This window comes from Adiantum capillus-veneris, chromosome 1, assembly GCF_014529385.1.
Source record: "Adiantum capillus-veneris isolate H3 chromosome 1, ASM1452938v2, whole genome shotgun sequence".
Lineage (NCBI taxonomy): Eukaryota > Viridiplantae > Streptophyta > Polypodiopsida > Polypodiales > Pteridaceae > Adiantum > Adiantum capillus-veneris.
The window spans coordinates 49,032,197-49,104,285 of NC_140931.1; the positions used below are offsets into that span (position 1 = coordinate 49,032,197).

The 72,089-nt window shown below is 41.5% G+C and overlaps 5 pseudogenes across 1 annotated transcript; 3 read left to right on the top strand and 2 right to left on the bottom strand.

Annotated features, from left to right (window-relative positions):
- The first annotated feature begins 17,174 nt into the window (after positions 1 to 17,174).
- LOC147464685 (uncharacterized) lies at positions 17,175 to 22,350 on the top strand (annotated as a pseudogene). Its single transcript, XR_015188588.1, has 4 exons — positions 17,175 to 17,272; positions 17,380 to 17,437; positions 17,657 to 18,256; positions 21,899 to 22,350. The product of XR_015188588.1 is annotated as an uncharacterized LOC147464685 (transcript).
- Positions 22,351 to 26,584: 4,234 nt separating this feature from the next.
- Positions 26,585 to 31,506, bottom strand: LOC147464686 (uncharacterized; annotated as a pseudogene).
- Positions 31,507 to 33,735: 2,229 nt separating this feature from the next.
- LOC147464687 (uncharacterized) lies at positions 33,736 to 36,830 on the top strand (annotated as a pseudogene).
- Positions 36,831 to 53,854: 17,024 nt separating this feature from the next.
- LOC147464688 (uncharacterized) lies at positions 53,855 to 54,322 on the bottom strand (annotated as a pseudogene).
- Positions 54,323 to 64,519: 10,197 nt separating this feature from the next.
- Positions 64,520 to 71,092, top strand: LOC147464689 (uncharacterized; annotated as a pseudogene).
- The last annotated feature ends 997 nt before the right edge of the window (positions 71,093 to 72,089 follow it).

Here is a 72,089-nt window from a genome sequence, read left to right on the forward strand (position 1 = left end):
CACATTACTATTATGTGGTTTCTTCTCATCAGAGTCATCATGAATATGTGCTTTCACTATGGCTTCCTCAAGTGTTTTAGGGTCTTGGGTCTTGACATACTTCTTAAGCTCGGGTGTCAGACCTCGTATGAGCCCTCGTACTTGTTGAAAGGTATCCAAGCCTTCCAACTTGAGGATAACATCCCGATAGTGAGAGATATATTCAAGGAGTGATGGGTATTGGCGCATGGAACATGTGTCCCAAGCCGTCCAATTCCGATCGCCCTCGTTTGTAGGCAAAAATTCCTTGCTAAACATTGCTTCAAAGGCTACCCAACTCTTGATGTTCTTCTCCTTGAGAGACATCCACCATTTGTAGGCCTTGCCTTCCAGAGTTAAGCTCGTCTGTAGAGCTCTGAATGCATCCGGAGTACGCCGTAAGGCGTGAATTCCATCCCATTTGCTGAGAAAGATGTTCACTGCATCCTTATTGCGGTCTCGGTCTTCGCCCTTAAAGACTGGTCGTTTAAAGTTCTTTAACAAGTCATCCACCTCTTTGGCAGTGAGAGTATGCAACGTATCATTAATTGGGCCTTGCCCTTGTGTGCCAACGTGCTCATGCATGTGGGTGTCAGCAAGACTCTTAGACTGCTAATGCATTAATTGAATTACTAATGTGGAAAGTTTAGTAACATTTTCATTTAAAGCTTTGATATTTTCATCCAAGATTGTCATGCGTGTCTGAAGTGCACGAAATTCTTGAATATCGAGGAATTTGTAAGTATCTTCTCCTGCCGTAGCGTCGTGGGTACTCTCCTTGAGAGGATCCGGTAGCATCAGGAGTACTTTGCTCAAAATCAAATGTCATGTTGATATACGAATCCATGGCTACAGAGTGCGGTGAAAGAAGTACTCAGAAAAAATACCTGATATTGAGAGCACTCGCAAAGTATAGGAGCCTTGCTAACTCCACTTGTGCGTCGTAGCAACTGACCGTTAAAGAAGAAACAACTTGCAAAATCGGTGTAGAAAGCAAACCTCGAAAAATCGTCGTTGGCTTGCAAGAGGATTGAAATCTTGTAGTCGAGATGGTTGAATCGTCACCGCTTTGAAGAAGCTTGATAATTGAAAGCTTCCGTAATCGGCGAACGATTATGGTGCATAAACGCCAAGCGAAACCGTCACAAGTGTAAAAATTCAAAAATCTGGAAATTCTGCAAGGACTGAGCGGAATCGTGAGCCGTCAAGCTCAAAGGGAAAGCCGACATGGCTTGATGCTTGCACCGATCAAGGAGGTTCTTGCTTGTGACTTGCCGTTCTTGTGGGAAAGACCACCAAGAAGGGAAAAGGATCAAAAAACCAAAATCTTTGGCCATGCCATGTGAAAAAGAAAACGAAATTTGACGATTTCTGTGCAGACAGCGTGTTGAGAAATCGTGGAAGGATGGGGAGGTGTGTGCGCCTTGCACAGCAGCAATTAGACCAAGATCTCTTGGAATCCAACCATTGAAGCCATGGCCGTCCTCCCAAGCCCAAGCTTGCGCAGTTTCGTGCACCACACAGAGGCGTCCCAATCGGGAAACGGTACCCGAAATAGACAAAAACGATTGCTATTTTGGGAAAATCTCTAAAAAGATCACGGTTCACACCTTAAAGCCCTCCTTTTAGGAGCCAAAAGTGAGAACACTTAGAGAGAGAGTGGAAGAGAGACCTCCTAGGCCACCTAAGCTCTGATACCAGTGTAAGAACTAGGGAAGCTAGGCCTGAGATCCTCCTCCCAACCCCCCATTATATAGGCAGGCTCCTAGCCCCTTGCCCTAGACGGATCCCCTGTCCACACTGTCTAGCCAGGCCCTTGGCCGAAGTCCATGACCATCCTAGTCCTTAGGTTTGGGCCTTGCCCCTACAGAACCCTTGTCCTGACAGCTTTCATCGTTGTTCACCAAGTTCTGATCTCGTTCATCTTTGTCGGTTTTCCTTTACTTGTTTGAAAATTGAGAATTCTCTCTTTCACTATTGAAATGGTTCTCTCTCTAGAACATAATTTCTCTTCTTCTTTCTTGCCCATGACACTCAAATATTTTCAATGTTTCTTGCTACCTGATACACACACAATCTTCCCACTTATACACGCACACAATCATGTATGCTAATACATCCTCATACATCTCTCTAGCTCTACTTCTTTGTCTTGGTCTCTTTCTACATCTCTAGTAGGTTTCTATACTACCATCGATTCTCTCTATATCTCTTTCTCTCACAATTTCCCTTTTTGGCTCATACACCCAAATACACATACAACTCTCGCACAAACACACCCTTGAACACACACCCACACACACCCCACATGCTGACATACACACACACACACCCCACCTATGTTAATTTGCCTTCCGATCAATTTCTTACTCTCTCTTTAATCAACTTATTTCTCTTTCTTCTTGCTCTAAATTTCTATGCTACGTGGAATGGTTCTCTCTTTCTCTGACTAATTCTCATACACACATATACTATATCAAGCATACACACAAGAATGCATCATCAAAAAACACACACACACACACACACACACACACACACACACACATAAGGAACACTGCTCCAAACCTACTCAATTCTACATCTAGCTTTCCCTCGCTCTTGAATTCCTGTGGTGATTCCTCTCTCTCTCTCTCTCTCTCTCTCTCTCTCTCTCTCTCTCACACACACACACACACACACACACACACACACAATTAAATACACACATACACACACTCACACAAAAAACCTTTCCCACTCTGTTGTCAATCTCCTCTCCCCTTTCTTGCTCTTGCTTACTGCTACACAATGACAAAGCTCTTTTTTTTCTCACTCTCTACACACGGGACAATGCACCCTCCACATGGGAAGATGCACATCCATGCAACCCCCCTCAACTCTCTTTCTCCTCCCCCGCTTTTATTTTTCTCTCTCTGGCAACCCCCATGCATCCCATGACTCTTCCCTCATAATGTTCTAGATTAGAACTGGAAAATTTCAATTTCTTTTTAACTTGTTGGTTCCTTATTAAAATAAAACAAAATCAATTAAGGTATTTAAGTCTTGATCCCACACTCACTCTCTTAAGAGGATAAATTTTAATGTCATAAGGACAATCCTTTAAGATCTATCTTGACAATAGTCTCTCGAGCTTAAAATTTCTTTCTCTCTCTTAGTTCCTCTCTAGCAACCACTTCTTCGGGTCCCATGAATTTTGTTGCCCACATCTCCCATGATGAGGCATGTTGAAACACATAAGAAAACATTTTTTTGATATCTTCTTTAAACTCACATTCTCACACGATCGTAAAGACGGTCCCAAAAGACTTCAAAACTTTACATCAACAAGTCTCAAACTCTAGATTTATCCTTAAAGATGGGCAACCAAGATATCCAATCTTCACACTTGTGTAATGATAGTTATTTAAATTTCCTCTTCTTATATAGATATTACCCTACAAGATTGACTAGAAAGAGACTAGCAACAACTTATGGAATCTAGTACTATGGCCATAGGTTTAGGCTAATACCCATCACGAGTGTGCTTTCAAATGGAACTCATAGGTTTAGGCCATAGTTTTAGGCTAATACCCATCACGAGTGTGCTTCCAAATGGAGCTCATAAATATTATTTGACAATAAGTAAAATTGACAAAAGCAAGCTTAAACACGATACTAATGAAGCTAATTAGATGTATATGCTCCTACAATGCACAAAACTCATAAATATTATTAGAGAAAAATTAAATCTAACAAAAGCAATCTTAAACATGGTCCTAAAGTAGCTAATTTTAACCCTAGCTTGATACAATCAATGAAAATGTTTAGGGGTTGACATTCCTCCCCCACTGAAATGAGAATTTGTCCTTGACAAACAATACAGATGTGCTACACTTTAATTTGCTTATATGGCACTGCAAACCCCCCAAATTTGCAGGCACATTTGACTGTAACTTTTGAAAAGAAAAAACTTTCTTTTCTCCTCAAATGCGAGCGTCCTCATGCACATCACACAAAACACTATAGTTTGGTCATTCTAACTTGCTATAAAACATGAATGATATTTTTGTCTATATCCATTCATTAAATCAATCAATCAATTAGACAAGCAAGCATGCAATGAGTCAAAAAATGACAAATTAATAAGCACTAAACATAGTGCAATAAATTGATAGCATAGTATGCATATATACCCTCACTAACCAACATCTATAGAGAATTACCAATAAAAAACTCAAACCTCACCAATAGAAACTAAGAATAGATAATCAAGGTGATTAATTAATCCAATAACTATAAACTACCCTAGTCTAGACAATAAATTTATTATTGTTTAATTACAAGAACAACACCCCTTCCATGGTGATAGATCTCTATATAGGTAGAACTAATTAACCCGTATATTATAGAAAATATACTAGCATTTACAACAAAGTGGAAGTCATCGCCTCAAAGTAATGTCAAATCTTTTGAATTTCCAAAATTTTTATTGTTGTTTCTTTCCATGCATTCTTTTTGTTTGTTTTGTACTTTATTTTGACTTTTTTTGTAGTTATGTTGGACTTGATTGCTTTATTTACTTATTTTTTCATGCATTCCACTCTCACTACTACGTCAAACAAGAATTAATAATACTTTACACCACCATCCTGCACAAAATCTGGATACGGCTCATGGCTCTCACACTAGAGATAGAGTTGGCCCACTTGCCTACCAAGATTATACAATGATAGCCATAGAACATTGAAACACATAGCAAGAGCATGATAGAGAGAGAGAGAGAGAGAGAGAGAGAGAGAGAGAGAGAGAGAGAGAGAGAGAGAGGCCTTTGTGTGTGTCTCTTTAGTATATTGTTGCAGATTTTGTGGCTAGGAGCCAAGCTCCTTGTGTATATTTTTCAAGATTGGACTTGGTTTGTATGTTTATTGGTGCTTAGAAGGCATACCTTCATTTGGTGTGTCCATTGGGAGAAGCTAGAAATGAAGCTACAGGAAATGAGATAGATTTTTTAAGTAAGTGAGATGCAAATCAAGAAAGGAGACAAAGAAGTGTAGAAGATGGAGAGAGAAATGTGTGAACCAATGGTGTTAGTCAAAGCCAACAAAGTGGTTTTCGCATAAAAAACAAAACTTGAAGGAGTACAAGCATTGTTCAAGAGAAGGGGACATGCTAGAGTAGTAAAAAAGAAGCAAGAAAGATGCTGCAATAGCAAATAGAGGCATTAACAATGGGGTTGAATCGAGGATAGAAGATGAATATAGGAGTTAAAATCTTGAAGGAATCTCACACAGATTATAGGTGTAGCAAAGAGTCAAGGATTGAAAGTCTGGTAGAATGCAAGGTAAGAAAGCGCTTGGTGGATAGATAGTGTGAAACAAGAAGGGGACAGAGGAGAAAGGGCTTATGAGTAGAACATCACAATTTCTCATGTGAGAGGCTATTTGGAAAAACTTGGGATGGAAAATTGATGGAGTCAGAGATGGGAAAAGTATGCACATTGGAGAAAGATGGTGGGAGAAATGCGCCCATCAACCTTGAAGTAGAGAAGCGATTGTGGAATGAGGAAGTTCCTAGTGGAGGAAGCAAAGCTTGAGAAAGAGAAGCGGGCTAAGATGCCATCACATAAAGCCAAGAGTTATGGATGCAGAGATAGTGACAAACTCATGGCTAAGAAGCAGCTATGATAGGGATGCCACGTACATAGGAGAGATCATAGGAAACAATCATGGCGGTGCCGAAGCACGTAGTACCATAGCAAAAAATCCTAAACAAGAAAGGAGAGCATATTATGTTGGAGTTTGAGTATGGAACTCTACAGAGAGGTTGTGGATGTGCAATACTGACCTTGTTTTCTTATTTTTCTATTATTGATGTGGTGCAAATTTGAAGTTATTATCTCTATTTTTAGACTTTGGTCTTTCTCAATCAAAGGGGTGGTACATTCATACATGCACAGCCAAACTTTTGATTTTCAAGCATACTAAAAAACCTTATGTCGGAGGATTCTGATGTAGCAAAGGTGCTATTCTGAATGGCTAGGCTTTATTGTGGATGCACCAAAAATGAGTGATCCCAAGTTTTGTAGCCCAAAAGCACAACAGCCCTCTAACTAGGTCAAAATGTTTAATGTATTGCTATACATTGTCACAATCGTTACTTTTAGAGACGTTTTTTGACATGTTTACGTATAAATTTCCTTTTCTTACTTTATCAACTTTCCAACAATGTTCACAATACATTTTTTATTAATTTGCAAACACACACATATAGGAAAATGTCCTTGACAATACCATAGATATAATAAATTGAAATTTTGGCTAGCAATTAAATATTCATCTCCCAGCCCAATGCTTGATCTAAAAATGCATATGCCATTTTTGTAATCAACTTAAAAACTTTCACTAAAGGCTTTCAGACAACCAATGAATCAAATTTATGGTGAAACAGGACTTCACTATCGAGTTTAAATGATGAAAAATAATGAATTCTCAATCATGTTTTCATTTAAATAGCGTTAGATAGTTATTACCTTGTTTTATTAAGCTTTCTTGACTAACCATAGGGTTTGCTTAGGTTTCCATCGATATTAATGTGCTTTCATTGTTGTTCACCAAGTTGTGATCTGGTTTCTCTTTGCCGTCGTCTTTCTTTGCTCGTTTGGGAATCAAATATCTAGCCATGCGTGAGGTGATGCCTAAACTTGAACAGTTGCTTGTGGCCAAAAGCCTTCAATCTTGCAGATGTGCTCCAACCATGGGCTCTGACCATTGATTGTTGACCCTGAGCCACACAATCCCCAAGGCTTCAAGATTTTTGTTTGGTGCAATTCAAAATTTTTAAAATTTCCACGTCAAACACTGTGAAGCTTCAAGGGCTACATGGCGACCCAACCAAATTTTACAGTCCTTATAGTGGGCTACAATACTTAGGTGGCTTAGGTCACCCACTGATTTTTTTAAGAAAAAAAATGTCATACAACGATGGTGGCCACATGCAAGTTGATAGACAACAAAGGGAAGGGGGGGAGGGGCGATGAGTAGCTTTCTTGTCTTCTTCACATTAACAAAAAACTCTCCCCTTATGCCAGCCTTTTCCTCTACTATGTAGGTCAATTTGGTGCCCCTCCTTGTAAGGGCCCCTGCCCGTGCTGCCCACCAAGACGAGAACCCTCCTCGTAAAAGGGGCTCTACCCATGCTGTGGCAACTTGAGATGAGGGACATAGCATCAAAGTGAGAGACAAAGAGCGAATCATCATGCCAGGACTTCCACACCCTATTTCTTCCTCCTCCTCCATGAGTGCTTCTCTATCTTGAGCTCTGATACCAATCTAAGAGACAGGGCGTTGATGCATGCAACTCTCCACATATTCATGCCATATATAGACCCTTGGCATGCTAAATATAGCCCCTTGAATTGCATGAGCGTCCCGACCCCTGGCCTACCCAATCCTACCTTAGGCCTGACATATCCAATAGGCTATACTTTACACACGTAAGAGGAAGTTCACACTCGCCATGTCTAATTAAGCTTCCACACAGGTAGAGGGTGTTCACACACACACGTAGGTGCAACAAAGCTCACACATAACAATAAGATGCGAATGCTTATGTGGAAAATTTGAGTTAATGTCATCAAGTAGATTCAATACCATTAGTTATGTTGTTTCAAGTTGTGATGGTCTCAAAATGAGGAAGATAGTGGGTTGGTGACTACCTAGCTAATAGGATATTCCCAGAGACAATGAAGAAATGCAAATAGAGAGACATACAATGTTCTATCTAATAGAACATTCCCAAAGATAGTGAAAAAATTATATATCTAATAGGACATTCCCAAAGAGAATGAACAAACGAAAATAGAGAGACATAGAAATAGAAGCACTCAATTATTCCTTGGTAGAAAATAAATAAAAAAGTAGGACATACAAACATTATATTAAGGAAGAACATAAAAAGAAGATATTAAGATTAGTCCCAACTAATACTAATTGGGAAATGCAATTACACATATTACTCTTACGACCATATAGAGTTGTGTATTAAATTTCATGCAACATAACTTTCTCCAATCGTATTTGGCTCATATGCAATTCTACCTCTACAAACTTTTATCCAAATTCTAAGAGTTGCACAACAGTTTTAGTATAATGTACATGCATTGCTTGTTTGTCTTGAAGCACTTTGAGAAATTATAAGAGTTGCAAAACAATTTTATTAGATTGGACATGAATTGCTGGTTTGTCTTGTTCAGCACTTTGAGAAATTAGGTGAACATCTTGCTGCAATTGCTCACATATTTTTGCTAAAATGCAAGAAAATAGGTCTTTTAACTCAAAATTGATAACAAGGAGTTTTAGAAGGGTGATTTGGTGCTTGTATATTCAATGGCGACTACAACCCAATAGTATGGAGATGTGGACTGCCAAAACATCTTTAGACAATACTCCCGGATGGAATTAACCTTCCATTACAGTTGATGGAGTGACATCACCTGTTTAATTATATACATATCAATGGGTATCTTTGCTACTTCCATCAACATTGTCATACCCCAATTGGTGAGCAATTCCTTCTCTACATCTTTGAGCACATATTATCCAACAGTTTGGTAGGATATGGCTATGGCTATCTTCTCTTCTCTCAAGACTTGTCATGCCCTAGTACAAATACCCTTGCTTCCTAGATGAACCCCCCACGTGTGGGATTTTGGACATGCCACATGGAAGCTCTACATTCACTGCAACCCTTTGGGGTCAAACCAATCACCCCAAGACCTTGTTAAAATGACTTTTTTGACACCAATTTGGAAGCTCCCCATTTCTTGCTCAGCAACTAGATTTTTGCTCTGTCAAAATTCCATGAAAGCCTCCATATTTGGCTTCAGCCCCACCATTTTCTCTACACTTTGACTTCCCCATAGCCTTTAACAAATGAGAGGTCCCCGACCCGTCGACACTGAAGTCGTGATGGGGGTCCTTGACAGGTCTCCAGGACTATTAAAATCAGAGTCTCAAAAAAAGAATCCAGGGAATAGACCTTTGCCATTGACAATGGCTTGGGACTATAGCCCTAGAAGAAGACCTAGTCCTATCTCACAGTGGAAAAACTAGAAAAGACACTAAATTTAAAAACTTTTGCGGTCCTATACTTCACCAATTTGGGCTAGGGTATTCTCAACCAACACTTTTTTCCCGCTAGTAGATGTGAGGGCACAGCTGTTGGTGAACTCCTCTTCCAATTGAAGAAGTCTTCTGAACATTTTTATTGTGCGGGGATGGATAGTTACTTGACTAATCAGGTCCACCCGTCCATGATCGACAACCTGAGTCAATCCCCACTTACCACCCCACACTCACACATGCTTCTTTATTGTTTAATTACTATCACACTCTTTGAACATTTAAAATAATCGTTTCTTTTAGCTTTCCAACATAGCGATTCATTAAAACAAGCATAGAAATCAGTATTGTAAAACATTCTTTTACATACAAACATCTTTAAACTTAAAACAAGGTACAGTCACTTAGAATACTCCTTGAAAAGCCTGACCCATACACGACTTGTCTCAAGATCACCTAAAGATGACAAAACAACACCCATTCCTTATTCATAGTTCCGGGTGAAAATATCACCAAAGTTTCGGGTGCCCGTACACCAAAACTAGTTACCCATGCAACCAAGCGGCTCCCCTAGGATACAAAATAGTAGCCTAACTTATGTAGAAACATCAAGACATGACAGAGTAAAAACTCACTGTTCATGGGAGTAATCGACTTATCCATGACTGAAATGCCATCATTATTCATCAACATATATACCAAGGAGTCGGAGGTGTCTTGAGACAAGTTGTCTTAAGGATGATCAATCATATCTTTCCTAAATCAACCAGTCTATCCCAAAATAATTATTTCCTAATTTATAAACAAATGTACGTTGGTTTCTTGGAAGACACCTTCCATTTTCAGCCAATTATTCAATCCCTAATTCCTTACTCGCTCCTTACATACGCAATGTTAACACTTATAATAAGAACATGAATTATTGAAAACTTAAATTAATAATGGAAAATCCACCAGAGATTGGTCAGGCATCTGCTGTCATGTCGGAACATGAATACTTTCATGTGTAGGTCTACTACTAGGCTCGGCCTCATGATTGAAAGATGCTCTAGCCCTCTTGGGAATAGTATCATCCTCATCGGATTGAGGATTTGCTCGGGTTCTCTTTCGAGCCATGATTATATCCTTATAAAAGGACATCTATTTATCAGATAAAACATTAACAATCTGATACCGACCACTCTATAAAGTATTTTTCTTTTACTAATTTTCTCCTCTTATTTCAGCCTAAAAAGGCTTATTTTTTACTTAATATTTAATACATTCATTATTTCGTAATGAATTTATAATCTTAACTTCTTAACGATATTTATTTCTTTTAGTAATTTTCCTATATACTTTTAGAGGTATCAACTATTTATCTTAATTAACTTTTAGTCAAAAACGGGGTTCTTGAGCTATTGTCATTACTTAATTTTCTTAAGTAATTTTGGTCTAAGTTTTCCAAATTTCTAGTGATATTTTCTAACTTTGATAATTTCCATATAATTATCTTTACCAATTTACTATTTTTCCTCTTTAATTTACCACAAAAATCAATCAATTATATCTTAATTAAATAGGTAAAATAATTATTTGTGCTTAAAATAATTACCCCAGCCTACTGACAATGTTTACTAACTCTGATAATTCCTATGTAACTATCTAAGCTAATTAATTAATTTCATCTTTCATTTTATAGTTAATTTTACACATTTACGGCTTAATTAAATAGATGAACTAAATATTTGAGCATAGACTAGTTACCCTAGCTTATTAATGATATTTAATAACTCTGATAATTACTGTGTAATTATAAGCTAATTAACTAATTTTCCCTTTTAATTTATAATCAATTTTAGATATTTTTGAGCTAATTAAATAGATAAACTAATTATCTGTGTATATGCTAATTATTCTGGTTTACTAAAGATATATACTAACTCTGATAATTATTGTGTAATTATCTAAGCTAATTAACTAATTTCTTCTTTTAATTTATAGCTAATTTTAGATATTCTTAGCTTAATTAAATAGATAAAATAATTATCTGTATATATTCTAATTACTTCATGTTACTTATAATTTTATACTAACTTTGATAATTATTGTGTAATTATCTAAGATAATTAACTAATTTTTCCTTTTAATTTATAGATAATATTAAATATTTTTAGATTAATTAAATAGATAAACTAATTATTTGTGTATATGCTAATTACTTCGACTTACTAATGATTTATAATAACTTTGATAATTATTGTGTAATTATCTAAGCTAATTAACTAATTTCTTCTTTTAATGTATAGCTAATTTTACATTTTTTAGCTTAATTAAATAGATGAATTAATTATTTGTGTATATTTTAATTAGTTTGGATTATTAATGATGTATACTAACTCTGATAATTACTGTGTAATTATTTAAGCTAATTAACTAATTTTTCTTTTTAATTTATAGATAATTTTAGATATCTTAGCTTAATTAAATAGATAAAATAATTACTTGTATATACTAATTACCGTGGCTTACTAATGATGTATACTAACTTTGATAATTATTGTGTAATTATCTAAGCTAATTAACTAGTTTTTTCTTTCAAGTTATAGATATTTTCAAACATTTTTAGCTTAACTAAATAGATAAACAAATTATCTATGCATATGCTAATTATCTCACCTTACTAATTATGTTTTCTAACTTTGATAATTAGTATGTAATTATCTAAGCTAATTAAATAATTTCCCCTTTAATATTACAAATATTACAACTAGGTGCATGTGCTAATTACCTCAGCTTACTAATGATGTTTCTAAACTCTGGTAATTTATTTATAATTATCTAAGCTAATTAACTAATCTCGCCTTTAAAATTAAAGCTACTTTTAGACATTTTTAGCCTAATTAAATAGATAAGCTAATTAATTGTGCATGTGCTAATTACCTCGGGTTACTAATGATGTTTTTTAACTTTGGTAATTACTATGTAATTATCTAAGCTAGTTAACTAATTTTTCCTTTAAAATTATAGCTAATTTTACACTTTTTTGCCTAGTTAAATAGATAAACTAATTATCTATTTATAAGATAATTACCCCGTGTTCCTAACAATGTTTTCTAGCATTGATAGTTATCTTATGATTTATTAAACTAGTTTACTAAGTTTCCCATATTCCCACTTGATTGCCAAGCTTATAATATGAAATAATACGGATATTTATTATATATAAGTAGTATGATTACATCAATGCCCTTAAAATGATGAAAGACTAATGTTCAGGTTTTTGAATATTGCAGCAGAAGCTTAGAGACGAAAAAAAAATAAAAATTAATAGCGTAGAAGGGGTGATGTAACTTAGCTGAAGAGAAAAAAAATAAAATTGTAATGATCCATGATTTGTTGGAGGCAAATCATGGAGTTCTACCCGGGATGACCGGCTATTCGTTATCCAAATCGTAGCATAAAGCTCTGATATCACTGCTACAGCGGGGAACCGTGGCTTCCCTGCAAAATACCCAAAATAACACAATAAATCGCATAAAACAGAATATTCTGCATACCTAGCACATCCACAAGCGCATAATCGCAAGATACACGGATAGAGAGAGAACGAGAGCGAGAGTGCAATAGAGAGCGTGCATTCGTACCTCCTAGAGCGGAGTGCTACGCCGGGACCGCGAGAGAGAAGAGGGGAGAGAGAAGAAGAATAACGCAGACAATGGGTGCAATCTCCCCCCTTGCAAGAGTGAGCATTTCCCTCTTGCATGTATTTAATTTATAGATTTCTTGAATGCTCAAAGTGGGTACAAACTTGGCCGGCCGGACATAAATGGCCGAAGCTCATAAAGAGCGCTTGAATAATAAAATGTACAATATAAATGTTATATCCTCTCACATAGGCTAGTCCGATCAAGTCTTTTCCACCAGTTAGCTGCATTAAATCATAAAATATCAATTCCATTACAAATTCCATCTCAGTTTCCAAGGCTAATCATTGTAAATGACTTTTGCTCGTTACAGTTGTCTCCTACATTGCGCTATACAAACAAATCAGATTTGCTTTCCTAAATTTTTTGCTTAATTATTACTTTCGTTTATCTATGTTATTCCGTTACAGTTGCAAAATTTTCTTTCCGCTAAGTTGTCTCACATTTCCCTTACCGCAGGGTACTGGATAACTTTTTCTTTGTGTTCCAGTTTAATTTATTTTTTAACTTTGCAATTTTCAAATCAAGGTGCCCACACTGTACGTTTTAAATGTGTGATCAAACACTAATATTGAAGCAAATTCTCGTTAGGCGGGATATTCTTTTATTTCAACTCAAACTACTCACACAACACTAACATATTTTGGATTTGTTAATTATACTATGGTGCAAGTTTCATAGTCATGTTCTCCATAGCTTGTACAAAGAAGTTATGTTTGACAAAGCCTGGGATGCAAGTTATGATTATCCACGCACACACTGGTTTATATATTTCTGATGCAATATACCCTCAAGGTATGTACATTAACCTCGCTCCTCTTTTCATATTTGCTTTACCGACAATGTCTTCGGAAACCAAACATCTCTCATGTCATCACTAGTACTTCTTAAATGGAATCACTTCTTACATCCTGTTGGTATGTACCTCAAATACATCACTCCTCTGTTCCTATTTCCTGTCTCTGAATTATCTGCTCAGCTGAATACTCCAACCAATACTAAGATCATGGCTTCTAATTGTACTGCAAGGAATTTTTACTAACATGACTTGTCTATAAGCTATGCAGCTACTCATGTCAGCTACGGTGCTATGGGATAGTGCACAACAATTTGTAAGTGCTTTGATATACTGCACTGTGATGTCAACAACATAGTAAATATTTTTTTTTCTCCTTTATGTCTTGTCTAGTCCATTGTTCACACAGGCACACAGATTCGCCGATTTAGGTAGTATGTAAATACTCATCTTGGTACAATTACACCGATTCAGACAACACATGACAAATTACAAATTCATGATTTTAAACAATACCAAATGCAGATTCGCCGATTTAGGCAGCATTAGTGCAGATCCACCGATTTAGGCAGCAGATTTTGTTGGTGTCGATTCGCCAATTTAGGCAACACCGATCACAGACTCATGCTGCAGTGGTTGGCCACCACTGTCCTTAGCATCCTTCTGTTCCCGGGTTTACAAATTGAAGGATATTTGGATTTACACTGGGTATATGTTGGCAAATATTTGGATTTGGATTTTGATTTGGAATTGGATTTGGAACAGGATATCTGATGATTTTTTGTCGCGACAATTTTTGTGGAAGTACACTTGAGATTGATGGGCATTGATTTATTAAATGATGATTGTGACCAATGATATCTTGATTTATCAGGATATGACATATACTACTTATTCTAGTGGTATGGGACACTAGAATAGGCAGTATGTGGATGACGGCAGGCATAAGCAATATTGTCTAATTTTAGGAATTTTTCTTTTCCTATGTTGTAGTTTTGATACAGATTTCTAATCACTGTTTTTGACAAGTATGGTTTGCAGATTTTTATCTTCGCAACTGAGGACAGTTGCTTTCCAACGGAGAGGTATGTAATGGAATTGTTATTTTACTCTTTATTACAGCTGACAGGTGGAAAAGGCATCAGCAGATAATGGACTATGCAGAAGGATATCACATTTTATGTATATTTTTTATTATTCAAGTGCTTCGGCCATTTATGACCGGCCGAACAGTTTGTACTCATTTTGACCATTTAAGAAATCTATAAAACAAATACGTGCAAGAGGGAAATGGTCACTCTTGCACGGGGGGAGATTGCACCCAGTGTCTGCGTTGTTCTTCTCTCCTCTCCTCTCTTCTCTCTCACAGTGCCGACGTAGAACTTTGCTCTAGGAGGTGTGCTTGCACGCGCTCTATTGCGCTCTCTCGTTCTCGGTCTCTCTCTGTTCGCATACGTCATCGATTATGTGCTTGTGGTAATGCCAAGTATGCAGTTTGATTGGTTTTATGTCTTGTAGCATGTTATTTGGGTATTTCACATGCTCGGCTGTAGCAAATAAAGGGAGGCCCGAAAGAGATGGACACTCCACACATGAACTCCTTAGAGTTTAAGCATGGTAGTTGGATTACATGGGAAGGGTTAGAAGGAAGATCTAATTCCGTGGGGGAGCAAACCTGCCTCCAACCCTATGGATCCTTGGGGTGTGGAGCCATGACCGCACAACCTTCTACTAAATCTTCTCTTATAACGCTCTTTCTCTGTTGGGAGGCGTTGTTTTCCCTTTTGAAAAAACATGTGGCACCCGCTGTTCAGGAGGTCAAAGATCAAAGCAAACTCTCACTATATGACATTGCACACCAAACATGGAAAATACTATATGACTATATGACATGGGAAGGGTTTTGAAGGAAGATCTCACTATATGACACTGCACAACAAACATGGAAAATTCTATAATGTAAAGCACAAAGACTATTTCTTATCAGTGCTTGGGAAAGCACATTGACTTGGGTCTTAGTTCATGAACAATGAAACCATAACTCCAATGAAGGTTGTGAGGATGGTAAAAAAATTCATTGAAGGACGTCTTGTATATCGAAGGCAAGTCCTTTTGATGGATGATTGCGAGTCCGCCCACCACAAGAGGAAACAAAGGATATCGAGGATGATTCCAACCATCGACTAAAGTACAATGTGCACACCCAAAGCGAACAATCTAAAGGAATCCCTAGGAAGATCAAGTTTTTTGACATTACTCCCATTAGGAAATCGGAGAGCAAGGAGGAGTATGTGGTAGAGCCAAAAGACAATGAGGCTTTTTGTATGATATGACATATCCCAATTGCCTCCAAGGTAACATGTGGTGGCACAAAGAGTGGAAAAATCAGGTGCAAAAATGGTTATTGTAGGGTGTGTCAAAGGAATTCCCACACCTTCATTTGAGGACTATCGTAAGCATCCTAATGGACTTCAACGAGAAATTATGTAGTGTTGCCCTTCATGTGATCCATTGTTAGAATGGAACACAACATGTCCATGGTTGCATCCTACATCGAGCATATGGCCAATAGCTATAGAGACTAATTTAATAGAGGAAGAAGTCAAGTGCTTGCTTGAGAGGTGGCACATGGTGGAGACAACCAATGTTGCAACACCCACAACATATTCAACCAATGAAGGTGCCTTTATGAGGGAGGTGGAAGTAACACAATTACAAGTATTTGCAATGGGATTTGAGTGAGATACGAGTTATCAATCTCAAAGGAGGCAACCAAGCGAATAAGAAAGGCACTTGAGATGAAAGCGAGATCACAAAGGAAGTGATGTGAGTGGAGAAAGCTCACAAGATTTTCAAGTTGCTTTTAAATAGTAATGCACTAGAGGGCCACATCTACAATGTGGAGATTAAAAAAGAGCCATCTTGTACTTGTCCCGACTTTGCAGAGCTTGAAGAGCAAGAAAAGCCTTATCTTCTAGTAAACATTTGTATGTTGTTTTTCTTTGTGTGCTAGGCTTGAGACAAAATGAGCATATGCTTTTTCATCAACCTATTCTCCGTTGAGGAGGTTCACAATGTCCTCAGCCAATATTTGACCTACCCTTGTATGCAGTAGTGGAGTACATGCTGCCCCACGACCATGTAACCAGCTTTAGCCATGTTGAATTTATGAAGGTGGCTCTTTGATTTGATGAAGCCCCACTTTATCCACTTTTCCAGTAAATTATGAGCTTTTACACATAATTTTTCTTGCAAAAAAAGCTTGCCATGGGTGAAACAATGCTTGCTAGGAAATGCTTGCCTAGAAACAAGCCACCCATTTTTTTGTATAAGGGTGTACCCTGCATGCGTGCCCTTTACGGGATCTTTGCAGTCTCTCTCTCTGTCTCTCTTTGTAAGTTTCATGTAGGCCACTATGAATCTTCATCTTGTCGTATGGGTTTTGTCTTTAGGTATGGGTTAGATGGGATGATGTATTCATGGAAATTTCTTGCTGCCAAACTTCAAAATGTGTTAACAACATCAAGTAGCTAGCTTGGTCGATTGAGTCTTTATTCTTTTGTGACCCGGGACATGGGTTCAAAGGCGGCCAAGCGACCTTGTGCGCTCATAAGGACGTTCGTATCGATTCGCACGGGATGTGTGCAATTTGCTACAAAAAACAACATCAAGTAGCTCTTGCTCATGTTGTTTTTAAGTACATGGAAAAGCTTGATTGGACACGCCTTTGAGGAGTAGAATGTTGAGATGTGAATACATGTCAGCGCCCCTGGCGCAGGTCCAATTCATCAAATATGAAGAACGTCTCTTTGTCTCTCACTCAGCTATCACAGGAAGTTTTGGACAAATTCTCACAATATTTCCCACATTGTGACTTACCTCAACATCATGAGCTTCTGTGAGGGAGGCGCCGCATACCTAGCTAGGTATGCGGTGCCTCTCGAGCAGAAGCTCATCATGTTATGCATTGCATGAAAAACACTAAGAAAGACTCCGTTTTCCTACATGAGAAAATTTCTAAATCTTCTTGTGTATATGTAATGGAGCGTTCGTAGCGTGTCTCGCACAGAAAATCAGCCTCTTCATCCTCTTCTGTGGACTGGGCCGAATGGGTGCCAGAGTGCCTGCAACCAGCCATAGCCATAGCCAGCAAGCTTCCATACCACCACGACCACGAGGATGATGAAGACGAGGACGATGAGGATGATGGCCATTCTGTAGACAATGAGCAGGATCCTCATCAGAACAGTTATGAGGAGGAGGAAGACGAAGATGGATATCACCGTTTACAAGAACACACACAGTTCCACCGTGTCCACCATCACCTTCACAGGCAAGGTGCAGGGGCTGCGTTAAGGTCAAGAGGACGCCAGCAGCATCAGCATCAGCATCATCACCAGAATCATGGAGGGGATGGAAAACTGTGCGTCTCTTGCAAGGAGCTCTACTGTCCTCTTCGTGGGGGTGATACCTGCCATGAGTGCTATGAGGAAGCTTCTAAAGCAGAGGCCGCCCTCAAGAAAGAGATTGAAGAGCTCAACGCCCGCATTGCCTTCCTCTGCAATTGGGCACCTGAAGCCATGTCTGAGCAATTCTCAGACCTTGTTCTTGAGAGCTCTGATGGCTCCAAAATTAGGGCTCATTGAGCTATTTTGGTATGTCTCTCTTGTTTTAATCAGAATTTATTTGGCTGCAACCCTTCATTGCTTTTGTTCTTCTGTCTGGGGTCTGAGAGCACATGATAATTTTACTTCCTTAGTTTTTCAGAACTGTGGCCAATGTAGATGTAAGTGGCACTTCCAAAACAGTTTTATATCATGGTAAACGAATTTTTTTGAGCTAGTAAGGGTGTAGAGTGTGATGATTTTTATAACCTTTGCCATGGAGTACTTTTAGGCTTTTTTGGTGTGGTTAAATGGCTCAAACTAGTGGGGGTGGACATAAACCTGGTTTGTTGGTTTAAGAAAATAAGCTCTAATTAGGAACTAACTCCATACAAACCTGCATCTACAAATGGTGTGAGTAGGCATGGTGTAGGTGTTGTCCAAGCTATGCATGGCAAAGGTGATGGTCTTTACTTCATGTTTGGACAAGCAGGTGAAGTTAAGATCGTATGTTATCAAGTATTGAAATTTGAAATTGTGATTAACTTTGCCATGGAATTCCTCGTTTGGGTTCTAAACGTTGTAGAATCTCATTCGAATCTGTTATCTTTAGTAGGATTTCAGAATTTTTGCTTTTGTCTTATCTTCGTTTGTATGATGTTGACATTTAGGAATGAAGTTTTTGCAGTATCTTATTCTTGATTTAAAATGGTCTAAAGTTGAGAGTTTGTATGAAGTTTCAGTAAAGTAAGTTTCTCGATTTTGATTTTTGATATTTTATAGCATTTTGTGTGTGTTAAGACTCTCTTAGTAGTGCGTTTTGTTTTAAGTGTTGTATCCTTTCTTGAGGCTTGTAAGTTTAGACCTTTTTTTATGTTGCAAAATACTGTATACACTTGTAAATCTAAAATCTAAAGATAATCACTAGGACAGATTTATTGAGATGGATGTAGAGCTTGTTACAAGTGAATTGTGCCTTGATGTCCGCAAGGTGAGTTGGACTCGATTGAGCGATATGGTATGTGGAAGTTGTTTCCTTGGGCAGCTAAGTAAAAGGTCATTGGTTCCAAGTGGGTCTGCAAGGCTGAGTACAACTTGATTAGTTTGTGGAATATGCATAAAACTTGATTGGTAGTTAAGGGCTTACCTCAATGGCTCAAAATTGAGAATGATGAGACCTTGGTTCCGAACTGTGTGGATTGCCGTGATGTAAATCTTTCTTGTGTCACGTGGGCACTTCACTTGCGCCTCGTGGACATGCTTCTGCCATAGTCTAGCACGAGTCTTAGCTTAGGACTGATCTTGGCACCTTTGTGAGCCTCTAGCAGGACGTGCATGTCCAGGCCGGTCATAGTTGCATACCCTCTCTTGCACAGAATCGCTCAATAGAGGCAGAAGAGATAGAAGGAGAGCACAGGCAGCAGTGCACAGACCCTCCCCAGCGTTTTCTCATAGAGCCAGCCAGCGTTTTTGGAAGTTGACAGCATCAGCGTTTTCAGACTTCCTAAACGTTTGCAGATTCAGAGGTAGCCTTGTCGTCTTTGTAGATCCTCGCCGGTTGCCTAGCGTTTTGCAGATTCAGCCTAGATCTGCTGCATTTTCAGTTTTCAGCCCTTAGCCTCGTTGAACCCGAGTGTTACCCGACCCCATCCAGTAGCAGATCCTCGCCGCAAGTGCCACCTTGGTGCAGATCTGCCAGCAGTTCATTTTCAGCCCAAAACAGTCCTAGCGTTTTGCAATTTCAGCCTAGATCAGCCAGCGTTTTTGCATTCCCACCCAGCCTTGCACGACTCGGCAGTTGCAGATCAGCCCCGCAGTACCGCCACAATAGTAGATCCATAGCAGGAAGACCTAGCGTTTTCACATTTCAGCCATCAACCTAGCAGATCTTGCCGTCGTCGTCAACACCTTCATGATCGTCGTCGTTGACATCATCGTTGTCATCGTCGACATAGTCCTCACTTAGCATCATAGCATTATGACCCATGGTGCAAGAATAAAGAAAGTACTTGCTCTGGCAACAAAGCAAGGGGGCCCTTGAGGGTTTGGACCCGACATACTGTGTCCTCTCTCTCTCTCTCTCTCTCTCTCTCTCTCTCTCGTGTCCTCTTTCTTTCAGTTCAATTCAGTTCTTTCAAGTGAAGTAAAGTGTCCCTTGTGTTTGTGCCGAGTACCTAGATCCGAGCTAAATCCATTAACACTTCTGTTGCACCTGACATTGGTATGAGAGCTTTGTGTGTGCTTCGGCTTCACGTACTCAAGAGAAGAACCTAAAGAATCCAAGAAGAACCAAGGACCAAGGAACCCCAAGAACTGCCTATTTTTTTACCTTGAAGGAAGCTTCGCGTCCCTACCCGGACTTCTTAGCCTCTTAGTACCCTCAGTATGGAGCATCCAGAACCAGTGCCCATCTTCATCGCCATGTCTTTGAAGGACGATCGACATCAGTATTTTTTGAAGTTGACAGCATCAGCATTTTCAGCCTTCATCAACGTTTGCAGATCCAGCGGTAGCCTTGGCGTTTTTGCAGATCCTCGCCGGTTGCCTAGCGTTTTGCAGATTCAGCCCAGATTTGCTAGCGTTTTCAGTTTTCAGCCCTTAGCCTCGTTGAGCCCGACCCCATCCAGTAGCAAATCCTTGCCACAAGTGCCACCTTGTTGCAGATCTTTCAGCAGTTTATTTTCAGCCCAAAACAGTCCTAGTGTTTTGCAATTTCAGCCCCAATTAGCCAGCGTTTTCGCATTCCCAGCCTTGTACGACTCGGCAGTTGCAGATTAGCTCCGCAGTAGCAGATCCACAGCATATTAACAGGGGATGGAGGCTAGAGACGGGGGACGCCCGGATCCGGGACGGGGACGGATGGCAGACTGCCTGCCAGATGGGAACGCAACCTGAACGTCCGGGGACGGCAGGGAACATTAGTCAACAGTCAACTTTTAAAATTTGAAAAACTAACATTGAAATTTGACTCATTTTGAGCCTTTGTGGCATGTACTTTTCATTTTGTGTCCATCTCGATTCTCGTGCCATCGATGTTTTATTAGCACATTTGCGTCTATATGACTCATGTCTTTGGTCTATTTAGTGTAAGTTTGTGGTTCAAGTTATGCTCTATGTGTGTGGGTCAAAAAATGCCAAAAAAAACTTCTTTTTTGTTTTTTGCCGCTTCGCCCCGTCCCTGTTTCCTAACTTTTGCCATCACGTCCTTGTTCGCGACCCCGACCTGCCGTTCCATGTTACTATGATCCACGGCCAGAAGACTTAGCGTTTTCAGATTTCACCCAGCAACCCAACAGATCTTGCCGTCGTCCTCGACATAGTCCTCACTTAGCATCATAGCATCATGACCCATGGTGCAAGAATAAAGAAAGAACTTGCTATGGCAATAGAGCAAGGGCGCCCTTGAGGGTTTGGGACCGGACATACCGTGTCTTCTCTCTCTCTCTCTCTCTCTCTCTCTCTCTCTCTCTCTCTCTCTCGTCTCTTTCTTTCAGTTCAGTTCAATTCTTTCAAGTGAAGTAAAGTCTCCCTTGTGTTTGTGCCGAGTACCTAGATTCGAGCTAAATCCATAAACACTTCCGCTGCACCTGACATCTTGCCCCATTGTTCAGCGATAGAATACAACCTATTCTTGCCCTCAAGTTATAATTGCTGGTATGGACCTAACCCACGTTTTTTGACGGTGATTTGCAGAAGGTATATGAGAGATAACCTCACGATTGTGAGGCTCTAAGATTGAGAGACAAAATTTGCAAGTTGTGAGAAGAGACTCTGCAGCCAAGCAAGCTCCTTGAGCTTGGTACAAGAAGATAGATTCATTCTTTTGATTGTTGGGGCTGTGACATTGATGTCTACTTGGCATAATTGATGTGATAGCCTATATGCACCTATGTGAAACCACGTGCTAGAGTGCACCCAGGACTTATGAGACATGGAATGATGTATCATATCATGATGTAACCTCTTGCAATGCTCATGTATGAGGGTCAATGAAACCTATATTTTCTCAAGGGATGCAATGATTTATTTTCTCTATCATTGTAAGTGATATTGTAATGTCTCCACCATAATGTAACAAGTGGTATAAGAACCTTTTTAGCATAGAAAAAAGTCTAATCCTAGCTCTTGATTAGATCAATTTCAAAGGTTTTGGCCTACTTCTGAAATGCCTTCCAAAAGGTTTTATAAGTTCTGTATATATACGGACATACCTAGATGGAAACTATATGCTCATGCACTTTGCACAACATGTCAATCTTTAGAGTAAGACATGCATTAGGTGTATTATGTTGCTAGAGAATTGATAGCTTACTTGAAGTTTGAAACTTGAAATAGAATAGATGAGAACCAATGAAGTATAAAATTTTGTCTTCTAGGGAATGCGATGATCAGAAACACAAGGTTTCAAAAACGTTGTTGGGCGATTTTAGAAAACGATTTTCTTTCTTTGTATAAAATGTACGGATGGCTCTTGTTTAAAAAGATCTTAAAGCCTTGGTAGAGGCACTTTGTAACATTATGCATTGTAAATATAGTAAGTAAAAAATAGTGGCAGCTCTGGTGTGTAAGTTGGGTAGTTTGAGGACAAATGACCATTTACGAAAGGAAAGCGAGTTTCTAAGTGAAAGAGGGGAGAGAAGCCACGTTCTGGGATTGCATGACAAAGGAGAAGCAAGAAGAGGTCAAAATTCAGTTTTGGACCTAGAAATTAGTGTTTTCCTCACAAATTTCTCATCAACGTTGGAAATCTGCAGCCCACGAGTCTTTTTTGGGGTTTTGGCACATTCTGTATGCGCTTGTGTATTCAGATTTCTCGATTTTCAAGTGTAGAATTTTTTGCAACAGCCTATAACAGTAAATAAAAGCTTTTTCAAGAGTTTTTCTATCTTTATTAATGTGTTTTATGAGGTTTTTTGTCGGGTTTATCTATATGAATTATTGTAGCTGAGGGTTCTTGGTTGAGGATCATCTTATAATCCCCTATTAAGTTCTTATTCTCTTTGCTTAACTATGTATTAGCTTATCTACATTGTATCACAATTCGGGGGACTTGAGAAAAAGAGTGTTTGGTTTCCTTTGTTTGGTAAGGATTTTTTGTGTTGGTGTATTTGCAAAGTAAGTGAAGGCGAAGCTATAGAGGCGTCAAGATAGTTTTTCTTCTTCCTCACAGCTTTTTGGTGCTTCCACAGGGGAGCATTCTAGTTACTCTAAATTTGTTGTTGCAATGACATTTATGTATCCCGAGTTCCATGGTGGCGCTTAAGAGGATGTTTTGGTGTTCCTAGAGGAGTTGGAAGTTGCATGCATAAACAAGCACATCGTGGATGAGGGGCAAATGTTGGTGGTTGTCTTTTTTTGGAAGGATGATGCTCGCTAGTGGTACAGAAGGTATGAAGTTTAACACAGAAATGCGAATGGAATTGTGTCAATAGCGCTTTAGGAGGGGTCAAGTGTCACAAACGGGAGCGCATACGAATAATCAACAAGCTGAAAATAAATAAACTTTCAACTAAAAGAGATGAGGGAGAAGATCGACACATTATTAGGGACCAAAAAATGGGCTGGTAACCCTCCCTCGAGAGAATCTTTATTAGGGAGAATCTTTACGAGCACAAAAAATGAAGTGACCCCTCCATTCTAATTCTTAGACTCGATGGTCGATTCCTTGCCATGCGGGAAAATCCGAGAGGCAAGCTCTCAATTCCGTCTACACACGGAGTGTGGAACTCTACAAATCGTTCTAGCGACCACTCTACTAGCAGGGGAGTCTTGAGTGTCTAGAGTTGTTGAGCTTAGTTGTTTCTTCCTCCAAGAGTTCGCAGCTTGCTTGGCTATAGCCAGGGAGGAGGAGAAGTGTCCTCGACGGGGCATTCTTCCTTACAAATAATATAGGAGCACCACCTTGACAGTCCTTGGTTGGAGGAGCAGATGCAACAGGCTCGATAGGAGATGACTAGCATTGAGGAGTAGCGGCATGAGTTTGCCTTCCATTGATAGGCATCTCAATGGACCTAGGTGGGTGATAGATTTACAAGGGAGTTCTTTGAGACGCTGGGGCCAATTGACGAGATCTGACAGGTCAGCTGCTTAAGAGCCTGAGGATATGCGTGCAGTTGTTGTTGACTTCTATCGTTTCTTGTTGTTAGTTGAGCCTCAGTCAGTAGAGTGTCAAGCTGCATGCAAAGAGCAAATTTGGAGATGCCTAGCCTTGTTACTGAGGAGATGCATCAAACACTAGAGCTTCCTCTCTAGCTAAAGGACCTCCATGAGGCCCTCATGGGCATTTCCCCGAGGTAGCTGTCTAGGGGAGGATGGTTTGACTCCCAGCTTCTTTTTGGATTATTTGGACTTGCTTGGTTCGGATCTTTAGAGTGCCTATTAGTACATCTTGCACACTAGAGAGATGCTTGACATCAAGAGTGAGGGATCGATCTATAGTATTCCCAAGGATGGAGGCTTCTTATGATGAGATTCGGTAGTGGTGGCGACCCATCACCATTCACAACTCGGCCTACAAAGTTCTAGCAAAGGCTTTGAGTTTGAGGATCCAACCATTTCTTGAGAGTATTATACATGGGACCTAGACAGGTTCTGTCAAGGAACATAGTATACTTGACAACATTTTCACCTTTTGGGAGGCATCTGCCCTTGTGCATCTCCAAGTGCACACAGTCAGGTGCCCTTGGCAGGGGGGAGAGGGGAACGCTTCATGCTCTTACGTTTGGTCATACAGGGTAGTCCTCTAGCCCCCTATCTCTTTCTTTTCTATGCTAAGCCAATGAGATTTTTTTTGAATTCACAGCAGGTTGGCTTACCTGGTTTAGAGATCCCTATTATAGGGGGGACAAGCTACTTGATGTTGACTTTGCTTTGACAACTCAACCATGTACTTGGAGTGCCAAGGGGCCAATCTGCATATGTGTGAGCAGGTTCTTGAGGTGTTTTAATGTGCATCAAGAGCACTGATCAGCCAAAGGAAGACATCGGCTTTTTGATTTGGCAGTGCTCCTACACCTAATTGGTCTCCAAGTGAGGGCTTCCAGTGGATTCCCCTAGGGACTCCAGTACACTATCTGGGTTGTCAGGTTGTCTTGGACTTGTCCCCTCAGCAACAAACTACTCCCCTCCTCCTGTCCATGAGGAGGAAACTGCTTCACTGCAGATTGACGCGGCTTTCTTTGGCAGTCATAATTGTCGTGGTCAACCAGGTGCTGTTGGATACTATGTGGTACATCATGTCTTGTTGGGTCTTCTCAAGCTCCTATATTAGCCAGCTAGAGAGGCTGATCAGGAAGTTTTTATGGTCACGGCACGACACCTGGATAGCGTGGGCCAAAGTGGCATGGAAGGTCATCACCTTACCATGTTCTCAGGAGGGGTTGGGGATCATTGTCCCAGCATAGCACAGCAGAGCCCTCCTTGGGAAGTTTGTGGTCAGAGCACTGCTTCCAAGGGAGGAGCTCTGGAAGTAGATGGTGAAGCAGCTTGAGTCCCCCATGCGGGCCGCCCTTGGAGCCCTTCCATCAGGTGGATTTCTACAGAGATGCGCAGTGTTGGTTTGAACAAGAGGTTGGAGGATCGGTTTGTTGTGAGCCTGCTTAGGTCTCGAGAGCAGCTGAGGAGTGGCCTCGAGTAGCATCATCCCACTTTCACGGAGGATCACTTGAGGCAACCCCTTATTTGGAACCCCATGGGTAGCACTTAGAGAGGCCACCTGGTTGGTAGTAGGCCTCATGTTTCTTGGTGTCCCATGGTAGAGGGTCTAGCCCGCACTCTCAACGACTGGCTACATTTTTTAGGATTGTTCAAGGAGGCTCAGAGCATCCTGCTACGAGGCATGAGGGGGGTGCAGAGCATCAGGATATTACAGAGGATTTACCAACTGAGTGACTCACCCCTCTAGTGGCAGTAGCTGAGTGAATCACCCCTCTAGTGGCAACAACTGCAAGATGGATGGGGCCCTTCATGGGACTAGAGGTTCTCATTGTTGTTTGAGCTTGCTTGGAGTCCGTACCCCACATGTTCTTTGAGATTCATGGAGAGAGTCTTTTTCACAGAGTCTGAGTAGAGGTGCCACAGTTTGTAGAGTGTTTCTTTCAAAGGATACAAGTTGTGGGTATATGTGGGGGGACCTGTGACATAGATCCAGACATAGTAGATCTTGAGACAAGCCACTGGCAGCTTTGGACTTGGGAGAGCTGCCCTCTAGCACACGTACAGTGCGACCCTGGAGAGTGGTTCTGGAGGGATCCCTTCTCTTCATCCAATCACCCTCGGATCTGTTTGACTAGGGAGTCACATCAGCTTGTGGCCATTCTTTGGAGAGTCTGCGACACTGTCTATGGGACTATCCCATGGCACAACAGGGATCCCTTCTCTTCATCCAATCACCTTGGGATCTGTTCAAATGGGGTGTCACATTAGCTTGTGGCCATCCTTTGGAGAGTCAGCGACACTGTCTATGGAACTATTCCATGGCACAATAGGTTTGGCTTTGGGTTCTTTGACTGATGCCATCTCTTTCCACAACTCAACAATACACTTGGGGTGTTGTAGCTTGGTCCACTCTCATGGGCCGTGCGCTCCATTTTGACTTGGCTTCCACCAATAGGATGACAGTGATCTAGGGGGGTCAACCTACACTGTAGCCTTCCATAGAGCTTATCCTTCGAGAGTGGTGTGTTGGGAGCTCCTTTGTACCCTGGCACTCTGATTTATTTGGCGGGCCCATTGCTTTTGCATCTTCCAGGCATGCCCTGTCCCACCAATAGAGATTGTTCGTGACTTTTGGTTGGAGCTAATTCACACTCTGAGGGGTAGGTTTGAGAGACTTTAGGGCAGGTCCGACCACATGCGGGAGCGCAAAGAGGCTTTCCTACGACTCTGGCACACAGGGCCCTTCTTCACCATGGTTCAGGGTGTGCCTAGATGGCACTACCGGCCACCAGTGTGGCTTTTTCCGCCTCCCATTTTGCGATTTACCCCTCATTGTATATATTTTGTTTGCTCACTCTGGGAGTCTCCCCATGCTTATGATGTAGCCCTTTAGTAGAGGTGGTTTGTAGCCATATGGGCAGTTTTATTAACAAATAGAAGGATCTTTTTCTCGAGGGGAAAAAAAAAGATATCCTTTCTAATTGAAAGATGATAGTAGTCTTAGATTGTGGCAGTTTTTACCTCTTTACCCACACACTCTTAGTTTTCAATACTTCTTGCGTGTGATTTCAGTTGGTGACACCCATTGTATATACTCTTTCTCATTTTGCTTCTTTCTACTTTTCTACAGCTTCTTGGATCTTAAAATACATCCTAGCATTTATGGCTAGAGGCTCTTTACTCACACACTCTTAGTTTTCAATACTTCTTGTGTGTGATTTCAGTTGGTGACAACTGAAATCACAACCATTGTATATACTCTTCCCCCCCCCCCCCCCCCCCCCCCTCTCAAAAAAAGAGAATATTACCAAAATACCTCTTATTTGTGGAAATTCCCAAAATACCCCTTAATTTTAAAAAATTCCCAGAAAACCGCAATATTTTCTCATACATTCCCAAAATGCCTTTCAAAGTTTTCAAAATTCCTAAAATACTTGATTAAATATCCTCGCTTTATTATTTTTAGACATAATTGCTTTTTTTTTTTGAAAAATTACATGCTAAGTACTCAAAAATGGATCTCAATCATAAAAAAGGAATAAAGTTTAGACAATCTTGAACAATTCAACCAAAATAGATGAAAAGGCATATCGAGAATTTTTAAAATTTGAGGGCTATTTGGGAATTTCTACAAATAAAAGGGGTATTTTGGTCATGCTGTGCTTAATACAATTCACTCAGAAATAGTGAGTTTTGCAACAAAAAAAAAAAGTTAGTGGGGCTAATTTTGAATGAAAAGTTTTAATGGGAGTGCTGAAAGATAAGTGGAAAAAACAGGAGAAGAAGAAGAGGGAGGGCGGGGCGGGGGATGATTAAGACCACCCTACACACCATTGTAGGCTTGTAGTCTAGTGGTTTGGACATTCAACGTGATGGGCTCAAATGTGAGTAATGAAAAGTGATATAAGAAGTGGTTTTGTTGTGGTCTTTGAAATAGAGAGTGGGTGAAGATTTTGAGCATCTTGTGAAGATTCCACATAATGGAATTAGAGGAGATTGAGTAGGTGATGAGAGTAGGAAGCAGTGGGTGTGGGAGTAGGAAGGTCGCTGAAGTTAAGAGGGGGTGCCTCCTCCGCATGCTTACTCACACCCGCAAGAAAGCTTTTGGCTTCTATCCCTAAGCTTTGTGTTGCTCCTTTTGAAGGCTTGCTAACACCTGCAAGAAAGCTGTCTGCTTGAATGCCTAATAAAGCTCTTTCAACCTCATCAGATGGGGTGAGACCTTGGGGAATCATCCGATCTCGCATGGACTGAGCCTCCTCACGATCCTTGCCATCCTACAGTAAAACAATCATTAGCTCATAAGCTGAAGCATCAATCTCAACCTCCTCAGTGAGAAGAGCCTTCGCCTTATCAACGAAACCTGCTCTAGCATCCACTGAAAAAAGACTAGCGTAAGCTTTGCAATCTTGAACATCGACTTTCTCTTTGAGGTTCTTGAAAAGAGTTTCTGCCTCCTCAACCAAGCCCAGCTTTCCAAACCATCCAATTAGCGTCATCAGAGTCTCCACCCCGGGCCTTATAGCCATGCTTTCTAGCTTTAACAGCACGTCTACCGCCCTTTGAAACTGATTTTTTCTTCTCGAAGGCAGCAAAATAAGCATGCTGACTGACTCATCTGGAGGAGCAAATCCTGAATTCATCATATGTTCCATTTTGAGGACAGCAGATGGTAGCAAGTTTGAGTGAATATAAAGATTCATAAGAGCTAAGTTTCTCCCTCTTCAAGATTCCCAGTTTCAGAGTAAAACTCAATCATTTTATTGCATGCACCAAGATTAGGCATGTAACCCATTGAACGTATTCCATCGAACATCTCTCTAGCTTCATCATGCCTCTTCAGTTTGCAGTTCATATCAAGCAACAAAGTGCATGCTACAAAATCAGGGGGAAGCCCTTGTCATCCAAAGTACTCGTCAACCTGTCTACATCATCATAACGTTCTAAGTTCATGTATTTTACTAGAATTCTTTGCAGATCCTGGCTTCGAACTTCAAAAGTGTCCTAAAAAAGGTGCAAACTCAAAAATATGCATTTATAATGGACCATTCTCTCTCTCTCTCTCTCTCTCTCTCTCTCTCTCTCTCTCTCTCTCTCTCTACCACGGAGGAGATTGATGAGATCCACTAGCAACCAATGATGGATCTCCTATGATTTAGCTCTTTTGAGGATTGTACACCCTGCTCATCATCTTGTATCATCCTTTGTTTCAGCTCTCACCCACTATATTCCCACACGCACACCCACATTGTGTTGTATTAGCCCCCCAGTCACTACTTTCACCCCCCTAATCATATCCTACATAGTTCCAGCTAGCTGCTTCGTTGACAAGTAGCAGTTAAGATTTAAGTTTTTCACTTCATTTTATTTTTGTACCAGACATTGTATTAGATTCACCAAGATTGTATTGGTGTGATCTCATAGGTCATTTTGGCCTTTTGAAGACGTTTAATATAACATTTCATTTAATCTCTCTCTCTCTCTCTCTCTCTCTCTCTCTCTCTCTCTCTCTCAGCAAGGCACGCACAGTCGCGAGCAGAGTAGAGTAATGCTACCAGGGCAGGCGCGAATAGAGCAGAGGAGGCACAACAAGACATCCTACGTGTAGGTGATTGTACATCCTACGCGTAGTTGAGAAGACATCCTACGCGTAGTGGATTTTTCTTTTGAGATGAAGCACCTTAGCGTGAAAAAGTCCACAAAGAAACAATAAAAGCACCTTTTTCAGCACATAACCCTCTTTGCCAAAAGCAGCCTTCAAACCACCCACTAAGAATTAAAATAACTAATTAATATTGAAAAATTACAATCTCAGGGAGGGCACGTCGACGTGCCCTCACTCAAGGATGAAATAGGGAAAGAGAAATTCAACTCATTGGAGGACACCTCAACGTTTCCTCTGAGAAATTTTGATATTTTCCTTTCCATATTTCATCATTGGATGAGGGCACGTCGATGTGCCCTCCCTGAGATTGGACTTTCCAATTGTAAATTTATTGTTTGGAGGAGGGCATGTCGACATGCCCTCCCTGAGATTGCTGTTAATTTATTGCTTGGAAGAGGGAACATCGACGTGCCTTCCTTGAGATTCCAATTAGCCTTGGTGAAATTCAAGATTGCAATCATGCCTATCTCTTTTGAACGGCCAAATTCTGCTCATCAGAATCTCATGTCATATTAATGGCTCACAAACACAGCAACAAGGTTGCGTGGTACCTTTGCTAGGCGCATATTATTGTCATCACCATTTACGCTCACACCATCACCTCTGAATGTAATGAAGCATGTGACATATGGCATTGTTATCAACACCATGGGATTTGTCATGTAGGCAAAATTTGGATTTGCCCCAGATAATTGTATGTCTGTCACAACATCAATGTTGGTACAACACCAATAAAACTTATGCTTAACACCACCCTCACAGGGTTGCCCCTCACACCTTGGAGGGGGGGGGGAGGACCGGCTATGGCGAAAATAACTAGGATTTTTGACCACACACACACACACACACACACAACACACACACAGATCAATTATCCACGAAGGTCAGATATGACCTATGGGACTGGAAACAAAACATTACAGAGAGTTCTTCAGTGAGGGGGTTGTGAGATACATCTCAGTTAAGGACTGAGTGTCCGACAAGGGGTAAATAAAAGGAAGATAAGTTGAACAAAACCTATGAACAAGGGGAACCCCCCCCCCCCCCGAAAGAACAAAGTGCCGCGCAGAAAAAGACAAACCTCAACAAAGATGATGCATTGTGTGCAGCCAACAAGGCCAGCACTCAACTGCAAACCAATGAAATATTTTCATGAGTCATTAGTGATTTACCTCTTTACCACCAGCTCCTGTGAGCCGAGGCTGGAAGACAAATCTTGCTTCTCTCGACTTCCTCCGCACCGTCTGAACCCGACCATAGCATCTCTCATTAAAAGCACAAAGAGGCGCATGATTGAATAGGAAGGTGAGCATAGAGGGGACGCCCTGCATCGCCTGGAAGAGGGGACGCCCTGCAGCGCATATGGAAGGCGTGCCGAAATGGAGGGCCATTGCAGCAGGCTGCGCAATTTCGTCCTGGGACCTGCTATCGGGCTGCTGCGCCTTACAAGGCTGATGGAAATTGAGGCATTGAATGCCATGGGATTTCTTTTCCACAAGCGCAGCGAGTTCACTGCCCACGTTGTACTTCAGTGATGGGAGTTCAATTTTTCACAAATTAAGACAATTATATCTAAAGGTATCCCACTAGCTTTTAAAGAGTATGCAACAACTTTGAACACGTAGCAATCAAGGAAGTACACGTCAAGAAATGGTGTGAGCCAAGAATGTGAACACTTTGAGCCTTCCATATAATCCATAATGTGATGTAGCAAATCGCAATTAAACCTGCATCCCTTGGATGTAGATTGAAGTTATGCATAGTGTGTGGAAGCATATCAAGAGTGCATCGTTCGTAGCCCAAAGGTGTGAGCATGAAGATCGAATCTATAAGAATGCCCTAAAATAGAGTATAATACCCTAGAAATTGTAATAGCCGTGCAACCACCCCCAACATCATAAACCCGTCATGAATCTCAACTTTGATAAACAACATATTGCTTGCCAAAACCAGTTGTGCATATGGGCATAACCAAAAGCAATGGCCTAGGGACTCCTCATATTGTGTAATATATTGTTGACATGCTGGGTCATGACCAACATGTGCAGCTCAGGTGTCGATAGGGAGACCTGCAAGATATTAAAGATTAGGGAAAATTACCAAAATACCCCTCTAATTTGTGGAAATTCCCAAAATACCCTTGTTTCTATTTTGGTTGAATAGTTCAAAATTTTCTAATCCTTATTCCTTTTTTACAATTGACATCCGTTTGTTAGTGCTTAACATGTAATTTTTCACAAATTACCTGCAAGATATTAATGATTAGGAAAAATTACCAAAATACCCTCTAATTTCCGGAAATTCCCAAAATACCCTTGTTTCTATTTTGGTTGAATAGTTCAAAATTTTCTAATCTTTATTCCTTTTTGACAATTGACATCCGTTTGTTAGTGCTTAACATGTAATTTTTCACAAATTACCTTGCAAAAAAAGACAATTATATCTAAAAATAATGAAGCATTTCATCTCCAAAGCCTACGTAACGAAGTCAAATTCTAGTTTTAGCATCTTGTATTGATACACAATAAGTCTTCTTATAAAAAGCTAGAAATGTTTTTATCTTTGGAGAAATTCAATCTGACGACCAGGGGTATTTTGGAAAATTTGAAGGGCATTTTGGGAATTTATAACCAAATATTGGGGGTATTTTGGGAATTTTCACAAATTAGAGGGGTATTTTGGTAATTTTTCATAATAATTAGCTTATGAGAGTCAAGGTTTAATTTTCCCAAGGGCCAAGACAATTGGACCAATGCCCACGTATACATTTGAATATGTCTTACAACTTAATTTTATTAAAAAAAAACGCAGAATCATAGGGGATGCCTTGAGGGAAAAGGGAGGGCGTCCCCCCCTCCCCCCCACACACACCTGCAAGAGGACGCGTAAGCCCTCTCAATCTTTCCCTTTTTGTCCATGCTACTCGTGCTTTCTCTCTGTCTGTCCATGCCAAAATTTGAAAAAATTGCTTCATTGTATAGTGCATGGAGAGACTTCTGCTATTTTTGACGAAAAGTGGTAGGTCCCCGCATTATTTCATTGAGATGCTTTCATGAGAGGGCATGTGAGAGCCGTCCCACAGGTCGAGGGCTTGCAGCGTATAGTGATCTACCTCCTATGCATTGCATGCGCCCAGTGGGACGCAACTCTAACAATGTCATTCTAAATGGAAGTATAGGTGACATAAAGTGCTTGGAATGACAAATCAAAATTTGCCATGCCTTTAGGAATGCCATGAATGTGATATGATTATCCATAGAAAATACAAGGTGGTTGTCCAATCTTATCAGTGGTGGAGAGGATGCATAGCCTTACAAGGCATTACATGCCATGACCTTTCTTTTCCACGATGCCATGACCTTGACTTTGCCAAGAGGAAATTCCTTTGCTTCAATTTGCCAAGAGGAAATTTGAAAAGCGTGCTCTTTCAGCCTACAATAAACAAATGTGCTATGGCAAACGTGCTCTTTCAGCCTACAATAAACAAATGCCTTTGTTGAAGTTGAATTGAATGTCACTTTTGAAGACCTCTTGTGAAATTCTATAAAAGCAGGCATTGTTGTGCCTTTGTGTATCTGAAGAACTGTGCGAAAATACTTTGTGCTAAAATTACTTTGCTTGGCAATGGCTTCCAAATAGTGGGAGATTTTTTGCTCCTGAAGGTCGAGAATGGTACGTAAGCAGTGGAGATTTTGATGGTGCTGATAGCATGGATTTTGAAGGCGGTGAGACCTATTGAAGATTTTTGTCTTGTTCTACTTACTTTTTTCTTGGCCAAACTCTTTAAGAATTTGTATCATCGAATCTATTGTTGATCGGCATTATGAATGTGTTACTCATTGTGAGATTGTTCGATATTATTGTCTAATCATGCTTACTTTGATTATTGTTATGGAAATGTGATGGTTGCTTCGCTGATTCTCTTCTTGTCGTCTTGTTTTGTTATTGAGTGCTTGTGTAGTCTTGGTTTTTTGCTCGCGTTCCACCAAGCCGTTCTTGGTTTTTTAAAATCTAGCTTTCATAACCCTCGACATGTTTAAGCGATGAGCACACACACCTAGGATTTCTTTCACATCGTCGCATTGTGCCTTCTCTCCATGAACATAGGCTTACACGGCTACAATCCTTCTTCTATATGGTTCAAAGGTCGAAATGGCTTGATCATTTCATATGCATGTGCTGTACGACACACCTAAGATTTCTTTCGCGTCCCCGCATTGTGGCTTTTCTCCACGAATATAGGCTTGCACGACTACAATCCTTCTAATATGTAGTTCAAAGATCAATGTTCTAGGTCATATTTGCGGATACATACAAGCGTTTCTTAAGTTTGCTAGCTTTTAAGAAACCAATTGGTAGGACACTCTTGAGTAATCATACTTGGTCAACATGCTCTCCTTTCAATAGGCCATCTATCGTGTATACAAGCGTTTCTTAAGTTTGCTATCTTTTAAGAAGCCAATTGGTAGGCCAGTCTTGAGTAATCATACTTGGTCAACATGCTCTCTTTTCAATAGGCCATCTATGGACTTGTGGTCATCATATTTTGTGTTAAACTTCCTTTCATCATAACTAAGCTACTTATGTAATATATGAGGATAAGAATTATTATCTTGTCTTGTGTCATGTGTCATTCTCTCTCTCTCTCTCTCTCTCTCTCTCTACAACCCACACAGACATACATACACTTGTATCGCAACAACATTTGCCACTCTCATATGATTACCACCTTCCTATAATTGAAAGCGCCTCTTTGTCTTCTAGGTGCTTTGATATACAAGGAGTAGTTATACGGCAAGGTTGTCACCTTGAACAGTTCGTGTGACAAATGACTGCTTGTGTTTCTACCTATCATTATTAAAATTTTCATTGTATATGGAAGGTGTTAGGTGCTCATAATTAATTTTCTACAGAGCTTCGAAGGTTGGCAGAAGGTACGCTTATCTCAAGCGGTAAACGTTTCGACGTGCCCCCAACTGCTTGCACATCAGCAGTGTCTCACAAAAGATCGAAGCAGGACCTTCATAGGCCTCACAAGCCTACTGCACGCGCATTGTTTCATTTGAACGACCCGGTGAACTCTGCATGTGAGTATTCATTATTCGAAAAACATGTCTTTCTGAGAGCGATTTCATCAACTCATAGAGTTGTTTGTTTTTGTTGCTATCTTTTGGATTATGTAGACAAGCAACCCGTGGTGGAGCACATTAATATCAAGAAGGAACCATATGTTGAAACAGTTGTTCCATCCCATGCGCTAAACAAGCCAACACCTCTTGATATTGAGCCTTTTTCTATTGAGCCTCCCTTGCCACTCCAAGAAACAATTGTCCCAAACCCTATTAAGGACATACCTCTTAACAATGCCAACGATCCGAGCCCGATTGAAATTGAGCCTTCTGTTCAACCTTCTGGCTTGTATGGATTGGGTGAATCATCTCAACTAGATAAGAAGCCTATTGATCTTAGCATTGTTCTATTTCCTCAAAGTCTTCTCCCACAATTCTTGATCACTCATATCTCTGACTCAAGCCCACGATTCTGTATTGAGGGCCAGATATTGAATCTATATGGAACCTACAAAGTTAAGTCTTGACCAACTAAAATACAAACGTTACTTGAAGCTCGACTTGGTTGATGAAGAATGCATCGACACTATTACGGTGGTGATCAATGATCCATACATATAGCTCTACGTAGACAAGCTCCACCTCATTGACTTTGTTCACATTGATAGCCCAGTTGTCAGACGCAAAAATAGGGCAGATGGGAGGTCAGCACTATATTCCTTGTACATCGATGCTACTACTGCTGTAAGCACAACGGAACCTTTCCCCGTGTCTCTTACATTTACCCCTGATTGCAAGATACGTGCATTTCTTGATGAGATAGGTGCACAACAATCTTCGAGTGGACGTTCTCAATTGAGCACACTTGCTTTTGTTATTTTACAAAAGCACAACTCGCAGTCAAGATTTGGTGGGTCTGTTGGTGACCTTCTGATTGCAGATGGTCCTCTCCCATCAGATAAGGCATTTGTAAGAATTGACCTATCTTGCTTATTGTTTTTTTCTCTTTTATTATATATTTGAAATCTTCCATGATATATTGATGCTCTTTTTGATTTTGTTTCCATATTTAATCTTTTCTGTAGCTGAGTTTTGTGAACTCTCGCAAAGATGATTGCCAACAATTGCTTCAAGAAATGGTTGTTGATGGCCCTGTAATGTGCGTTGCAAGAAACATCGGTGCATTCCTTGCCAAGGCCAATACCTTGTCAATACTGGATGTTACAATTCTAGTGCCTGTTCGTAGTGCACGCCTCAGAGAGGAGCTTGCCGCCGTCTTTCAGGCTCAAACCAAAAATTTGGGCTACAATCGTGAGGTGTACTCATATAGCATATAGTGATATATCAGAAGTGACTTCTCTCATTTTCTTACATAGTTGCCTTGTCCAGGTTGTTGGCACCCTCCGATTCGTCAACTTCAATATGTGTTGTTGGAGAAGCATTGTTCGAATTGTAAATCCACAAAAGTGTGTAGACTTAGGCAGGCACCTTATTGTGGATTTTGCAATAACAACACCACAATAATCACAACACCGAAGCTGTAAGCAAAAAGATTCTTGATGTGCAAGTTATTGGTGCAGCAACCGATTTAGTGCTTGCGTTGAATAGAACCTTCAACCAAATTTACACTGAGTCCGTTTCCGAGGCAAGAGATATCTTAGCAACAACCTCACGGTTTGGCCGTTTCAAAATCAACGCGAGTGGCCATGTGGTGGCGTATCAAACTGAATCTTAGTCTTGTGAATGTTTGCTTTTCATTACTAGCTACCCTTTATTTTTCTTGCTTGTTCTAACTATATCCTCAAACAAAACCAATGCTTCCATCCTCTACTTCTTTGTAACATGCTTTTGCACACTTTTGGTTGTGGTTCTAAGTATTGTGGTTATGCTTGTAAGTATTGTTCGCTTCTTCCGCGAATTGAGAACTCAAAACATTTCTGTATTTCTCTTCTCTTCTCTCTCTCTCTCTCTCTATCGATCTAGAATCAAATACAAATATGCACACATAGATACACAAAACATTCTCTCTCTCTCTCTCTCTCTCTCTCTCTCACACACACACACACACACACACACACACACACACACACACACACACACATTTCTTCTTCTTCTGTGTGTGTGTGTGTGTATGTGTGTGTCCATTGCTTGTAAAGCAACACACAAGCTCTCTCTCTCTCTCTCTCTCTCTCTCTTTGTGTCTACTCCTCAATTTCTCTCTCTATCTATCAATTATATGCAAAACAACAAACACTACTCTCTTCCTCTCTCTATAATGGAAAATCCTACTGGTTTCAATATTCCAAAAGAGATAGACATTGACATGCTATTTATGCAAACACATCCTCTTAATCAACAATTGTTTCTAGCACTCCATAGTGTATCGCAAATAAACTTAAGCTTTGAGTCATTTAGACTTATAATGCAACAATGCTTGTTTGAGAACCACTTAACAAATTCTATCACACACTCTTCAGCTTCATTCTTCTTTGGATCACAGCTAGAGTCATTCAGTGAAAGAGCTATACAATTGTATGCTTTATACGATACTTGTAAAACATCGATGAGTCTCACAATGGAAGTCATCAATATTTTCGCTCACAAATTCGAAAAAACACTTACCATAATCCTTTACAATGCTACAAGTGGACACAACAAAAAACAAGTAGTTGGAAAATCAATTGAGCAGTTCAAAAAAGGACTTCTAATTATAGATGGATCTATTATCGGCTTCATATATTATGCTTTCACGACTTCACAATCACGTCGTAAACTTGTCTATTGGACAATTGAAGAGTGTGATTTATTAACCCACTTATGGAGAGAGAACATGCACAAACCAGCTACTCAAATCGCAGATCTATTTATTGAAAAGCAACCACTTTGTGTCCATACACACTCTGCAATTACAACAAAATTGAAGCGACTAAGGTATATAAAGCTCACAGAGACTGCCTCATTGCAGCAACATCCTTCCATTCATTCACAACAAAAAAACAAGATTGTAAACAAATTCCTAAAGAGGCTTAATGACATACCTACATATCCATGCGAAAAGTGTGGCCGGTTGTTTTTTCGCTCGCAAGTCATGCATTTCACTCCTCCACTGTGCTTACATGCTGGAGGTGGAAAACGAAAAAGATGCTCCTCTCTATTCTGTTGTCGTGCATGCAAACGCAAATCAAACAGATTTATGCTGCTGTTTGAGAGCTTGCATACATTGGGCTTTAACGACCCTCTACCGCCAGTCCTGCAACAACTGAACAATGTCGAAGCATGCTTGGTCTCCATCCGCATACCATTCGCAAAGATTTGAGAACTAACTTATGATGGCCAATATGGTTTGCGAGGCAGTGTCATGAATGTCCTTGAAAATATAAAAAAAACACAACAAGTTCTTCCTTGATTTATCCAAGATGAGGCTTCAGTCTTGATAGGGCTCAAACGGAAGCTTGAGTACAGACATTGCTACTTATCTGGCCTTGTTAGACCATTGCTGACACTAAAGGCCACACACCTCTTCTTCATACCTCTTTGTACAAGAAGGAAAACATAACCATAAATGATAAATGGCTTGCACACTTTTAAGAAATCTCACACTCATCACTTTCCCTAGACACAAACACATACGAGATGGAGAACGAGGAAGCTATTGACACTGATGTGCTCCTGCACAACATCACTACTGCTGAGCAAGTTGTTGATTACAACAATAAAATTTTGTATGTCGCACCATTAGAGGGGAACAATCCACTTGGTTTATTTGCTGATGTGTTCTATGAGGAGCTCAGTTTTCCTACGATCTACTTTGGAGAGCCTAGAAAATACCACCAATACGTATCTAAAAATTACCAAACAGTAGCCAAATGGGAGCTTATGCACAAAGATAGACGTTTTGCCCTCAACATCGAAAACTTATTTTTCAAATCAGTGAAAATCATGACGCAAAAAATACTATCCTCCATTTGGATATGCCTACGCAAAGCAAAACTTGAGGGAGGATCCTTGTTTGCTGGACATGTTTGTCAGGACACAAACATAGAAAAGTAGTCTCGTCACAACTAGGATACAGAGACTTCGAAGTGCTTCGTACCTCGCCAAATTACAAAGAAAAATATAAAAAAAATGTTTTCGGCATGATTCGACAACTAGGGCCACCAATTTTCTTTGTGACATTTTCTTCAGCTAAAAACGTTGGAAAAAACTTGTTGATGCCTTGGAACAAATAGTGACGCTTAAACAAGATAGCGATGAAAGCGATAGCTCCTTCCGTAGACGTTTGGTGCGAGCAGATCCAATAACAACAGCTCACTTCTACCTTAACCGCTTCACAGCCATGAAAAGAACACTAAACGATAGCAAATTATGCGGAAAACTTCTTGATTATTTCTTCGTGATAGAGTTTCAAAGTCGTGGCCACGCCAGCATGATCATGGTCTTTTATGGGTTGAACAAGCTCCTATATTTGAACATGACACAGATGATGCTATTGTGGCATTCGTAGACAGGTACATAAGTATATATGGCTCCAAGCTTCCATCAGACCTTTATGAAATACAAACGCACCATCATAGAAAAACTTGCCTCAAGAAAGGCAAATCCTGTTGTTTTGCCTTCCCAAGGTTCCCCATGCCATTCAAAATCATTCTCAGACCGACTAGCAATGACTACGACAACCAGATGAGAAGCAAGAAAACTTTTAAATGCATTCAGAATAGCCTCGATACACTTCCCACTGAAACTAGCATTTCTTTTGAGGAATGGTTACAAAGCGTGCATTTGACATTCGAAGAATATACTTTGGCAATAACAAACTCACTATCTGCAGCAACAATCTTCTTGAAATGAAACATGAAGGACATTTATACAAACAATTTCAACCCCACAATTGCAACACTATGGGATGCAAACACTGATATTCAATTCGTCTTGAACGCACATGGTGCAGCAAGTTATTGCACATCATACATGACAAAAATCGACAACACATTGATAGCAGCAATAAAATCTCAATTTGATATTTGTGTGGCCAACAACGCAACAACAATTGAGCGGCTACGTAAGGTCGGCAACACTATTCTCAACACACAACAAATTAGTGCACAACAAGCATCTTACATAGCGCTATCGTTACCACTCCATACTACAACTCGTGACTTTGTTTACATAAGTACTAACCCTCCTGATCAATGTGCATTAGTTCTCAAAAGAAAAGCATCTCTACAAAAACTACACTCATCTGACACAAACATATTCTTCCAAAACATTATTGATAAATATGCTGAAAGACCACAAAGTCTCCATCATCTATGCTTGGCTGAATATGCATCAACAATTAAACAAGACGGAACGACTTACAAACCATTGGGCAAAGCTAAGATCATAAGATTCATGAAATATAACATCCTTAAAAACCCAAAAGACCACTATAGAGAACAATGCTTGTTATACCTTCCTTGGACAATAACGAAGACCAACATTTGACAGAATCTTGTACATGGAGTGATGTATATAATGAACATATACAAGCCATAAAATCAAATGAGCTCAAGTTCAATAAAGACCCAAGCCCAATAGAAAAAAACCAAATGTATTACATTTCCTCCCCGACCACAACTAGTACAACCAACAATGACTCACATGCCTCGCATGATGCAGACATTTTTAATGACCTGCACATTAATATGCACTCTAAAAATACTTTCCACTTGCAACATTTCAAGTACACCTCCATGAAAAATGATGACTTCCATGCAGGCATTGACAAATTAAATGACCAACAACGACACATATTTGACGACATAATGTTGAAAAAACGAATTCAACCCAATAAACAAATACACCTCTTTCTCATAGGAGGTGCAAGAACAGGAAAAAAATTCACATTACTATTGTTAGTGGAAGCATTGCAACGATTTTACAACCATAGAAGCGCACCAAGTCCAGAATCTCCAAAAGCATTGCTAATGACATACACAGGAAAGGCAACTTTTAATATTGGTGGCACCACAATCCACTTAGCACTTTACTTGCCTCTAATTACTTCTACACAAACAAGATTGAGTGCTGAAAAGTTGAATGCGCTTTCTCTCCTTTATAAAGACTTGAGACTTGTAGTTTTTGATGAGGTCTCCTTGATAGGTTCAAGAGTATTCTCCATGACTGACTCTTGTTTGCAAGCAATCAAGCGCAATCACGATAAATCGTTAGGTGGGTTGGATGTCGTTCTTTGTGGTGATCTGTGTCAGGCAAGCTCTATTAAGGATACTCTCGCAAAAACATACGCTTTTAGAAGCAATTTTCCATCATATTGGCACACTCATCCACAATGCTACGAACTTACACTAACAATGCGACAAAATGATCGAACATTCATAGATATTCTTAATAGACTTCGAATTGCACAACATACTTCTAAGGACTTGGAATATCTTAACAACAACTACTATAGACCTGTTCCAACCAACCGTCAAGTTTCTCATCTGTTTTACTCCAACAAAGAAAAGGACGCTCATAATATTGCCATTTTCAATCAAATGGAGGGAATGCCTCAAACTTTCATCGCTATTGACAAAAGAAATAACTCATGCAACAAAACAATTAGCATTCCTGCAAATCCCAAATCCACTAGAGGATTGCATTCCACACTCAACCTAAAAGCAGGCATTGTTGTCGAGTTATGCGTAGGGAACTTGGATATTCTTGATGGATTGGTTAACGGAGCAGAAGGGGAGTACAAAAACAAGCAAAAAAACAATAATTTAGGTTCATTTCTCCAACTCTCTCATTGGAAAGAGAAAACACTATGAAAATCAAGCATTGTATTCATCGACCATTAACAAAGAATGGACCCCAGTAGAACGAGTCGTTCGTGAATTCCAAGTCGGAAAAAGCTTGAACATCATCTCCAGATACCAATTCCCATTGCAACCAACTAGTGCTCGAACAATTCATCGCTCCCAGGGTCTTATATTGCAAACACTAACCTTCAATCCTGAACACATAAGAACACATGGTCTCACATACACAGCATTGTCATGTGTCCGAGACCCAACTAATCTTTACCTGCTCAAAAGAATACAACCTTCCCATATCAAGGTCTACCAACCTATACTAAAAGAACTAGATCGCCTAAAAGCACAAGCTAAATGGATCTCCACTCAAAAGTCATTAAAAGCTTACTCAAACACACATATTATAATTCAATCTCTCAACATTGTGTCTTTCAATAAACACATAAGAAAGATTACAACAAATTCCATCCTCATGACATCGCATGTACTTTGTTTGCAAGAGACAAGACTAAAAAAAAAATACCACATCCAATACCAGGCTTTCTACAACACCAATTTAATGCAAAGCTGGGTGTTTCAGTTCTCCAACAAGAAACACTAATCCACTTTGACCATGGGAATATTTCTCGTCCGGGAATTGAGATGTTGCATACAAAAATCAAGTTCACAAACAACAAAATCATCAAAATAGTTTCCCTTTAAAATTCACCTTCAACAAGGCTAGCAAATTTAATAGACGTATTAAAAACATTGCTTCAACAACACACTATGGAAATTCCAATCATTATCTTGGGTGACTTCAACATTGACATTAAAATTCCTAATACTTCCTAATATCAGCTTTCCTCTTTCCTAAACAAATATAACATCCGACAATTGGTAAAAGATGTTACAACTATGTACGGATCTTCTTTGGACCATATTTGGGCGAGCTCTGCAATCTTCGAATACGAATCAGGATCCAGCTACATGTACTGGACCGATCACTCCGCGACATACATTATGCTACCTTCTGACCACCTTTGACATAGCCACTCCCCATTTATTCATCATGTTGCAGGCCTCTGTGATCTCTCACCTTGTTTTTGAAGGCTACCATTTACAACATATATTAAAATTATTATTGAATACCTTGAAATTTGAAAGGCGTGTGCCCGTCTAAAAAATCAACCCTAGGCAATAATGGCTCTTATATGATCAAAATAAGAACATACTTTATTGCATGGACTCTTCTATTATTCCTCCAAAACTATTCCCTTAACTACGCAAAACTCCCAATGTTTTTTTACTCTTGTACAAGCCCTAAAAAAAAAAAAAAAAAAGCAGAACTCACAATTGTGAGTGCATTATATTGATCATCCCTAAAAATTACAAGGTCTTGCCATGCTCGTGTTGAGCCATGACATCATCCAGGGACCACAGTTACATTGGCTATATGGGTAGCCACCCCTTACGAACCGCTCCCTATCCTTGATACACAAGGTCAATTACCATGTCCTTCTGAGATCTTCTATTTTTACCATTGGCCAAGGTTTTCCCCCTTCCTAGGCATTCCATCTGCTGACTGTTGGAACGAGTGCTATGGAGGGTGTAACCTGAGGCAATCCATGGCTTGGAGACGGGTGCAGGTGCAAAGAACGAGAAAGAGAGCGAGAGAGAAGGAGTCGACACAGAGAAATAAAAACGCTTGTGTATATACTTGTATTAACAAAAAGCCTTATATAAAGGAGACTTTGCATGTACACTCTACATAGACTAGACTTTCCTCTGCATGCCATAAGGGGAATTTCCCATGGGCTTAAACCACAGGGCTTGAACCCAACAATCCCCCCCTCAAGCCCGAACTGGACAAGAAACTCATGATACCACGAGTTTTTGGTATACTCGTCAACCGTGAGTTTTACGTTTTCTCACAACCAAGGATTTCTGGTGTATCCATAACCTGGTGCTAGATTAGTAACCCCCCCTTGAACAGATAGGGTGTAGGTCAAAACATTAGCTACCAAAAGTATTGGAGTTTTTGGTTTACTGCCAAACCGTGGGTTTAAGGTGTACCCAGTAACCTCATGAGAAGCGGAAAAAAGCTAGCTGAGAACTGAGAAAAATGGGAGGTCTTACCATTTATGGATGGCAGTGTCTATATCCCGTACAAAATTTGGCATGACTGACAACAGAGAAACTAAAAGAAGGCTTTGACTGAAAAATATATGACTGTGTTGACAAATAAACATAAAACTTCTATGACCAGATAAAAATAGTTTGTGAAGTCTTGTACCACAATCTCGAAGCAGATCTTCATCTTCTGCATCTGTTGATGTACCAAAAGCTCGAAGCAAAGTGTTGAAAAAATCATAGGTGGCTTGCTTATCACATGAGCTATGATTTTTGGATAAGCCTTGTTGTTATTCTTCGGCATCACTTTTATCGGGCACAATTATTGTTGTCAAGCCGATGGAAGTTCCACAAGACGCTCTTGAACCGGCTTCTAAATGCTTTCACTTCTTGAGTATTGCCAGCTTTTTGAAATGCTGCAAATATTGCCAAAAATGCTCCTTTACTTGTTGCTTTTCGAGATGCTGTATTGTGCAAAGTTTCCCTATTAACAAGCTTAAATGCTGCCTTTTGATATGCTAGGATCATCGATGCCTTGACTTACACAAGAAGCGTTTAGAAAGCTGTGAAATTGCCAAGCTCAACAAAACTACCTTACATGTTTTTGAAAAGCTATGTTGTGTGAACAATTGCCCAACTCTGCAAGCAGTGTTTGTAGGTGCAAATTTAGATACCCTTTTGAGATGCTCTTCTACGCAGCAAAGGCAACGTTTTGAGAGGCTTGTCTAGTCCCTGCCAATTGGGTGCTATATAATAGCGTTTTGAAATGCTAACTATGCTGCTTGTTGAGATGCTAGCCCGCCGTTTCTGTCTGCCTGGGAACAACCGCCAAACCGTGGCCTTTTGAGATGCAAGTGAGATGGATGCCACCTGCTACACCTAGACGTCACAAAACAGCAGCGTTTTGAGAGGTGGCCTGTCTGCCTGCGAGCGCCAAGCTCTGATACCAGTTGTTGGAACGAGTGCTATGGAGGGTGTAACCTGAGGCAATCCATGGCTTGGAGACGGGTGCAGGTGCAAAGAACGAGAAAGAGAGCGAGAGAGAAGGAGTCGACACAGAGAAATAAAAACGCTTGTGTATATACTTGTATTAACAAAAAGCCTTATATAAAGGAGACTTTGCATGTACACTCTACATAGACTAGACTTTCCTCTGCATGCCATAAGGGGAATTTCCCACGGGCTTAGACCACAAGGCTTGAACCCAACACTGACAACAAGGCACCAATAGTCCTTGGCCAATCCTCCAAGTTTTGCTTGCGCCCGAGCATCCATATTAGCACTTTGCTTTCGTGTATAATTTCTGTGAAGCTTGCCACCTTAGATCCACCTTCAAACACACGGAGGTTCCTTGTGTGCCATACATTCTTACAAGGCTAGTGATGCATACTATATTCTCAAGGCATATCTCTAGTTCTTAAGGTCCACTATGGTTTCGTTTGTGGCCTACACCTTTTATGCATGTATTTACTCTAAGTGCACGTATCCCAACTAAAGCTCCCCCTGGAGATAGTCATGTCTCTCAACCTACTTGCCTTCTAGCCGCTCTACTACTTTTATGTAATGGAAATCCCTCATTGAATGTGAAAAATGATGGGTAGCCTCAAGGTACAACATGCTGACAATTAAACTGGCACTCATTTGTTGTCTTGTTATTTAAAGGGGAGTAATGAATGTGTAGCTTGGTGTTTAAGTATTGGACTCGTTCTACAAGGTTGAAATCATGACTGCATAAAACATAGTGTGTGCACGTGCACGCCAACGTGTGTGTGTTTTGTATGATTTATTATCCATCCCTTGCGCACCCACCTCCATTTTGGGCGAGCCCCTCCTCGGCCAAAAGTATACTACCGCTCACTATTCGGCATGATTTATAGATTGCATAGTTTGGACTCAGATCTATTGCTCAATTGAGAGGACTAGTGCAACCCTAATGGTATGAGCGATGTCAAAGAAGGCCAACTAGCAAGTGTGCCTCATATCACATAGTGAGTAAGGGGGGAAATCTAGGAGAGAAGTTCCATAGAAAAGTTTAAATTGATGGGGATTCTTGGCAAAATTAAACTTAGAGAATATGGAGTGAGGCAATCTCATCATAGACACTGTTCACACGGGTATGGAAGAATCATGGGCAAGGGTTCAATGACCTTACCCATAAGTGAAGAGCTAAATCGGTAAACAAAGAAAGGTGTGTAAGTTTGTGTGTGCACATGGCACCCAACTTGAAGTGGAAAGATGGACAACAAATTTAGTGTTTAAAATTGTTTTTTAATAAATTACCTAGTGACTTTTTTATGAAACTCTTTGGATGACATTTTGGTACTCCTTGCGAAGTGTGAAAATCATTATGAGAGAACGTGTTTGCATACTGCACATGCTCGAAATAAACCTCGCACCTACAAAATTTGAAATTTACTGCCAAATTAAACATTTGAAGGTGAGACGACCTCTTAAATAGTGGAAAATTAAATCTTAAAACCTTCAAATATACTCAATATGACTCTTAGTTGTACATTTTCCAAGTTTTGGAAAACAAGGGTGTGCGTTCGTGCACATGCACACGCTTGCCCCATGGGCTGTGAGTCAAAGAAGGCATTTGACAAGCAAGATCAAAACGAGCAAAGACCTATAAGAGATGACCTTTGAAATTGTGGAAAATAAATCTAAAAACCTTAAATATATTCAATATGACTCTTATTTTTAGGTTTTCCAAGTTTTGGAAAACACGGGTGTGCGTGCACGCGCTTGCCCCATGGGCTATGAATTGAAGAAGGCATTGGGCAAGCAAGATAAAAAAGAACAAAGACCTATAAGTTAAATATGGCATGTGACTCTGCTACTCTTAAGCCAATACAAGGCTTAGCATTTGTTCAACCGGTAGTGACACGAGAGAGAGAGAGAGAGAGAGAGAGAGAGAGATGGGGCCAAAACCAAAAATATTGGTATGACAATGACTTCCGTTAACATTTCAATAAAAGAGTAAAGTATGAGCATTCCGGTAAGATTAGGAAGTGAAATGATGAAAGAAAAATGCATGACACAGAAGAAAGTTTCAATAGTAGCGTGGCGATGGCGGTAGCAGGGTAGAAGAAGCGTGCAGGCTTCTTGGGACTAGGTCTCGCTGTGCATGAGTGTGTGGCATACTCCGGAGTGAGGTTTGTTCACCTGCGAGGTCTGCTCCTTGTGCGCCGAGGCCATTCTGGACCCACAAAACAGGGAGCTTTTGGACGTCAGCCTCAGCGGCTTGGAGGAGATGAATAGGGTAGCGCCAAGCTGCTAGTGCACCGCATCTCCCCCCCCCACTCCAGCACGCCCACCTCCACTCAACCTGCTGCACAATACCCCTCAGCACTTAATAATCGCGATGGCATCATAGTTAATAATCGTTTGCAACATACGTTAATTATCGTTGGTAGCAAGTGTTAATAATCGTTGGCAGCTTTAGTTAATTATCACCCTTGCTCTTTAAGACCTCCCTTTTGCATGGTACCCCTTTCACACCAGAGCCTTAAAGCCGGGAGTTTGCGGTTGGCCCAATTGTGGAATTGAGCGATTGATAAGCTACTAAAGGTTATATGCTAATGGAATTCGACGGTCTCGCCGTAAATGAGGACATTTGCAAATTCTCGCAGATATTAGCGGCAAGGAAAATGTCCGAAACGGAGCTAGCGGTGCCAATGAATATAGGCGGCGTCTTGGTCTTGAGATCGGAGCATGACACGGAAATGTCAGGCCCCAGCTCGCCAAAGGTATCAACCATGCAAGAGCTCAAAATTGCTTCGACCGAAAAAGTCCCCTCTGAGGAAACAGGAGTGAAAATGGGCTCAGCACAAGGGTTCAAATTCGAAGTAAAAACCATCAAAGACGGGGTTCCTCAGGGACCAATCTGTGTGAATGTAAATAAAGCGTCAAGTTCATCGGCTACTTGCAGGCCAGGTATATCGTTTGCTAGCATACTCAAGGGGCCTAACTCTAGGGATAATGGAAAAAGCTCAGCAGAAGGGATGTCAAGTGCAGGGGATATCAAAAACCTAAAGAATACAAAAGCTAGACTGCAACAAGAGCTCTTGGAAGTCAACAAGATGCTTGAGTCCGGCCCTAACAACAACAAAAGAACTTGCTCCCATTCAGAACTCAGTGTGCTGGTAGAAGACGGGTTGGTAGATCGAGCCTTCTCTGCTTTTAAAAATCCCTCCTCCACAGCATGTGGAGGTTGTCGAGGCTATTACTGTAGCGATTCCACCAGCACGGATAAAAAAACAGCTAGCCATCCAAGCTAAGATGACGCTTGTATTTGGATTCAGTGGAAGAATCCCGAACAGATTTGAGATGATCCAATGGCTGCAAGGCCCTCAAATCCTTGGTCATGGAGGAGCAGTTGAAAGTACTTCATACCTAGCTAACGGGTTTTGCTCAGTGAGATTCAAAGAGGCCTCTGATGTGGATAAGATCCTCGACAAAGGGCCCCTAGTATTTAATAGGACTACGGTGTGTGTGGTGCCTTGGGAGCTAGTGTTTCGGCTGAATCTTTGCAAGCGGTTCATCCGGTCTGGGTAGAGTTTGTGGGACTGCCTAGCTGGCTGTGGGATAATCTCAGGATGCTTGCTAGCCAATTGGGCACTCCCTTATTTATACCTAGTAAGAGAGGGTTTGACAGAACTTCAAACAGGGTTTGTATAGGATGGGATTTGTCTAAAACGCCACCTAAAAGCATGGTTATCAATGTCGGAGTTGGGCTTGTTACCATTCCGCTAAACTTTGAAACTTACTTCGGGGCATGTTTTAAATGCAACAACTTTGGTCACTTTGCCAAGGATTTCCCATTGAATTCTAATGGTACTACAGCTCCGGTAGTACAGGGCCCCAATAAAATGGAATCCCCGATGGGAGGGCTTGAGAAGCAGGGAGACAATAATGAAGGGACAAATACAAGGAAGGGTGAAGGAGGGATGGTGTGTGAGAAAATGGATACAAAGATGAAGGAAAAGATGATGGAAGAATCGCTTCTCATACAACAAGCTTCTGAAGGTAGAGGAAATATTAATAGGATCATTACTCCTGCTGCTACCCCCAAATTTATGACAGTAACAACGGCGATGGCTGTCCAAGTCCCGGGTCTGAAAAGAGCCAAAAGAGTGTAGGCAGTAGTAAGAGACTCCAAAGTGTTGCAAGTCGTCAGAACGCTGGAGGTGAAAGGATCTAATGCATCCTCCACCCCTTCAAAATAAGGGGGGTTCATTATCCCTCTGCACAATCCATTTGCAACACTGCAAGAAAATAAATCCTCTGACTTGGAACCCCCAGATTCTCCTGAGACCAGGGGGGAATGATTCGGATGCTGAAGAATTCGTTCCTCTATCCCAATGAACTCCGTATTAATGATGGAGTCTCTCACTATCCAATCTTGGAACGTAAAGGGGTTGAAAACCCAGAAGAAGAGTACTTTTTTTTGGGAGGAAATAAAAAAGGAGAAGACAATCAACTTTTGGGCCATTCAGGAACACCATTTAGACGCCCATAGCAAGAGAAAGCAGATGCTAGGAAAGAAACTGGTATTCTATAGAGAAGGAAATAACGCCTTCAGTGGCGTCCTTAGCATTGTGGACAGAGAATTGGAGCGGAAGTTGGTTCTTGACCACCCATCCGGCAGGATCCTGCGGATTAGAATCAGATGGGAAGGGCGTCCCCTCACCATTGTGAATGTGTATAGCTCTTGCAATGCAAAAGATAGAGCCAAACTATGGATGCATGTCAGAGATACCCCTATTGAAGGGAGTGGTTTTTGGTTGGTGACTTTAACATGGTAGAAAAGATCAAGGATAGAACAGGATCCTCCAATGTGCTGGTGGCTGGCTCAGAAAGGTCTAAATGGAAAAGTTTGTGCGCAAAGTGGGCAATGATCCACTTATGGGATGTTGGCCCATGGAACAGCACTCTTGGGTTCACCTACACAAGCCTTCAGTATGCCCGCACTGCCTCCAGACTGAACAGATGCTATTGCTCGCACCAAGCTGACTGGATGCCAACGCTGATGGAAATGAAGGTAGTCCCAACAACAATCCTCTTGGATCACATTCCTCTGCGCATTCAATTTAAGAAGAATAAAGAGGAGGAGAAGGCCCCAAGAGGTTAAAAAAGAACTGTTGGTAACAGGGGCACCTCTTCAAAGACCCTCTTTTTAGGAATCTAGCCAAGAAAGCACTGGGTAAGCTAAAAAAATATGTCGACCTCAACAAGCACAATGCGTGGGACCTCTTTTCTCGGAGGATCCAGAGAAAGCAATCAACCTCAGGCCCCCAAATCAAGAAAGCTAGGGAGGATCACCTGTTGCATCTTTCAGTGGAGGTACAATTGCTTACCACTATAAAATGGGCAGACTACTGAGGGCAAACACAAACGATGGTTTGAAGCCAAATCGAACCTCGCTAATGAGTAGATAGAAGATATAAAAAAGGCTAGACTTCTCTCTAGGGAGATTTATTTGCAACCGGAAGCCTCCAATCAAGCTCATTTTTTTAGGGCTCTAAAAAAATCAAGAAGAGCCAGGGCCACGTCCGCTCGTTCGATGATGAGAAAGGGACAGCAGTTCATAACCAGGATGAAATGGCTGGTATGATGCTAGCTATCTCAGTCAAATCATTGGACGGCTGGAGACCCAGTCCCAAGAAGTGGAGGAAGCCAGAGGGACCTTACTACAGAGTGTTAAAAAGGAAATTCCCCACTCAGAAGCTAATAACTTGGAATGGGCATTTTCTGAAGACGAATGTTCACTAGCATTGCAAGCCCTTGGCAAGGAAAAGTTCCCTGGTCGGGATGGGATGATAGTGGAATTCTATGCAGAATTTTGGGATGATCTCAAGGCCCCAATCACAAGTTTGGTTAATAAAGCCATGTTCGATGGGTCGTTGGAGACAAGTGTGAAGAGAGCGCTTATCAAGCCCATCCCAAAACAGATCTACTGCTCTAAACTACAACATTGGCGCCCTATAATGATGATGTCGGTGGCCTACAAAATTATAGCTAAAGCAGCGGCCCTCAGACTAGCCCCCTTACTAACCAAGATCATCTCCCCCCATCAACATGGTTTCATTAAAGGAAGGTCCATATACGATAACATATTGGCAGCAATGGTGGGCATAGAGTACGCAACTGTCACAAAGCAGGAGTGCATTCTAATGCAGTTGGACCTGGACAAGGCCTATGACACAATAACATGGACATATATAGAAGCCATCATGGAAGCTCTAGGGTTTGGGCCGCGCCTCTGTTGGATGGTTCGTGTAATGGGGGCTGGAAGCTAGTCAGAGCTCCTATTTAACGGTAGAATTGTGGGCTCTTTTGAGGTTAAAAGTTCTATTAAACAGGGATGCCCTCTTGCCCCCCTACTTTTCGCCATAGGATCACATCCTCTAATCACGACGCTCGAAGCTAGTGCTGAGCGCGGGGAGGTGCAAGGCCTTGTTTTACTAGGAAATAGACAACTCCTGGCAAAAATTTTTGCAGATGATTGTCTCCTCTTCTTGAAGGCATGCCCCTAGGTCATCAAAAAAGCTCTGGAGATTGTACAAATGTTCTTGGTAGCTTCGATGTCCCAGTGTAATATAGAGAAGTCAAGGATGATTTCCCTATCAGAAAATGACTCATTTGATCCTTCTGTCTGATCAGGGGAGATTGTCACAAAAGGAAAGATCCTTAGACATCTGGGAGCCCCTTGGGGGTGGATGTAACTCACAAGCAAAGATTCGAGTGGGTGCTTGAAAAAATCAAAACAAAAATGAGTAGGTGGGAGTATGCTCTTCTCCCATTCCCAAGTCGGAAAAAAGTGATGAATGCCTTCATGATGCCTTATATTGCCTTCACTAGCCCGCTTCTCAAGATGGCTAAGTGTCACTGGAAAGAGTTCTTAAAACCAGTAAAAACATTTTTATGGAAAAATAACACGAAATCTTCCAGGCCATGCCAATGGGCCAGTTGGGAGTCTGTTGCTTGGCTGGGGAATCAAGGAGGCCTCGGGCTTCTTAACCATGTGACCCATGCAGAAGCTTGTTGCGCCAAATTTGTGGTTTCCTTGGCTAAACAGGATCAAGTTTGGGCAGTTATGATCAGAGATATGATAGAAGCAACTAAACTTGGCTTGAAGGGAGGAAAGTGGAGAGGGGTGGAGATTCATGACATGCTGCTTGCCCCTGCGTGGTCTACCTTAAGACTGGGGGGCAGCTCAAGAGAATTGGTAAGAAAATCCAATAGAGTAGCAGGAGTCTTAAAGTGGTCTACCTTAAGACTGGGGGGCAGCTCAGGAGAATTGGTAAGAAAATCCAATAGAGTAGCATGAGTCTTAAAGTGGGGGGAAGAAGACTGGGGGGCAGCTCAGGAGAATTGGTAAGAAAATCCAATAGAGTAGCAGGAGTCTTAAAGTGGGGGGAAGAAGCCAGATACTTCAACAACTCCATCTTACATTGGTCCCCCTGGCTCTCCAAAGTTGTAGATCCTCCACAAAATCCCTATTGGATTGAGACAGCAAGGAAGTTGAATAATAAGGGTCTGATCCGACTTGAGCACTTCTGGGACAATGCCAACAAGAGTTGGAAAACCATTGACCTTATGATTTCTCAGTACCAACTCAATAGCTTGGAGGTCTTGCTTGTCCACAAAGTGATGAAAGAACTTGACAATCTAGTGATGCCAAAATCTATGACTCGGAGTTGGACTGGAAAGCCTGGAAATGGCCTGGAAGCAGTCTCTAGTGGAGACCCCATAATAAAATCATTTATCAGACAATGATGCAAAATAAGAATTGGTCTAGCCCCCTTAATAAGATATGGAAAAAGCAATGGCCGGAGGAAAGGTGGGAACATGTAATGGAGAACATATGGAAGCCAAAGGTTCCACAATACATGAAGGTTTTCTTATGGAAGGTTATTTGGGGTGCTCTACCGACGGGGGTGAAGATTCAGGAGAGAGGGATTGGGTTAGATCGATGCTTGGGGTGCAGGTTGACTAGTGAAGATCTGGCCCACCTTTTGATGGACTGCCCAGCTATAAAAGGCCTCGCAGGGAAAGTATGCAAGTGGGTCCAGAGAACATGGAAAATTAGTTTTTTCAAGACTGACCTATGCTTTGGAGGTAAAAACTCAGGTAGTCCTCGTCAGCACTCAGATTGTTAGATACTTCTTCTTTCATAATGTATGGCAAACAAGGAACTGCCGTGTGTTTGAAGGAGGATTTGACATGGCAAGCTTTGCAGAAATTATACAGGAAAGCAAAGCGCTAATATGGGCACTCGGGCGCAAGCATCAGTCGGAGGAGTGGTCTAGGACTACTTGTGCCTTGCTGTAAGTAGACGGAATACCGGGGGCAAACCTTGGCCATCGGTAGGAGTGGCTGCCCTTATAGCCGTTGTAATTATGATTCCTGGATGTTGTCATGGCTTAACATGAGCATGACAAAACCTTGTAATTTTTTCGGCTGCTCAATATAATTCACTCACAATTGTGAGTTTTGCAAAAAAAAAAAAATAAAAAAAAATCAATAAAAGAACCACTTGTTTGCTATCTGACAATCTGGCATGATTCAGGCTTATCTCTGCCCGAATCTTAGCTGATTGCCATGATCACAACTACCTACGATTGTAACCAAGCAATATAAGCATTTCAAACACTTGAAACGTTGTCCAATCTTTGATAAATATGTGGAATCAATGCACAAACATTTGTTTGTAGATTTCGTATACGCACTTTGATTGAAGATATACCTTGCTACTCAAGAAAAAGGTTCGAAAAAGAGCACAACTCTGTCATAGCAACAATAAAGACTTCAAAGAAGCTGACATGAAATTCAGAGTGGTGATTATTCCTCACAGAGTGTCGGGTGCCTACTCCGCACGCTTACTCACACCCGCAAGAAAACTTTCGGTTTTTATCCCTAAGCTTTGTGTTGCTCCTTCTGAAGGCTCGCTAACACCTGCAAGAAAGCTCTCTGCTTGAATTCCTAATACCTCATCAGATGGGGTGAGACCTTGGGCAATCATCCGATCTCGCATGGACTGAGCCTCCTCACGATCCTTGCCATCCAGCAGGGAAACAATCATTAGCTCGTAAGCTGAAGCATTAATCTCAACCTCCTCAGCGAGAAGAGCCTTCGCCTTATCAACGAAACCTGCTCTAGCATCCACTGAAAAAAGACTAGTGTAAGCTTTGCAATCCGGAACATCGACTTTCTCTTTGAGGTTCTTGAAAAGAGTTTCTGCCTCCTCAACCAAGCACAGCTTTCCAAACCATCCAATTAGCGTCATCAGAGTCTCCACCCCGGGCCTTATCGCCATGGTTTCTAGCTTTAGCAGCACATCTACCGCCCTTTGAAACTAGGCTTAGCTTTCGTTCCCACCATGCACGTTTGGTACGGTGTTGTGCCATGTGGCGGCCCAAAGTTCATATGTGTGGCCCTAGGCATAGTAGACGTCGGATGTGACATGCTAATGCTAGCCCGTGGAAATAAGAGCTTGGGTGTTGTGTTTGTGGAGCATAGGTTGTTGAAACAATGGGAGAGGTAGTATCTACATGAGTACGAGGACCTATACAGTGTATACGATTGGTACACACTTGTAGGTACTGTTGCAGGCATTGAGCTACCATGTAGCGGTGCTTTACGAAAAAATGAGATCCATGGCATGTTTCTTTGCATGTCTATCATTGGGGTAGGCATGGTAGCTGTGGTGACATCAAGGGAAAGATGCTAATGCTAGCTGGTATGGTCCCATGGAAAAAAGAGCTTGGGTGTTGTGGTTGTGGAGCATAGGTTGTTGAAACAATGGGAGGGGTAGGAACTACATGAGTACGAGGACCTATAGGTGTATACAATTGGTACACACTTGTAGGTACTGTTGCAGGCATTGAGCTACCATGTAGCGGTGCTTTACTAACAAATGAGGTCCATGGCGTGTTTCTTGGCATGTTTATCATTGGGGTAGGCATGATAGCCGTGGTTTCATCAAGGGAAAGATGAGCTAGACTTAGAAAGGTAAAGCTATCACTTGTGGGCTTAGATTGCACTGAGACCCCTAGAGAAACAACATATGGAGGATCCATTGATCTTACCAAGGGAGTCTCCATTTGCGATAAGGTTGGTTGTTTAGCCTTCCTTGTATCCAAGAATCTCATGAGACTGTTGGAATTAGGGTTGCAGAGAAACACACACAGCTTGGGAGAGACGAAGGAAGCTCAAGGCACACAATAGAGAGTGTGTTACTTAGTGTGCAATGAAAAAATTGATAGCCCTAGATTGATGGGCGTATATACAATGCATGGGGGAAAAAAACCTCCTAAAGAGGAAAAAAATGCCCGGCGGTCCTAGTGTGTTCACACACATCACTACCACATGTATAAGGTAACAAATCCCCCCTGGAGTGATGCGGTGAACGAGAGTTGGCACATGAGTAAAGGAAGTGCCATGCCCTGAGGACAGGATCAATCCACAAAGGGGAGTAAGCCCAAAGATTTGTGGAAAGCTTCAAGCTTCTCACGAGACAATTCCTTTGTGAAAAGATCTGCAAGGTTGTCCTGTGTTGGCACATAAGCCAAGCTGATCTCTCCTGCTGAGAGCCTCTCCCTGACATAGTGGTAATGCACCTCAATGTGCTTTGTGCGAGCATGAAAAACTGGTTTCCTCGCAAACTGCCAATGCGCTCTGACTGTCAGTGTAGATAGTGTTGGCAGTGTCCTGTCCAACACCCAAATCAGCCATAAGGCGTATGAGCCATACACACTCAACCATAGCTATGAAGACTGCCCTATACTCAGCCTCACAACTCAAAGTGGCCACAGTAGGTTGCTTCTTGCTCAACCATGATATACATGAACTGCCAAGCATGAAACAAAAACTACTTGTGGACACTCGCGTGTCAAAACAACCAGCCCAATCTGAGTCCGAAAAAGCATGTAAGTCTAGCGGCAATGATCCCCCCTTGGGATAAAAAAAGCCAAGATGTAAAGTGCCACTAAGGTAGTGGAAAATCCTCTTGACAGCGTGCCAATGCTTAGACCCTGGGCTATGCATAAATCTGCTGACCTGTGAGACTGCAAACTGAATATCTGGCCTCGTGTTGCATACATAAATGAGGTAGCCAACAGGAGTTTGGTAAAGAGTGACATCAGCAGGATCACCAGCATCATGTAGACTCAACTTCAAACCTGTTTCCATGGGAGTGGCAATAGGTTTGCAATCCTCAAGTCCAAACTTACATAGCAATGTCTCTTTGTAACTTTTCTGACACAAGGCAATACCACCATCACACTGCTTAAATTGTATACCCAAGTAATGATGCAACAGCCCCAAATCTTTCATCTTGAAAGTAGCATTCAAATCAGCCTTAAATTCAGAAATATGTCTCTCATTTGGTCCAGTGATCATCAAATCATCAACATAAAGAACCACAATGAGAAATACATCATCCTCACGCTTTACATACAATGTGCTTTCTGTTGGACTGTTACGAAAGCCTCGTTTAACCAAATGAGTGTCAGCTTTCTCATACCAAGCACGAGGAGATTGCTTCAACCCATACAAAGCCTTCTTACATCTGCACACTTTGTCCTCTTGTCCTTTTATGACAAAACCGCGAGGCTGCGTTACATAGACTTCCTCAAATATGTCACCATTCAAGAAAGCAGTAACAATGTCTGATTGATGTACATCCCAACCAAATGAGTTGCCAATGCACATAGAAAACGCATAGTAGTCATACGATAAGTGGGATAAAAAGTCTCTTCATAATCAATGCCTTTTTGATGTGCATAACCCTTTGCAACAAGTCGAGCCTTATGGCGATCGATCTCACCATCCGGCTTGCGTTTTAACTTGTAAACCCACTTCGTACCAATGGCCTTTTTGCCAGGAGGCAAATCACATAAAGTCCATGTGTCATTTTTTATAAGTGCATCATATTCTGATTGCATGGCAGCCATCCAATTTTTTGAATTTTGTGCTTCATCAAAAGACAGAAGCTCCTCAACATCATGTAAACTAGACACAACCAAAGCATAACAATCTGATGCATAAGATGCATGGCGAGAGCCTGAACGAGTACGAATAGACAAAGGTGCATCCAATTTACTATCACGCAAAGTGTGCACCAGCCATTTTGGCATACCTCTAGCCTGCTCATTTTCAGTCGTTTCCTCATCAAGTACATCATGTACATCTGCATCAGTAATAGGCTGATCTGTAACATTTTTAGAAACCCCCATAGGCTGTACATTTGCCTCATTGGAACTTACATTCGTATTTCTACCACTGAAAAGAGGCAACAAAGTGTCATAAATGTCCCGTGAGCTTACATTACTGTCTCTAGTACATGACAATAAGTGCTGAACAGAATCTTCCACAAACACTACATCCCGAGAAACCAGAATACGTTTTGTGTGCGGATGATACAACCTGTAACCTTTGCTTTCAGCACTATAACCAACAAAAATACATTTGACAGCCTTATCATCCAATTTTCTGCGCTGCACTTGTGGCACCAAAGCATATGCCAAACAGCCAAAAACACGCATGTGCTCAATAGAAGGCTTTCTATCATGCCATGCTTCATATGGAGTAATAGACTGCAAAGATTTTGTAGGAAACCTGTTAAGTACATAAGTGGCACACATGATGGCCTCAAGCCAAAAAGAATGCGGCAAAGCTTGACTTTTGACCATACATTGTGCCATTTCCGTCAGTGACCTGTTTTCCCTCTCAGCAACACCATTTTGCTGAGGTGTATAAGGCACTGTACATTGGTGTTTTATCCCACGACTAGCCAGAAATGCATTAAATTCATGAGACATATACTCCCCCCCTCGATCTGAACGGAGGGTGCCCATAGTACATTTCGAGACATTTTCAGCCATAGCCAGAAATTGTTTGAAGCACATAAAAACTTTGGAGTTCGCTTTAAGTGGAAATACCCATGCATGCCTGGAGTAATCATCAATGAAAGTCACGAAGTATAGGTAATTGCCCAAGGACGGAGTTTGCATGGGCCCACAAACATCACTATGCACAAGCTACAACCTGCATGTGGCCGAACTAAACCATCCTTTGGAAATTTAGAACGCTGCATCTTACCCAAAATACAGCCTTCACAAACATGTTTGACAGGTGCTTCAAGAGGCGGCAAAGAAGCAACCATATTAGATTTCTGCAAACACAGCAAACTGGCAAAATTCGGATGACCAAAACGAGCATGCCAAAGTTTTGCATCTGAAATAGCCCTTGAATCTGCAACAGCATTTGCAAAATTTTGTCCACACTTGTCATACAAAGTGAGCTTATACAGCCCACGGCACAAAAGCCCAGATGCAACAATTTCATCACCAAAACTGAGATCATGAACTGTATATCTGTCATCCACAAATTTGACTAGAAGTCCAAGTCTAGCCAGTGCGGATACAGACAAGAGATTCTTCTTGATCCCAGGTACATAAAGTGCATCAACAAGTGTGAAAGAACTGCCATTAGCAGCAGTAAGCACAACCTTTCCAACTCCCTGAACTGGATAAGAGGCGTTGTTGGTACAAGTGACTGAATTCCCATGAGGGACAGACTCAAGAGAGGTAACCAATTCACGATGTGAGGTAATGTGCTTTGTAGCACCACTGTCGAAATACCACACATGTGAATCTGCAGCAACTGACAAGCATGCATCATGGACAGAAGGATTGTAAGTGCACTCTGCGCTAAAAGCCCATTCTGCATCAACATCAGCATTACAGTCTCCTTTCACAGAAGACTCAACAATGGCTGCATTTGTAGTGGAACCAGCATTTGCAGTGGAACCACCCTCTTTCTTCTTAGCCTCTTTGGCCTTCAACTTAGGACACGACTTGATCAAGTGATCATTGGCTTTATAATAATGGCAACGCATCTTCTTTTTGCCCTTATCACCAGAATTTCCAGACGAATTGCTGCCAGCAGAAGCATTAGGAACATAATTTTTTCCACTCGCAGCAGAACCATAAGAAGTGGTTGCATTGCTGTTACCACCCTTTCTTTGAGAAGCAATAAAAGCCTGTTCAACTGCATGCTGCCTAGTCCTGTTTTTTCTGGAAAGTGACTCTTGCAACAGCAATGTGCATAATGCATCAAACTTGACAACTTCTGGATTTCCTTGGGTCATAAGTCTCCAAGTACTAGCAAAATTCTGGTAAGAATCTGGTAAGGCATCAAGAACAGTTTGCACAAGGGAACTGTCTGAAATGACTTCTGCTGCAGAAATAAGTTGCTCATTGATATCCTTGACACTAGCAAGGAAAGTGTCCATATCATCTTCCTCATGCATAATCTTCGACTCCAGCTCTTTACGCAGCAAAGCAATTTTAGCCTCATTGCGGCTTGCATAAAGACCTGCTAGAATATCCCAAGCCTGTTTTGCAGATTTTGTTGAACGGATGTGAGGAACAATGGTGCGCTTCACAGACAACGCAATCAATGCATGAGCCTACGCATCCTTAACATCCCAACGAGCTTCTTCTGCCGTAGGCAAAACAACTCTAACAGCTGCAATCCTTGCAGCAAGACCTGCAACATCCTCAACATCGCCTACATCCTCAAAACCAGGACGTACATCAATGCCCTGCACAATGTTCCAGACACCCTTTGACACAAGAACATGTTGCATCATATAAGCCCACATAGGGTAGTTGTCCCCATCCAACCTGTCCTCAACAGCAAACATCTTGAACACATCTGTGTTGTTGTTGTCAGCCATGGTAAATGCTGCACTTGATGTGAAAACTGCTAGAAAATAGGAGAAATGGAGCGAGAACAACCTGTGCTATATAGCACAAACCGTAGAAGACTATAAGGCACCTGTTATGCAAAAAATGGCACGGACAGAAATTTTGCACAAAATGACGAAATAGCATGTGCAGTACTGCCTGTAGTGGAAACGGAGGCCGAAATGAGTCCAAATCAAAATTCTGAGCAGACCAAGCTCTATGAGCTTACCCAAAATATTTGTCGACCTGCGAACGCTTGCCAAAGCTCATTGAAATCGGAGAAAGTGAGCAGGCATGTTCTGGAGCAGCTAGCGACTAAGCCCGGGAGGACGTGACCTGCTCTGATACCAATTGTTGGAATTAGGGTTGCAGAGAAACACACACAACTTGGAGAAGATGAAGGAAGCTCAAGGCACACAATAGAGAGTGTGTTACTTAGTGTGCAATTAAAAAATTGATAGCCCTAGAGTGATGGGCGTATATACAATGCACGGGGGGAAAAAACCTCCTAAGAGGGAAAAACCCGGCGGTCCTAGTGTGTTCACACACATCACTACCACATGTATATGGTAACAGAGACCCGTTGAAGACATGTGGATTCCTTTGTTCTGCCTCTCCAGCTCAATCACCCTATGGATGACGTCACACACTCTTTGTTGTTCTTCCTCTATGCTAGCAACACCCGTTGTGGATTGTAGGACATCTAACCAACCCACGTGATAGATGTGACCTGTGTATAGGTCGGTTAGAGTTTTAGTTTGTAGTTCGTACTCCCAATTCTCATTTAGGAACGCTCCATCTAGGATTGAGGTGCTATGGGTGTCCTTTGAACTAGATGCAATGTGGCTCTCTATGGGTTGATCCTTAATGGTCACTAATTCAAGAGCACTCGATTGCTCTCCTAGCAAGGATATGGACATAGGGGATTTTTATTTTAACTCTCTTTGTTGCTCCACCTTGCGTAAGCTCTCAATTTCCTTTTCCCTAGCTGCAATGATATATCACTCAACCTCTTGCACTTTGGCAAGGCTTCTACCATCAGGTAATATAATCTGGAATAGCTCTGAAGAGTCAAAGGGTGCAGTGAATAGAGTATTTACATGCACACTCTGCAAGAGCATGCGGTTTACGTTGGTCATGAATGGAGAATTTACTTCCCCACCCCCCTCATTTATATTGTTAGCTCCATGTTCGGAGCGAGTGGCTCTACTAAAGGTTTCCTTCTAGTGACTAAGCACGCTCGGCCCGGACCATGGGCCCATGGCATGCATGTCTTGCCTTGAGCTATCAGGATTAGACATTGGGTAATCCTCCATGACATTGTAGTCAAAGGAAGAGTCACTAGACGTAATATGCGGGTCCTGAATGGTACTACCTAGGTTCCCGCTAGGGCCCGGAACCTAAGGTAGGTGGGTATCGAGAACTTGCGTAAGTCGAAATGCTCGCTAGTTGCTTGGCCTCTAGCACACGACTAGAGTGCAGATGCATGTGCCTTTGGCACCCTACAAGCGTCGGCGAATACCCTCAAAGGTTAACCGCTTGGATTTTTGGGCGTTTTGCACCCCTTTTTCACTCATTTTGATGTTTTTTAATGTCTTTTTACGATCGATTTTTTGATTAGAGCGTGTGATAGCTTGAAATGATTGTATCTCTCACGGGGTTGTGGTGTGTTTTACAGCACAACGTTTGGTTATCCGAGCTCCTATGTTCCTCAAAAGGGTCAATTTTTACTTAGACGTGAGGCTAAAATAAGTAATTGCAAAGAGTGACTAAGGCCTGAGCCTGAGCGTGGGCTTGGGCTTGGGGAATGTTCCTGATTCCGGTCCTACCCTTTTTTTTTTGGAATAAAGTTGTCGCGGTCGCACTGTGCGCGTGAGCACACACACACTTAACCTACCTATTTGCAAATAATAGAGCTACCGTTACACACTAGCACACAACTAATTAACTAATAGATCTACTTACTGTACCTTACAGATCTAACATTAGAGATCTAATACTAATACCTTAAAGCTAACACCTTATGAACAGAAAACAGTACATTGCAGCAAAAAACTAACACCTTATTAACAGAAAATAGTACACTGTAGCAAAAACAAACTTCACAAATCCTTCTCAACAGCCACACGCCTTCTTTCTCTACCTTTCCTACGTTTCACATTGCACCACAAAGCAGCATAGAGTGCTATTCGAGCTTAGTGCAGGGCATTTCCCCGACAGCGGTGCCAAAAATGGGCGTATCTGTCGCACGTGTCAAAGCAAGGGACTTGCCGTACACTTTGTGCGAGCCACAAATGGATGCAAGCACACAACCAAACTAATCTAGCAAGCTCAAAAGAGCAAGGGTGTGCCACTCCCGCCCTACGCTCACCTTCGTGGAGAATTCCTCGCCGCAAAGAAGAGGGAGCTACTGTCGTGCCACGCTCAACCACCTCACCGTTGCCATGCCGTCGCAATGCTCTCTCACTCTCTCTCTCTCTCTCTCTCTCTCTCTCACGCACACACACACACACACACACAAGGAGATGAAGAAGAAGATGGAGATGGAGCAAGAGCACTTTTCAATTGCACAAATGAGAGAATAAGTGATTTTTAGGTTTAGGTGACTTTTATATGAGCTCACCCATTCACACTTGGGCGCCCATGCTTAGCCAACTAACCCTTGAATGTTCCAGTTAGAGTGTACCTCTCATCGCCGATCACTCGAACCCTTTTCCTATTGGACCGACAAGCTTGGCCCATGACTACTAGAAGTGGACGCCGGTGGTTAACATCATTGGAAGGACACCTCAATGTTTCCTTTAAGAAATTTTGATATTTTCCTTTCCATATTTCATCATTGGATGAGCGCATGTCGCCTTGCCCTCCTTGAGATTGGACTTTCCAATTGTAAATTTATTGTTTGGAGGAGGGCATGTCCACATGCCCTCCCTGAGATTGCTGCAAATTTATTACTTGGAAGAGGGCGCGTCGATGTGCCTTCCCTGAGATTGCAATTAGCCTTGCTGAAATTCAAGATCGCAATCATGCCTCTCTCTTTTGAACGCAAAGATTCTGCTCATCAGATTCTCATGTCATATTAATGGCTCACAAACATCAACAACAAGGTTGCGTGGTACCTCTGCTAGGCGCATATGATTGTCATCACCATTTATGCTCACACCATCAACCTCTAAATGTAATGAATCATGTGGGCATATGGCATTGTTATCAACACCATGTGATTTGTCATGTAGGCAACACTTTGGATTTCCACCTAATAATTGTATGTCTATCAACAACATCAATGTTGGTACAACACCAATAAAACTTATGCTTAACACCCCCCTTGCAAGGCTGTCCCTCACACCTTGGGGGGGGAGGGGATCGGCAATGGCGAAGAAAGTAGGATTTTTCATTGCACAGAGAGAGAGAGAGAGAGAGAGAGAGAGAGAGAGAGAGAGAGAGAGATCAATTATCGTCCACGAAGGTCAGATATGACCTATGGGACTGCAAACAAAACATTATAGAGAGTTCTTCGAAGCGAGGGGGTTGTGAGATACATCTCAGTTAAGGACTGAGTGTCCGACAAGGGGTAAATAAAAGGAAGATAAGTTGAACAAAACCTATGGAGAGGGACCCCTCCCCCCCCCCGAAAGAACGAAGTGCCACGAAGAAGAAGACAAACTTCAACAAAGATGATGCATTGTGTGCAGCTAGCAAGGCTAGCATTTAACTGCAAACCAATGAAATATTTTCATGAGTCATTAGTGATTTACCTCTTTACTTGCAGCTCATGTGAGCAACAGGCTCGAAGACAAATCTTGATCTCTCGACTTCCTCCGCACCGCCTGAACCCAACCATAGCATCTCTCATTAAAATCACAAAGAGGCGCATGATTGAATAGGATGGTGAGCGTAGGGAAAACCACGTGACCTAGTTGGGTGGTATTAACAAGCAAGTTTGGGCATGATTAAAGGCTTTGCTAGCATTTGTAAGGAGTACTCATAAAGGTGCTTTTGTGCTCTTTTCTTGTTTTTATTTTAAGGGATAACATGTCAAGCACGATGTTTGCCCCTCCTTTGTGGGTAAAAATGTGCGCTACCATTTACAACATATATTAAACTATTTAAAAATTATTATTGAAGACCTTGAAATTGGAAAGGCGTGTGCCCGTCGAAAAAGTCAACCCTAGGCAATTATATGATCAAAATAAAAACATACTTTATTGCATGGACTCTTCTACTTATTCCTCCAAAACTATTCCCTTAGCTACTCAAAACTCCCAATGTTTGCTTACTCTTTTACAAGCCTAGTGATTCATGCTATATTCTCAAGACAGATCTCTAGTTCAAAAGGTTCATTATGGTTTCGTTTGTGGCCTACGGCCCTACACCTTTTATGTATGCATTTACTCTAAGTGCACGTATCCCAACTAAAGCTCCCAATGGAGATAGCCATATCTACTTGCCTTCTAGGCTCTAGCCGCTCTACTACACTTATGTAATGGAAATCCCTCATTGAATATGAAAAATGCAAGGTAGCCTCAAGGTACAACGTGCTGACAATTAAGGTACTCATTTGTTGTCTTCTATACTTCTATATTTTATCTATAATGCAGCTTAAAAATTTTAAGGAAGGAGAGGGTATCCATGTGTCACTCATTGGCTCACTTCATTTGTTTGGCATGCCCAAAGGGCAAAGACCATAGTGTTGAGTTCTCTTTTTATTGGCTAAAATTAGAAAGAATAACTTTGGATAAAAATAATCAATGAACACCATGATTGAGTTGGGTGGGCCGAGGAAAGGCTTGCAAGGCGAGGGTATGCTAAGTGAGGGGATAAGGTGACGGTATCCTAGGTGAGTGGGGATAGATGAGGCCACGTAGGGTCTTGTGATTGGAGCGTTATCAGGTGGAGCTCAAGAAGGCCCCCCTATAAAACTTATAGGGTGGTCATAAGTGGAGACCTCGTTTCGCTCGCCTACTCCCGCTTTGCGAGACCTCTGTGTCTGCATTACTTTTGGGTTTCGAGCCTGTGTCTGAGCTTGCGCGATGAAGACTAAAGCTTTGTTTGTTATGTTTTAGGTTAGGCTTCTGTTTGTAGAACGTTTGCCTGCTGTTCAGTGACGTCCGTGAGCTTATTTGCACTGATGGCGTGAGTACTTGCTGGCCTTGTTTTTTCTGATTTGTTGCTTGCGGTAGCCATCTAGGCGTTTGAAGGCACGCGCGTATCCTCAGTCGGTCTTTCCATGTGTGTCTTAAGTCGTTGTTCGACAGGGGATGTGTCATTGTTCCTCGAGTAAGCTGTCGAACCCTGCGCACGTTTCTCTGCTTGTGTTTTGGTGTTCCGTGTTAGGTGCTGCTTGCGTTAAGCGCTAGGGTTTGCCATGTGGACAGCGATAGTTTCGCCCCTGTTTTGTTCCCGAAGCACTGTTGTTGGTGCTGCGACTCGCTGATTCCGGCCAATTTATGCTTGCCCTCTGTCGAAGCACTGTCTCTGAAGAATGCTGCTTCGGCCCGATTCATGCCTGCCCTCTGTCGTCCTGATGTGTGCTACCCGTGAGAAGAATGGTGCCCCATTGTTCCATGCGATCGGAGGCATGTCATGCTTGACCTCTACTCGTCTGATGTATTCTACCCGTGAGGAGGACGGTGCCGGCTCTGTTAGATAGCGGAAATCATGTGAAATAGGATGATGCAGGTGGTTGTTTAAGTCCTTTTTGGTTGTTGCTAAAAGGTTTGAGCATCTGAATGTCTACATGTTTGTATATTGGCAGTGAATTGCTGGGTATCAGCTACAATGCGCGGGAACAGTAGAAATCATGTGGATGGAAATCTTTCAAGATGGTGCAGCTTTCGCTTCGTTTTTGTTCTATGATTGTATGTAGATTATTATTGCAAATATTGGGTTCTTTTCTGGATGGAGGGTTATCTGTACCTTTTCCAGGTTGCTGGCAGAATTAACAGGATTGGAGTATCTATGTTTCTTACTCTGTCTGCGGCTTGTTGATGTAATATGGATTTGTTTTGTGAAAGTCTCACATTCATATCTGTCAATTAACACTGTTTATATATTCGATGTTGTGCAAGCTAGCTGCTGGGTGAAATTTGTGTATGGTTTGTGTTATGCTTAACATGCTCTGGTTCTTCTGTGAATTTTGTAACAAGTTTCTGGCGTTTGTGATTTGGCATGCTATATAGAAATGTAATTTGGTGTTCGTTTGCAGCCTTCAGTTTTGGTGTATGGCATATGCAGGTCTGCGTCACTGCAGATAGAAGTTGTGATACTCGGAAAAGTCTAGCCCTGAGCTAGCTTTATTTGAACGGATAATATTTTGAAGAAGCAGTTTCTATTTTCTTGTTATTATTTTTGAACAATATTTTGGATTGTTGTTTCTGCTGTGGGTTCGTTGCGGATATGAAAGTGACCATATGGTGTTTTGATTGAGCTTGGGTTTATATTTTTAAATCGAGTTTGGTCCTTGATGTATTATATCTTTCTGTATGTCTGATAAATGCCTTGTTAACAGTGAAAAATCTTATCGGCTTTTGTTTTTAGCTTGGATATTCTCACATATCTTGGTGCCAGCTGTCACCCACCGTAAAGAAGAAACTTGTTTGCCTCGATTTGCCAATTTTGTTTATTATTATCTTCTCTCACTAGAAAGTGGCTTTTAAAAGACCTGAATTGTAGCCTTCTCTCTCTAGAGATCCGCTTTTAAGACCTGGATATTTAGCTTATGATTGTCCAACTTATTTTCTTAATATCCATCACGTTTTCATTCTTTATAAAAGCCTCTAGCCATCCAGCTATATATAGAGTTTGCAAGGCGTTTTCTGCTCCTCTGGTCTTCCTGATAACGTGCTGGGATATTTCTGCTGTGTTGTTGTTTCCTCACTTCAGCTCTCCCTTTTTGGAACTTGTACTATCAAGTCTTAGCTCTACCTACATACCAGGTCTCCATGGATCATCCAATGTCTGGTTAGGGCCTTTTGAACTCGTCTCTATTGAGTTTTGAGCTATTGTTACACGTTTTGCCTTGATTTCTTGCTCGAAACTTATAATACATTCTTACCGATCCTAACTTGAATAAGGAGGAACTTGCTTTCGATTTTGAAGATGACCTTGAGTGTTCTAATGTGGGTAAAGAGGGTGTGCAAGCTACGATAGACCTTGTTGCTTCCTCTGGTTTGTTAGATTTACCTGAAACACATTTCTCTCCTTCTTTCAAATCCGATTTGTCCCCAAAGCTTTTGAAAAATCTTGCTCCAAAGTTGAAGAGGTCATCCCCTTCTAAAGCCTTAAGAAAAGCTCTAAGCTATGCACGTGGTAATGTATTTCTATTATGTCCATGATTTGAAGCTTGTTTAAGGTTGTGAATAACATATTTATGTCACAGGCCTCTCTGTACAGCCTCGTGCCTCGAGCTCCGCTTTTGTCGCACAAAGGAGAGTGATGAACCAATAAGTGACAACTTTGGCTCGCAATTGGCATTAGTGCCTTCTCTTAGGGTTTTTTCCATATCAGAGCTTTCTGCTGCTATTACCTTTCCTTTTGCATTTGAGGGAAAAGTGTTATGCAAGTATGGTACTTATAAAATACCTAAAGCTAGCTATGCGCAACATTTGAAGGCTGACTTAATCGACAGAGAGTCCAAGAACACTGTCACCTTTGTTGTCACAGAAGTGTTTGTCAATGAGTTTGTTGAATCTTCTGAAGTCGGGGAGTTTGTGCGTTGTTTGGGGATATGTGTTCGCTACGTGAGCCGGGCAGGCGCCGGGCCTCTGGCTGTGAGAGGCGTGAAAGAGAGAGAATGAGAGAAACAGATGCAACTGAATCTAGAAATCACCGTACCCTTCAATTAATTGATTAAAGCTTTGAGTACAATTGAATTCTTAGCCAAGGCGGGCTGTTAACAGCACCGTCACTTGGATCATCTGCTAACTAGGAGTTTAAGCTCCTGTTTACCGGATTAATCGGGCCGTTAACGACACCGGACTTAATACAATGCTTAATCAACCTTCAAACTATTGTCGGTGATGAGATTCCCTTTTGTCGCTTTATCTGTCTCATGTACCTAATTCTACTCATTGCCTAAATCTTTATGCTTCAATTATTGCCAAATTCTCTGCAAGCTATCTCTATTTAGCATCCTCTGATCGCCTCTGTCGTCCTTTTTATGCTTAATTGAGAGAAAGATTGAGAGAGATCTTTCAACATACCCCCCCCCCCCCCCCGTCTTTCTCGGTCTTCACCCCCTTCACAGATTCCTCAGTTTTACTCCTTCACTTTCCCTTAAGAGATCTTCCAAACTCGCCCCGATAGCTTAGGGGTTTGTAGTTGTCCAAGCTCTTCCTTGCTTAGCTTCAAGAACGAGATCGAAAGAGAGTTTGAGAGATCTTTGCCTTGGTCAAGCTTGCTTGCTTGGACAAGCTTCTTCTCGACCTACTTGCTTGCCTCGACAAGCTTCCTCCCTTGCTTTGCTTGCTTGCCTTGACATGCTCTTCTTGACCTACTTGCTTGCCTCGACAAGCTTCCTCCCTTGCTTTGCTTGCTTGCCTCGACAAGCTCTTCTCAAGATCCGCTTGCTTGCCTTCTTCCTCCTCGCCTTGGCTTGCCCCTTGTGAAAACTCGAGAGAGAGAGAGAGAGAGAGAGAGAGAAAAAGCCTTCGTTGCCGTGTCGTCCCCAACACGAACGAGAGAGAGAGAGCGGGAGAGAGAGATCGTTTCTTTTCCTCCTAATCGAGATCCTCCTCATGCCTCTCTTGCTTCGCTTGCTTGCCTCTACAAGCTCTTCTCGACCCACTTGCTTGCCTCGACAAGCTTCCTCCCTTGCTTTGCTTGCTTGCCTCGACAAGCTCTTCTCAAGCTCCGCTTGCTTGCCTTCTTCCTCCTCGCCTTGGCTTGCCCCTTGTGAAAACGAGAGAGAGAGAGAGAGAGAGAGAGAGAGAGAGAGAGAGAGAGAGAGAGAGAGAGAGAGAGAGAGAGAGAGAGAGAGAGAGAGAGAGAGAGAAAGCCTTCCTTGCCGTGTCGTCCCCAACACAAACGAGAGAGAGAGAGAGCGTTTCTTTTTCTCCTAATTGATATCCTCCTCATGCCTCTCTTGCTTCCCCCTCGTAACCCTATATTTTTTTCTCTTTACTCACCCGGTCTCACTTACCAACAACCTGCACAACGACGGCGCCGTCAGTGACGTGGCGTGGGAGTCCTATTTATGAAGTGGCAGGGCCGGGGTTCGACTAGCATGAAATTTGCCGTGACAGGCTCCGAAAGTGGTCGCCCTGGGATGTCGAGGAGTTTCCGCTTCACGAGCGTGCCTATCTGAGCCTCAGGGAAGGCGCTACAAGCATCATCTCACCCCCTGCGCCCCTCGTTGTCTGCTTGCCCGCCATGCTTTGCTTTTTATTTTTCCCTTACACACTAAAGCCCTTAGTTTACTAAGTGGGCGGCCAAGGTTGTGGCCCTTGGGCGGCCATTTGAATTGTGAGTACGGGCGGCCATAGCCTTTGTAAGGGCATCACATTTAGCATACATGTCGGCCAAAGCACTGCCAAGCACGACATCTCTTTCAAGCAGTCCTTGTCAACAGTCTCATGAGGGATTCTCTCCCCTCGGGGTCAATCCCGCAATCAATGCTTTCCATGAGATCACATGAATCTCTTCAAGCAGTTTTTGTACTTAATGAGACGTACATACACCACATTTGACGTACATGTAGCTGCTATCAATGCACTGTCAGAGATAATATTTTGGACAAGATTCTCTTCGAACACTTACTTTGCTGCACTCCAATCGAGCGGACCGAACTGGTACGAAGCCGGCCCCCGGTGAATCTTTAATGGCTAATATCTTGGCGACCGAGACTCCGATCACTGCTCTGAAAAGACCGACGTGCTCCACAAAGTGAGCACTTCAAGCCCATGCATTCATTTTATTTTTGTCACCTCAGTTGCAGTTGCCCAATCCGGTACGGATCTTGCAGTTGCCCAATCCAGTACGGATCTGCAATCGACTCAAACTTGAATATGCCATAACTTCTTCATCGTAGCTCCAATCGACGAGCCGTAAAGACAGGCCAGCAGAGCACTTTAAGCACTACAGTTTTAGATTATAAACTCCCATCTGTGATCACTTCAAGAATAGTCATTTCTGGAATCATTAAGGTATCAGTTGGCCTTTTAAAGCCGCATCTGGCATACATTAATCATTAAACTTGGCCTGTTAACAAGCCCTGATCATTGACCATTAAATGTGTAGGCTTCAAAGAAGCTTAGCTTGCATTTGTCTGCTCTGTTTCTCTACATGGCAGCAGAGCTGCACGACAGCGTATTGAGGGGGCGTATGTCAAGAGAAAAGTGTGGAAAGATGGAGGTACTAGCTTGTGGGCTCTCTATGCAAATGCTGCCACTACTGTTGTAAAAGCTAAAAGATTTGATTGCTGTGTACATATTTACCGTGAACATAGAATTAAGGAGTTGCTTACTGATAAGGCAGTGATTGAGTTCGCTCCCACTATCGCGTTCACTGTTGTGAAGGTTGAGACCTCCACAAGGTCCGATGGTGGTGATAGTTATCGTTTAACCATCGCAGATGGCCCTGCATCCAGTGATAGAGCAAGTGTGACTCATCAATTTGATCTATTTTGCCTTGATATCTTAAGTCTTATCTCTAATCTGGATTATTTGTGCAGTTGCTATTTGTTCCTTCCAGGTGTGTCGATTATCATCTCATGGTTGATGCTTTGAAAACCAAGGGTTCTTTTTCATGTGTTGCGCACAACATCAACGTCTTCAAATCAGCATCAAGCATATTATCTGTGGTGGACGCAACTCTTATTTGTGCATTGCCAAAAAATCTAAAGAGTGTTTTCTCGTAGCATCTCTCAAAACAAGTCACTAGTATGGGATTTGGGAAGAAGGTAATCTACTTTAACTAGATCTATTTGCGTGAGCATTGCTTGCAAGTTGTAATCTCATAATGGTTTGTAGGTCTTTGGAACTTTGGAGATTGTTAACATCAACAGTTTGGAGGTGGAATATGTGTGTGACTCTTGCAAAGGCAGAAATGTTAGTCGTCAAATTTGCAACCCCTTTTGTTACTCGCGTGGAAAGCCTGTGTAGATTGTGAAGTTGCCTTCTCTTCAAGGTAAAATCTGTTTGCAAAATGGAGAAGCTGTACAAGTAATTCTGCAAGGAAATATCGTGGATGTAGTTCTAAATTTTCCCAAGCCTTTTCTCAGCCTGTTTTATGAGAATTTGTTAGACTTGAAATCATCTCTTGTTGCCTTTAGCAAAGCTGGAACATACTCTATAGACAAGCACGGTTTTGTGATTGATTACAAGGCACCCTAAATTGTATCTTTCCTCCTAACCTTTTGCTTGAAGAACGGTAGTATGGCTGCCTATCCTTCATCCTTTTTTGTAAATGACAAAAAGCTTTATGTTTTGCCAAATTTTTGGTCTACATATAATAGTAACAATGATGTTTTGCAAGCTTTGATTTGTCTCTTCAATTGTTATATGTCTCTCATTGAATTGGAAAAACATCTTCTTGACCTTATAATGCTTGACCTTGCTAACAATAAAAATGAAACACGAGTTGTATGGATTGCACCATGGACAAATAGTGTTGTTGATAGCACCGCATTGCATGACCACTTGAACACTTTGATACATACACGAGGAACGTCTCGGCTCTTGAGCATGCACTTGGTTATCTTGTTTTGCCGACAATTTAATGTGACATGTGTTGTCCATGTCTTCCAAAATAAGAAGTTTATCAAATCTGTTTTTTGTGAAGGCATAAGCATAGAATCCACATCTGCAATACCTTCACTTGCTTCCATTATTTCTGAACCAAAATGTGTATGGCTTCCTATGTCGTCGAAGCATTTTAAACAGCCACGTTGTGTTTGGAGCAAAGATGACATTGCTTGCTTGACCACGTTGATTAACGAGAATCCATTTGCAAGTGCTAAAGATATTGTTCAGCTCTTTCAAGCGTCCTATCCTTATTCATTCTCAAGAAAGCAAATTTTAACTAAGGTTTATAAAATGTGGAAAGACCCGAGTTTACAAACAAGCAGTGACGTGAGGGTGTCAAAATCACGAGCAACTCTTTACGCAAGAAAAATTCTAGATGTTCCATGCTATCCATGTGCCTCTTGCAATGGTTTGTTTTTTCATAAGAATTTGAGGCTATTATCAGACGGTGACTTGCTTCTCTTGAAGGAGTTGAGAGTCCTTGTCACTACTTCGTACATGGACTCTCATGCATGTGTTGCTTGCAAGCGGGCATTGAAATGTCAACAAATTCCACCTTTTTGCATGCAAGGGTTGCTAGTTTTCA